We start from the raw sequence: 72,089 nt of genomic DNA, 5'->3' as shown, positions 1-72,089 counted from the left end.
TCAACAAAGCACGCGAGAACTAGTTGCCTAAAGCGACAAATGCCTTTTTTTGAAGATTTTTCTAAAGAAAGCTGGCTCATGTTACTTTACATTTATATAAAATCACGGATATAGTTCTTTTGTCATGATTCGGTCCTCAGTCAAATTACCAGTGTTCAGTGGTCTTATCCGTTCGGCCTGTGACTGAGTTTTTTTTTTTTTTTTTTTTTTTTTTTTTTTTTTTAATGCGGATGTCTAATATTAAACAGTTTAAATCAGTGGTTTCAAACTCAAAACTATACATAGGTCAAATGCATGATCTCAAAGCAGCTGATGGGCCGGAATTTTTCTTAACAAAACTAAAAGCCTGATTTTTAACAAAATATCTTTTATCTAAATTTAAAAAATTTTTATTAAATGTTTTTATAATAAAGCAAAGAAAAATTCAAATTTAGATTTGCTGTCTGAAATCTGCTTGGTATCTACAAGAAATTTCTCCTAGTTACGCTTGTTATTTATGCCTAATAGCAGTTATATAAGCTTTCAGAGTGAAATTTGTTCAAATTGTAATGCATTGAGTTAATCCCTAAAAACCTTTTACTTTTAGCTTTAACTAAAAATAAACAAATTACGAAAACATTCCGAAAGGAATGAAACAGGAGAATAAATAATAGTATTATATTATCCTTCTTTTATGCATTAAACTTTTCTTCGATACATGCAAAAGCAATACATATATTTTATATGTAAATAATTATAAACTTCTTCATTTCTTACTACAATTTTCATGGCATTTCGCTTTTGATAAAGTTTGCAACTTCAGAGAAAAATTTCTACAAACCGTCTTCATGGCGAATTGTAGATACGCAGGGAAAATCTAGTTCTTTTCTTAGACTCATTAATTTTCGACAAGTAAAATGTTCGACAAGTTCCTGTTCACATGGAAATGTACTGCCAAATAAATCTATTATTCTGATTGCAAAATTCGTAACTATGAGTAACATAATTGATAAGTATGGATAAATGTTTCTGGGGTGTTATTCAAGTTTGTATTTTGGTAACGAAAATAATGTAAAATTGTTCCCTGGATCATTAAAATTTTAGTTTTTTCTTAAAATTCTTGTCATAATAATTCTAATTAATTCATTGGTAATATATTCGCTGGCCGTGTAAAATTGCTTCGGAGTCTTCCAGTTTGAGACCACTGGTTTAAATGACATTTGGGTACATCGAAATATGTATTTTAAAGAGTTCTGAACAAACGCTTCTCTTTAGGTACCTAAAAACGAAGCAAAAACAGAATGTTAAAGTGACAGATGATAGTGCAGTTTTAACATAAAAGGAAAATTTCTTCTAAATGAAAAATATCATTCTACTCATTTCAATCAAAACAGTGATAAAAAATGATCACCGCTTGATTTCTTGATATTTTTATCCGTTGTTTTTTAAGCAGCTGTCATGTTGCTATGACGACGAAAAATGGGAAGCGGATATTACTCCAATAAGCCCATCTCGGTTGCTAGGGTCTCCCAACTTTCCTGCAACGCTCGTGCATTTACGTCATGTGTCTTTTCCTGTTAAAAAATTCATTTTCCTAACATTTCATCTTTATTGCATATTCTCGAGAAGTATAGGCATTAGTCATGAATGCAGTTCCACTTTAAATACAGGGTAGTTATAATTAAATGGCCCTATTCAAACCTCTGTAGAACCCGTTCTGCCTATCGGATTTTGATGAAACTTTGTATATACGTTATAAAGAGTATGGGGAAAAGATTTCTGCAATAAAAAAATAGTTCAAATTTTGACCACCAGATGACAATTTTCAAAAATCCCTTATGCAAATTAGTCAAACCCATAAAGAGACTTGCAGCCAGAGCCAGAAAATCATTCTGCCTGCCTTTGCCATCGTTAATCATGCCTTTATAGAAGAAAGAGCAAGCTTGACTGGTGAAACTGTTTTATAAGACCACTGTCTTCATGCAAGATGGAGCAACTCCCCACATTGGGCGCCAAGTCAAAGAACTGCTTCGTGCTAACTTTGGTCATTAATCGTGTAATAACCAGAGCTTTTCCGGATGCCTGGCCTCCTCGTTCACCCGATTTAAATCCCTGTGGTTTCTGGTTGTGGGGATTCCTAAAAAACTCTGTTTATAGAGGAGGAATTTATCTGAGTTGACAGTCAGCATTACACGCCATCTTACTGGAATTCCCTTGAGAGTTACTTCGCGCTACTACTGAACACGCTATAATGCGCTTTCAATATGTAATTGATGTCAATGGAGCACATAATGAGCCCATTCTGTAATTGAATAAATTTTAATGATTCTGACAGATTTTTTGGTCCTTCTTTAAGCGCCACAATTCCCCCTGGTGGTGAAAATGTGAACTATTTTTATTGCAGAAATCGTTTCCCCATGGTCCATATAACATAAACTTTATCAAAATTTAATAAGTAGAACGGGTTCTAGAGTGGTCTGAATAGGTTCACTTTAATTTTAACCACCCTGTATCTCAAACATACAAATAATCTAAATACTTTTTAACCCCGAAAATGCCTTAGAGGCAAATCTTTTCCGGAATCAACTTTCCAGAACTGCATTGAACGTGCAAAATATTTTCTACATTGCCATTGACAAAACTGAAATTTCTTTCGCGAGTTTCAAATTAAAATGCAAAGAACTGTAATTATTATTCAATCAAGTAAGGTATTCCAAAAAAATTCTGAAATTCTTGAATTTCTGTAAGCATTCCTCAGATTATTGCAAAATGACTTAAAAATTTTTAAAAAATGAAAATTATAAGAAATAATAATAAAGCGAAAAGGAATTAAAAAATCTGAAAACTTTCAGATTTTATATTACGCACAAAACGGCGTATTTTAACTTTTTAACTTGTTCTTCGCACTTAAACCATAAAATTCAATTCAACAACAATCTCGCAAAATAATTTAAAAAGAGCATATCTTAGAATTTTCAATACACAGTCTCGTGCGCTGGAGATATTTTCATAGTCCTTCTAGGACTAAAACGGAAGTTTTACATTTAATTTCGCTCTCCCGGTAAATTGAACCCCCCATCCCCGAAGTAATCCCATCAGTGACCAGGCGATTAAAGACTTATAAATTGATACTGGTAGTTTCTTTTCGGGTTCAATAAACCAAATCAAAATGCTGGCTACATTTTTTTTTTTTTTTTTTTTTTTTGTTCTACCCCTGTGTGACGTGAATATGAGCCAGGCTTCCTTATAAAGATACTCCACGAAGCCATCCCGAATTAAACCAGAAAAGGTAAAAACCAGTCAAAATTAATTTCAATTTCTTATAGCTAATAGTTTTTCTTAATAGACCTGAAATCGTTCTCACGGTTATTTAGCGCTTCATCCTAGAATTTAAAAAAAAAAAAAAAAAAAAAAAAAAAAATGTATCGTAATGTAATAGTGTATATTGCATACATACTCTTCTTTTATTAGCCCAGAAGGCTTATTAGTTTTGTTTTGGCATTTTGCGCTTGAAACTTTAAATGTTCGTTTCACTTTTAAAATTGTTGTCACGAAATATTATCGCCCTGCGTTATATTTAAAGAAATTAAATAATGAAGAATCTGCATAAATGTATGTATATTTCTCGCGTTGAAATAAAACAACGGTACCTAGAGCCATCCAATTTCGAACAACGAAATCCTCCACCAAGTATAAGCATCTAGAAGCCCGAATTTGAAATTTGTTATTATCGATTTCATATTGTAACACTTCATTGTAACACTTCAAGGAATTTTTGATTAACAAACTCAACGATTTCAAAGCGAGCAATGGCAACTCTGAAAGAAAAAAAAAAAATCTTTATCTCCGGCGCGCGAGACTGTGTATCGAGAAATACTAAAGATATGTTCCTTTTAAAATTATTTTACGATATTGCAGTTGAATTGAATTGTATGGTTTAAGTGCGAAGAACATGATATTTAATAAATAAAAGTAACGCATAGAACGTTAAAAAAATGCCCCTTTGGGTGTAATGCAAAACTTGAAAGATTTCAGAATTATTATTATTATTATTATTATTATTTATTTAGAGTTAACCCAAAAGAGCGTTAGCCCGAATGGGTTATTAGTCTCCGAACGGAATTTTGCGTCGTATACAATAAACGGCTAATCATTTTTCAATTTGTTAAAACGCAATACTATCGTGTATTATAGTTAAAGAAATTAAATTATGTAGAATCTGTATGTATGTATGTATATATGTTACTCGTAATGTAAAAAGAACTGCAGTACATAGAGCCATTAAATTTTGAATGATGTTGTCCTCAACCCGAACATGTGCACCTGAAAGCCTGAATTTTGAATTTCGAAATTTATATTTCATATTTTGTAAAATTTTAATAATTTTTTGATTAACAAACTCAACGATTTGAAAGTGAGCAGTGGCAACACTGTGCAGAATAAAATGATATTTTTATCTCCAGCACGTGAGGTTATCTGTGGGAAATTCTAAAGATAGGCTGTTTTTAAATATTGTTATGAATTTTGTACATATACGATTAATTTAAGTGAAACTGTTATATTTCTTTGGTATAATGTAACAGGAAAATCCGGAGGGAAAATGTTCTGCCGGAAAAATAACAATACAGGGGCAAGTCTATTTAACTTTGAGTAAATGGCTATCTCGCCAAATTTGGCGAGAAAACGCCCAAAGTCAGCGACTTCATTACCATTTGGCGACATTTTGGTCCGGTCCCTGTATCTCTGTAATATGTATTGTAATTGAATAAATGTAATTGCTCATTATATTAGTTGTAACCGTATCTGTTCCTCTCATGTCTCCCAGTAATTTCGAGAAGCAAAAAATACTAGAAATATCTCAGTGGCAGGCTGAAAGCTAAATACGATCGAAGAGAGCATCACAGTTGCAGCTGTTGCTGCTGTTATTGCGAGTTCTTAACTCAGAATGAGACGGAATACTGTGATATCACCGGGTTAGCTTTGCACTTTGAATGCATTTTGCATTGCATTGCGTTTAACGTCCTTAGTAGGTTGAGGTGTAACTACTGACTGTACTCTATGATATTGTGAAGAATTTGTGACATGTTTTTGTGGAAAGTTCTGGAACTCTGAAGTGTTTAATTGATAAAATAAATTTATCAACCTATTATCGGAGCTGTGTGTATTCAAGCTTTACGAATCCCCATGCATGTAACAATATTTTGTGATTTTGCTGTTGAAGGGAAGTTTATGTGAGGTAAGTGAGAAGAACGTGATATCTAATAAATAAAGCTAACGCACAAAACGTTAATAATAAAATGAAACACATGCAAAAAATGCTTTGTAAATCAAAACTAAACATTTTTAATTCAAAATTATGAGAAAACAAAATTTATTAATTAAAAAATAGAACTATAATGAATTTCAGAAAGTTTTCAAGTTTTATATTACCCTCAAAGAGGCGTTTTTGGTACTTACGTATTAACGCAACCAGGCCAAAATTCGCATAAATTGCCAAGTTTGGCGACCCTACTTACGGCAACCCTACGTGTTATACGTAGTTTTGTAAAAAGAGCATGTGGAGATTCACAAAATTTTCCTGCATTTTCGTGCAAATTTTTGTAATTTATGAGAAAATAGTAGTGTACATGGATAAAGTCAAGAGTGTGCGCAATGCCATTTTTGTGCAATTCTGGGATGTTTTTTTAAGTAAAAATAAGTCGACGTGTACATGGTTATGGCGAATACGGTTTTCAATCAGTGCTAAAAGCAATAGCCAAAAGATTTCCGCAGAAAAAATAATTCTGCAACTTATTCAAATTCGAAACCGGAAAGGTTTAATTGCTATTTTATATTTTAAAACAAAATAATATAAAAACTGTATTAAAAATTATCTGTAATTAATAAATGTACATTTTCTTTCTATTCATACTTTTTTACTCAAACTTACAAATAGCGCCAACCTGGTTGCGATAATACGTAAGTACCGCGTTGTTTTCATTTACACCCACATACTCGTTTCGAGAAATGTCCATTTGGGCTAAAAATATTTAAAAACAGCATATCTTTAGAATTTCCAATAGACGTCTCGACGTTGGAATTATTTTTTTTTAGTACAGTCTTGCCACTGCTCGCCTTGAAATCGTTGAGTTTGTTAATCAAAAATTCGTTGAAGTGTTACAAAATATGAAATAGACAATGAAACAAATTCAAAATTCCAATATTCGGGCTTCCAGGGGCCCATATTCGTATGGAGCACTAGGTTATTCAAAATTTGATGGCTCTAGGTACTGTTACTTTTTTACAGTGCGAGAAACGTACATGAATGCATGCAGATTCGTAATTATTTAATTTCTTTAAATATAATACAAGGGTGATAATATTTGGTGGAAACAATTTGAAAAGTGACACGGGCATTTATAGCAAAATGCCTTTTCGAGGCTAGTAGACCTTCTGGGCTAGCACGCCGTTGGTCTAAAAAAGTTCCTTAAGCCCTCTGAGTAAGAAAACGGAACACTGATGTGATGAACTGAGAAAAGACTGAAAAACAGAAAAACGTATGCCAACACTGAATACTACATTGGAAATTCTATGCTGCTACGCTGCTTTTAAAATATTTATAATTTTGCTGTTGAGTCGTGTGTGGCATTAGTGCGAAGTAAATAGTGCTTAGTAATTAAGCTGACAGGAGTGAATGACACAGCAGACCGGTAGACTGCGAGCTCAGCAAGAGCGCAAAAAACCTTAACGAAGGCTTTTGGGCGATTGTTAAAATCTGAACTCTTTCAGATTTTTATTATTATTATTATTATTTTGAAGCAAATAGAAGAAGAAGAATTAATGCTGCTATCAGGATTAGTTTCGGTCGGGATTCAATTAACCATTAACAAAGTCAAGGATTCTAGGTGGAAGTTTCTTTTAAGACGTTTTGGACACCCACTTCTTTTGTTTTTATAGGAAAAAAGAAGGATTATAAGAAAGTCTTGATGAATTGGGGTCATATAAAATCTAAGGCCATACAAGTTCTTTTACAATTAAAATGTCTTTCTTCTCCTACAATTTTCAATGTCCCCCCCCAGTTCTTTTATTGTATTTATTAGAGTTTTCTTAATAACTTCAGGGAATGATTTTGAAATTAATGAATTAGTTTCTGAGGGAAAAAAATGCGCTTTTATCTAAAATCTTTAAAACAAATATGATCTCAGTCACATTTTCATTTCAAATAATTTTTTCCTTTCAGTCTTTTGAAAAACCCATCCTTGTTTCTATAAAGTATATAATTTTATATAAGCAGTAAAAATAATAAAAAATTTAGTCCATACCTGTATATCTTTCAGGACTTTAAGTAAAAGGATTTATTGAAAAAAGTGCAAAAGGTTTCTCAGTTTGCATTTGCAGTTTAAAGAACTGTCTAAATAGACATTTAATCATTTCAAATCTTTAAAATTTTATTACTGAATTTCGACACACACATATGTATATAAATCAAACCTAGTGCTATTTATTCAATTGGTAAATATAAACATAAATTACAAACTTTTTTTTAAAACCTTATGTGGCCAGAAAAATTGCAAAAACTCATAAAACGCAAGCAGAATTTTTCTTTACCTGTTTTTGTTTTGTAAAACACGTTCAAAACGATTTTAATACATTAATTAATTATAATATTGTTGCGTGCGTACGGGTTTGTAATAGATTGATAATAGTTCGTAAATGATTGTCATTTCACTCAAATCCGATGATAGCTTAATTAAATTTATTTTATCAACATAAACACTTCAAAGTTCTGGAATTTTCCACAGAAATACTCATACAAGTGTTCAGAATATCACTAAGTATAATCAGTAGTTACGCTTCAATCTAATAAGAACGTTAAACACAACGGAATGCAAAACGCATCTTAAGAGAAAGTTAACTCAGAAATATCTCCAATCTCACGCTGAAATAACAACTGGTAACAATAACAACTTATATAGCATAAATAATGTCATAAAAATAGTATGGTATAATGAGATTATTACTTTGAAACCGATGTTTCGAATTGATGCCCAAGAAGAACCAATATTTCCCATTCTGCTTCATAGCATATCTTTTAAAAAAGTAAAATAATCATCCAATTAATTTCCTTTATCATTGTTTTTAAATGCGAAAAGTTTGTTTTATAAGCTGTGAAAATGTCGGAAGTTTGTAACCGATATATTTTTAGATATGAAATTTTAAAATTAATAGGCGTCAAAAAGTCTAAAAATATGAACGATTTTTAAAAATTTTCCCAAAATATTTTTTAAAAAAATTACGCTGAAAATTTCATTAAATTTTTTTTCTTCCACAGTGTGTTATGAGGACACCTATAATATTCTGAGATTTTCAGTTTATTTGTTAATATTTGCAAAAGTCGTTTCGACTTTACATTTGAAAAAAATCTAATCCTCTAAAAATCAAAAGCGTGACACCACATTCACAAGCAGTGTATGTACAAAGTTTGAGTTCTATATTTTATCGGGAAGCAGTTTAAAAATCCATGACCATCTTTTAACCATAGCGACAAGCACCAAGAGTGAACTAAATAACAGCTTATAAAATAATAATAATAAATAAAAAGCATATATTTTTCAGGAACCATTACGAAAGTTCAGATACCAGTTGCGAAAGTACAGATTACAAAATTAATAACAGTAAACCACGTTAAAAATGGGCAAACAGTATTAGAAATCTGCCAATTCGGAGACGTGATTGTTCACAGAGGCTTTAGGAAGACGGTGGTCTTCTGTACGGGTCCTAAAGACGAAACTCTTTCACGTCTCCTTTTCCTTCCTTTCCTAACGGCAGCTGTGCGAAGGAGCGTTGCATGTGAACGGGGCTTTTGGTACATAAATGCTCTTGCGAAGGAATGTCTGTACTTTCATCAGATATAATTGAAAAGCATTTGCTTGCATTCACTTTTCCAAAATATTTTTTTCCAGGTATTTATGATCTTATTTTGTATTATGCCTGGTTATTACTTCATGATTCTAAATGATTTTTGAATACGTCATCTCCTGCGACTATTCGAAATCTGAGAAGTTTCCAAAAATTCCTTTCATTCTGATAAGATTCAATACTATCATTATTTGCATTCATTTTGCAATTCATTTTTAGAAATTTTCGGTTTGAGGTGGGAGAACATTTAACATGCGCTCTTGACTTCATTTCAACGATAACTATTTATTCACAAATTAAAGTTTTTTGAGTGGAAAGCATCTTGCTAACGATGAATTGTCCAGCAAACGTAAGTGCATTTCTGAACGGACGGAGGGCAGAAGTGCAAGAGAAAAACTCTTAATCCAATAAGATAAGTGTCTTAGTGCGTAGTTTACCCTATGTGTAACTGGAATACAAGATTTGTGTCCCTTTTATATCGTGAAGGCACACCGTAGCCACATAACCATAGCAAGCATTGCCATAATCCAAAAGCATTGCTGAAGCAGAGGGACTTGAGATTCCCCTAAAGGACCAGTTGAGACCCCATACTTTTTCGTTTTCAAGGGCTTTTTTGACAAATGAGATGTAATATGGGGTTAGAGGCTAAATTAGAAGGTTAGCAGCAAGACTCCAACTGGATCACCATGGTCCTCTAATATACTTATATTTGGATAACTTTCTATATAAAACTATAACTATAAAAACTAAAACTATAACTATAAAAAACATTTCAAAATATTATTAAGCCTGTGAAAAAGTGCAAGCCGTTTCACTCATCGTAAAATTAAAGGGACTGCTTTCAATAAACATTTATACTCTCAGTTTTATATTTCATATATAAAACACTGATTACATTTTACCTCAAAATACTTTTGCACATTATTCAATGACTATACATAGTAATTAAATCAATAATAAGTACAACAAAAGATCTTATTTGCTGCTTTTTTTTCCAACTACTCTTAACTCTGCTTTATAACTATTTAAATACACCATCAATAACTTCTATTTTTTCAGAAGGAATTTCAATTATTTTTATTGTTTCTAATTTATTTAAGTAATTCATTTTGAAGTTATATTATTGTACTTTGTTATGTCATAAGTTTTATTTTATTGCTATATTTTTATCTTTCCCTCCCCATTAATCATGTGTTGTCGGATGCGATGTTCCACTTGAGAATGTGAACTTTTTTTTTAGCCCTAAGGACCATTAGCTCAGAAGGGCTATTAATTTCGTTTTGACATTTTGCGTCGATTCACTATAAACGGAGAATCACTTTTGAAGCTGTTGCCATCAAATATTATCGCTTTGTATTATATTTAAAGAAATTAAATAATGAAGAATATGCATAATAAATGCATGCATGTTTCTCGCACTGTGATAAAACAACTTTACCTAGAGCCATCAAATTTTGAATAACGTACGTCTCCACCCAAATATGGGCATCTGGAAGCACAAATTTAAAATTTGGAATTTGTTTTATTATCTATTTCATATTTTGTAAAGCATTTATGATTCTTGATTAAGAAACTCAACAGTTTCAAAGCAAGCAATGGCAAGACTTTTTTTTTTTTTTTTTCCAATGGCAGATTGTGAACAATTACAAATGTAACCCAGTCCATTAATCCGGATCCATTAATCCAAGGCCGGATGTGGTGGTCTCTTTATTATGGAGGCACCTAATAGGTGGGCAACCATCGCCTTTCCTATGAAGGGACGGACAGTTACAACCATGCCTTCTCCGGGTTCGAACCTAGGCCCTTCGTCATCGCAGTCAGCTTCCCTGACCACCATACCAACTGGGCGGTGCAATGGCAAGACTATACAGGGGGAGGGGATTATCTTCAGCGCGCGAGACTATATACCGGAAATTCTAAAGATATGCTCTTTTAAATAAATATTTTGTGATATTGTTGTTGGATTGAATTTTATGATTTTAAGTGCGAATAACATGATATTTAATAAATAACGGTAACGCACAAAACGTTGAAAAAACGCCCCTTTGGACGTAATATAAAATCTAAAGGATACCAGATTTTTTTTTTTTTTTTAAATTTTTCGATTGAGAATCAACTTTGATGCTTTCCTGATATTTGCTTGGCAATATGATCATCGAGTTGCCTAAAGTGAAAGACGGTCTGGTGCGTTCAGTGAAAGATTTTTTTTTAATCTTTCATAAGGCGATCCAAGTTGGGCCAAGCTCAACAGATTTTTGAATCATAGAAGTCTAAGAAATGTTCTTCAAAACAGAAGATTTTGCGATTTTATCTGTTTGTAAATAGCTTCAATGTAATGAAATGAGATGTGAATCGTACATTTTCAGCATTTCTTTTCTTTTCTTTTTTTTTTTTTTTTTTTTTTAATATTAGTTTAGAGCAATCACCGTGATGTCTCTCCTATAAGGCTACTATAAAGGTTATCTCTAGCAAAGCTTAGCTTTAGTCTCTCCTCACGGGTTAAACTTACATAACGTAAGAATGTTTTTTTTTCTTCCCCAGCAAGAAACGAGACCGCGCAAATGCGGAGAGCAGACGCTGTTAAGACGCATGCGCTCATAGCATATGTCATTTCGTTACAACTGCCGGCCTTTTTGTTGTTCGTTAATAACTTGGAAGCCGCACATCAGCGTTCCATTGATCGGAGACATGTATATTTCATTGTAGCAAGGCTGTAGCTAAGCAAGCGTATTGTAGCTCTGCCTTAATTTATGTTCCATTTTTATAATTTTTATAAAGGCCGTGGGAATCATATTTAAGTTAAGATCACTTTTTCTGTATATTTAGGTTTATTGTACAAAATATTTCTGTTTATTTGTATAATATAATAATGAGATCTTTGAAAGGTTTGCCTTTTGTGGAAATATAACTCTAAATTAAAAATAAACTCTATCTTATGTAATTGAAGTTGTGCGCTGGAAGATGGAATCGAAAGCATCGGATAAGTTCTTGGCAAACGGCCCAACTTCTACTCAAAATGAGGTAAATCTTTCGTCATTTGAATAAGTAAAATTTTTATGGTTAAAATTTTGCTGAAAAGTTTTGGTATAGTGTATAGCTTGTAAATTTGACTCAATCAGTTTTAGTTACCAAAGTTTTGTTGCAAACGTGTAATCAAAGTTCTTGTTTTTTAAACGCGCGGTATATAAAGCGTATAAAAAGCGCACACTATGTAATGTTTTAAATTTCACTCTAAAAAGAATTCTTGATATTTATTCTGAACATGATTAATTTCAAATAATTATGTGTATTTTACCGAATATTTGTTCACTTTAATCAGTTACAGCAATAGGGATTGTCAATCTCTTAGTGCTAGACATTTCATTATTGTTAGGAATAACAGGATTTTTATTTAATATAATGCAGTGTAGTTGAATTAATTTTAAAAGTTATTCCTCGTATTACACTTTTCTAGAAATTTACTTTCTTTTGCGCGATTCTGCATTTCACCCGCAATTTTATTTTAACATGAATAACACTTCCAAGGTAAAACTGCAAAAATTAACGTTTTTTTAAAATTCCTACAGTGATAGTAACACTTTTAGGAATTTGTCTTTTTATATGATATAATTTTTCATTTTATGACGGATATTAAATCGTATAATTGTTCATTTTATGTATCTTTTCTATTCAGAGTTTGCTATTAAATTGTAAATAATTTTTGTTATTAATGTAAATGTGTGTTATACGTATGTGCACAGATACAGTCAAAATGGGAAAGGTATTTATGAAAAAGAAAATTCCAGAAGTTAGTAGTTTTTTCAGCATCTGTATATAGTTAATTATTTTCTACTGCTTCATGAATCTTGGTTGTTAAAAGTATTACAATAGCAGTATAATAATATGTGTTTATTTAGTAACAATTACTGTATTAAGAGGCATGAGGTGTTTTTCAGAACCTCAATTTTTAGAATATAAATCCTTCCTATTGCAGTAATGCAGTTATATACCATATGGAATTAGTTGAAAATTCCTGCATTTCCTAAAATGAATTTAGATTTATATCATATCATTATTATAATAAAGCATGCAAGTCAAGCTCCATAATTTTTTGTAATGGTTATGAAGTGTATTAGTATTAGCCTAGGAGTTGCAAATCCATCATTTTGTAAAATCAATAAAATCGGAATATTCATAAATTTTATTTTGTTAATTAAGTGTGGAACATATGAGAAAGTTGCTGTATTCTCTGCTGTGCTGCTACATGTTTCTACTATAATATATTATTTTCGGCTCTACTCTAACAAAGATCTAATAAATCTATAATGTCAGTACATGCTCAAAATGCTTTTAATTTTCTTATTTAACTGGATTGAAAATTTTTTTTAAATTCTTCTAGATGACTCATTTGTTTTTTTTCCTAAAAGATTATAGTATATTAAACAATTTTAAGTTTCTAAGTACACTTATATAAATTAATGACTAAATGAATATGTTTAAAGGTCAGTGTTCTAAATTCAGATTTGATCTCTTAGTAATTTCTTTAAAAAAAATCATGTTTAATTTACCTTTCCAAGGTTTAGAAAATTTGTTGAAAATAAACTGTAAATTTTTAGATGAAAATATTTCCTGTGTAGCATTAATGCATGTTCTGAAATTTTGATTAAAAAAATCTTGAAGATTATGAGATAAATTTCATGTTCCACATTCAAAATATGAAATAGTGAGGAAAATTAGAATGGTTGTATTTTTTCAGAATCTACTTAATCCCAACTAATGAACTTCAAACTCTTACTAACTGAAAATGAAAATCAAAACAAAATTATAAAATAATTTTTTGGGGATTTATTTTAAATTACATAGTGTTTAAATGAGTTTGTGAGAGTTAATTCCTCTGTGAAAGAGTTAAAGAATTAGAATATGAAATTTTATCATTTAGTCATGCTTTAATCCTTTGTGTTATATGTACAAGACTAAGTCATTTAAATCTGACATTTTTATATTGTTAATCTATATAGATACATCTCATCATGTGGATCATGATACGGATGTGTCTATCATCATTGTGTGGATAGTCTGTCTTGTCTTTTGAGTACATTTTTATGAATAAAAAAGGGAAAAGTTGTTTGCTTTCAAGTTTTTTATTTCTGAGTCATTATGAAGTTCATTCATGAGGGAGCCGTTATTACATTGGTTACTGCAGTAATAATCATTTTGTTGGATTTGATAGAAAATTAAGTAAGAGTTATATAAATTTCTGTATTGTACTAAAGGGCTTCAAATAAGTTTTTACTCTTCATTTATTTGCAGTTGGGACATTGTTAAGGTAACATTGCAGTTGTGGGGAAATGTGAGGTAAAGAAATATTAGAATTTATGATAATTTCTTTGGTTGGGTAATCAATATATTTTTCAGTTTTATTTTTTTATATGTTTTATTTTTCACAAATTTGTTTTAAATAGAAAAATTTTTTGAAGAGTGTCAAAGAACAAAATTTTCCTTATTTTATTTTGCTTAATGATTATGGTGAAGTCCTTTCCCACAATGTAATTTATTTTATTTTCAGGCTACTACTTCTACTACGCGTGATGTGACAGATATTATTGGGAAATATGGGCCTTGGCAAAGATTGATTTTTATTTTAACCTGTCTCCGAGGTACACCTACTGCCTTTTACAATCTAAGCACTCCATTTTTTTCACCCAAACAAGATGTGTGGTGTGCCCAGCCAAAGGGCCTTAACTGGACTGAAAGCCAGTGGCGCAATTCTGCAATTCCTTTAGAATACAGTGATGGTTTGTACACGCCGAGTCGTTGCAGTATGTTTGAAACCGTAGTTATTGACGGCGATGCTATCATCAATAGAAATAAGACTGTTCCTTGTAGTGCCTGGGAATTTGATTCTTCATTTTATACAAATACTCTTACACAAGAAGTATGTTATTTGATAGTTTTTTTTTTTTAATTAGTCTGTATATTTTGAGTTCATTAATTTAATCTATTCTCAAATGTTCCTTATTCTGATATATTCTCAGATATAAATGCACTAATATATTTTGTGTTGATTGTTCTTTAAAAATAGGAGATCGATAGTAAAAGAAATATTATCTAACACCTTGAAAATTTTTAAATGATTCTAAGAATTTGTCTTCCAGTTTTTAAGAGTAAAATTATTTGAGAATATAATGAAGATGTTCTGATTTTGTTTAGTGAAACCATACATATATCAAAATATGTATCAAGTAAATAATTATTCTTTTATAATACTGTGAAATAATATATAATAGCATTCTCTAAGGTTGTTACTTTTAAAATCAGAGAAGGGCAAACATTTTTGCTAATAGGGGATATTTCAGAAATGTGGAAGTTCAGTGTGCACAGTACTAGTGATGAATGTCTCTCTATGTTACAATTTTTAGTAACTGGTACCGTTGAACTATATTACGAGCATGCACATTTTTTTAATAATAAATTAAACAAATTGTTCTTCCCACTAAACATTAAAGCATGTCTTCCATTCTTATTTCCTTTGTATGGTGATATTCTGCTTGCAACTTGGAATACAAATACATGAAACGATAAGTTTATGTCCAAACAGAGGTCATATATGTAAAGATATCTGAAATTTGGAATTTAGGTATTTGAATGGCAGCCACTTTAAAATTACTTGGTAAAAATATATTTATGGGTGCCCCTCGCCGATTTTTGGGGGTGCATGGATACTGAGTTTATGCAATTGAGTTGTTATTTTGGCTTTGTTTAGTGACAATGTTTGAGCCAAAATTCGGCACACAAAGACAAAATAAAAAGTCAAAGAATTGCACAAACTCGGTATCCATGTACACATCGACCTATTTTTACTTTAAAAAAATCGTCAGAGAATTGCATAAATTTGGCATTGTGCACTCCCTTAACATTGTCCATATACACATCAATCTATATTCACTTAAAAAGTCAAAGCAGCAGCCAACAAAAAATATATAATCTAAATAAACTACATTTTAAATCAAGCAATCAAGGAAATTCATCTTGGCACTACACAAAAGGAACTATCCACTTGCCTTATTTAGAAATTTCCTTTTCTTCAGTCAAACAGAATTCCTTAACAGCATTCAAAATCTTCCTGCAATTATCTGAACTAGAATCTGTATACTGGCGATGCCACATAAATTCACAAAAATAAGAGTAAAAAATATCCTCCATTGTACCAGTAACTTCTGACGTTTAAACTTGCGCATTTCCTTCTTACAAAACAGGACACTTATAATGGCTTCTAAGTAAACCTTCATTTACAGACCACTCAATTAATGCTGTTTTACCCTTTCGTTCCAAATCGTACAGAAACTTCAAATTAATCTTACCTCATTTAGCCATTCTACCTTCTAAACCACAAAGCAAGCAGTGTACTTCCTAACACACACGATAAGCCCTTACAAATCTTTTCCCATAATTAAAACATTTACCGCAATCATGCAACCGATTACATCATAATAGGGTTTCCGTAACATTCAACTACTCAGGTTACCATAAATGAAACAACAACTTCACGATAATACAAGGGGCATACTTCAGTCTACTCTAACCTACTTTGCTGATCCCTGTCTAATTTTGCTGTCAAATTAGAGATACTGCATAATTCAAGGAGTTTATTTCTGGTTCTTATTATAGCTGCAAAATTTTTTTTATGAACCAAAGTAATAATGGGTACTGTTCTGTTATCGGGACCGGATTCAGAAATGTATGAATGTATGCACATGTGCGTGTATGTGCATATATGTGTATATGCACACACACATACATTCATACTTACATGTATACATGCATACATGAACACATACATCCATGCGTACATACATTTCTGGATCTGGTCCTGATAACAGAACAATATCTAATAGTGCTCTCTATGAGAAATAACTTCACGAAAACCAAAACTGTATGGAATGATAGGTAATTATCTTAAAAGAAGCTTCATGGTTTTTGCATAGTTAATAATATACTTACGACCCTTTCATATAAATACTTTTTGTTGTAGTTGATATTTTACATCAAGGAAACTAAAAGGAAGCAAAGCCCCTAATATTTCCTGAAGTTGCTGGAATGTAGCTAAAGTCTAAGATGAGCAGAATTAGAAAAGGGCATTTTTATTCTTATTGTGTTAGCATTTGATGCTTGTCAAAATGAAGAATTAAAACAGTAAAATGCTGTTAACAAAGCAAGTCTTTATTATCTTGACAGCCCCGGAAGGGTCCTGGCATTCTCCTGCTTTCGGCAACTGTTTTCCAGTTTTTTTTTTCCCCCCCCTTAGAATGTTAAACTCATTTTCAACACAATCGATCCATCTTATCGGATGTCTACCTTAGGTCTGGTTTCCATGGGCTTTCCGAGAAAGATTTTGTTACAACACTGACCTTCATGTATCCTATCCAAATGACCACCTATCCAATAAGTCTGTAATTTGAAGAATTTTACTATATCAGGTTGTCTGTAGATCTTGTATAGCTCTAAATTAGATAATCTTCTCCATGATCCATTTGCACGAGCCCCATCAAGTATCAATGCAATATCCTTCTCTAAAAAATCCCCAAAGCTTCCTTGTCACATAAAGTCAGTGCCCAAGCTTCTGATGTATAAGTCAGATCAGATCTTAATAAGACTTTTGTGAAGAAGTAATTTAGCTCTTAACTTGAGAAAGCTGGATTTTTAAATAGCTCTTCAAGCCATGAAAACATTTATTTGCAGTGGAGATTCTGTTTAAGTTTTTCAGAATTTGTCATTTTTACAATTTATCTCTACTCCCTAGACTTTTTCAAATCTATAACTACTAATTTCTAAATGACTGAGTGGTTAGTCAGATTTTAAACAATGCATATGCTTAGTTTTATTTTCATTGACAGAAAGGTTAATCTTTTTTAACTTTTTTCCAGTGCCATGAATGCCTGTTTAAGAGCAGGAACATCATGGGTAACAATACAAATACCATCTGCATAAGCCAGTAATTGAATAGTCTTATTAAAACTATTTCCTGTAGTATTGATTCTCATATTAATAACTTTTTGAGTGCAGTATTAAACAGGAGATATGCCAATGTATCTCCCTCTCTCACTCCATTCTTGACCTTAAGTTCTGTAAGTTATTCTTGTAAACAGATTTGTATCTTAGTTTCCTTAAAAGTAAAAGCCACTGGTGCAACAAGTGTTTTGGGAATATTAGTTCATGCATGACCTTAATAAGTAACTTCCTATTAATACAATCATATGTAGTTCTGAAATTGATAAAAAGATTATGTGTTTCAATTCAAAATTTTCTGCATTTTTCAAAAATCTGCTTGAGGTTGAAAATCTGAATCTTCCCCTTCTAAAGCTGCATTGATAGTTGCCGATTGCATTATCAGTATAAGACAAAAGTCTTAAAAAGAATAGTTAAAAGTATTTTACAGGATCTGCATAGAATACTAATTCTTCTGTAATTGCTGCAATCAAGCACATCTCTCATTTTGTGTATCAAACACAGTACTAAGTTTCATTCTGTTGAAAGTGTCTCATAATCCCAGATGAGTTGAATTAAGTCCTTGATTAGATAACTGGTTCCCTCAGTTTTTAATACTTCTGAACAAACTTTGTCTGGCCCAGGAGTTTTTTTAAAAAATTTCTTTTTAGCATGATTTATCTTTTCCAGAGAGGGGGATCAATAGGCTTAATGTTTCTATTTGTTATTTCACTATTCTTTGTATATAGGTTGGAATTCAGCGGCTCATTCAGGGGCTCCCTCCATCTCTGTAGGATGTTATTTTTATTACTTAAGATAGAACCGTCTTTCCCTCTACAAGATGGTGTTCTAGTTTAAAACTTCTCCATTCAAGATTGATTTCATAAAAGAAAGCTCTGCTTTCTCCTACTGCTATAAATTGCTCAACGTCTGTTAGAAGATTTTCATGAAAGTTCCCCTTAGAAGATTTTCATGAAAGTTCCCCTTAGAAGATTTTCATGAAAGTTCCTCTTTTTAACATGGTGGATCTCTTTTTCTTTTTTCTAGCACATTTATATTCGTCAACAGCAAATCTAGTATGCTTTCTTTGAAGCATATTTGTAGATGCCTCATTTTTGAGGTCAGTGGCAGTCCTACATTCTTTATCAAACCACATATCACTCCCTTTTTTGCTTTTCCTAAGGCTCTGTTGCCAGTTTCAATAATAGCACTTTTTAACAAATTCCATTTCTCATTACTACACTTCAGTTCCTCCAATTTGAGGTTTTTAATTGAGTTTCCTACTCATTGTGGTGTCTCTGCTTCATATCTTTCTTTTTTAACAATAGACAATTAAATTTCTCAAATTTCACCCTCCAATTTTTACGGGCATTACAGATTCTTACGCTGATTTTCATCATAACCAAGTTATTGTCAGAGTCAAAATTTGCTGCCCGATATGACCTGGCATCCAATTTGTCTGGAGCATGTCTGGTGTCAATTAAGACGTGGTCAGTCTGATTGAATTTGTCACGATCTGAAGAACTTGAAGTCTTTCTGTGAATACTTTTGCTTGGAAAGCAAGTACTGGCCACCACCATATCATGTTCCATAGCAAAAAATATCAGTTTCTGCTCATTATCAGTTGATTTGTGATGTAGGCTATGCCCACCAATAGTAGGTCTGAAACTATTTTCCTTTTCTATCTTGGCATTTGCATCTTCCAGTACAATCTCGATATTATGTTTTGGGCTAGCAGAATACAGTGCGTGGACATTTCATAAAAAGTATCCTTCTCCTCCTCATCTTTATCTTCAGTTAATGCATGTATTTTAATTAAACTGTAATTAAAGAAACTGTTCCTCGATCTAATCTCACAACAGGGATGGATTAGCCTATTTAGGGCCCTAGACAATTTTTCCTGCTGGGCCCCCTACATCCGGGATGTTATGTAATTTTTACAAGAACTTTCTAACAAAATAATAAATTCTAGGTTTATAATAATAATTATCAAAAATAGTTTCCAAAAAAATCTTTAATACAGTTTCCATTGTTAGCATAATTATAAACATGCATTTTATTATTTATCAATACAATCAATAGAATTGGAACTTTTTGTTTGTATGTCATAAATTAAGAAAACGAAATTTATAACTAACTTCCATAATCTGGAGACTTGATCTCAAAATTGATAATAATATGTCTAATCCTTTTATGAACAATGAAACCCGTGTCAAACACATGTTTCTGAGGATTACAGCTGTAAAGTATAGTGGAATTTCTCTCATCCTGAGTTCCGTATCCAGTCCATGTTATTTCTTGGAGTGTCATCAAGTCAATTTTATAATCATCCATTAATTCTATTAAAATAGAAAGTCTGTTGCTTCTGTAAAGCAAATGCAGATTCTATGCTCTAAATCTCAGATCCCTAAAATCCCTTATAAATCACCTCTGTATAGACAGTCCAGAAAACTTTTTTTTTGCTTTCAATTTACAATAGGAATTTTATGGGATGAGGTTGTTAGTTTCACATTCAATCTTCAGCCTGTGGGACCAATCCCCTGATTTAATCTCCAAGGGCAAGGTACCTGGCTTTATGTACCCCTAGACATTAGATACATATTTTAGTTGCCTTTTATGCCATGCATAGGCTATGCTGGAACTATTCTTTCACACCCGGTCACCACACTGGTGAACAAGGCAAGTCAGTTATAAAACTTCAAATGCAGCTTTGAAATGTTTGGATGTTTGAAATAAAATAGCTGTAAGTGATACTGTAAGTGATAAATAGTGCACTTCATATTTTAAATGATTAACTTAGATACAGTTATATTTAATGATATTTTTTATATTATTATAGCAGATGTTTAAAAAAGAATGGTAGATATTTAAAAAATTGTTCCCAAGATTATGATTTTGTGCAACATATTTTACTGATTGTTTTCATGCCAGATGGAGGCTTTAAGTCCTTGATTGTTCCAGTATAACTTGGTGTGTGGAAGAGACTGGCTTATTTCCTTTACGCAGTTCAACTACATGGCTGGAATGATGTGTGGAGTGTTTATCTTTGGCCATCTAGCTGACAGGTAAATTTAATTTTTCTACTGATAAAACCAAATTAATTTAAAAAATATCTTCCAGTATACACCATGTCTGTAAAACTTCTTTTGCAGCCTTAATTTTTGCAAGTATTGGTTATGGACATTAACTCCAATTGAAGAAGAAGTATTTTAAATGATGCAATATGTATATATGTAAGATAAAAAATATGAAAGCAAACTTCTAAATTTAATTCACTATAACCTCTTTTATTTTCTATTTCATTTGGAAACTTCATCTATCTGTCCTAAAAATAGCACTTAAGTCTAAACTGCATCATTCAAATGAATCATACTATGTTACGTAACCCTTAATGCAGATGCCTCTTGACCAATCACCAAATTGCAAACCAAAACTTTTCTCTTCGCATGCTTCCATCTTGCATAACTACGCACTTCAGCTTTGCTCTCTGCTGTGCTAAGATGTAATTTCGCTGGCTTGCTTTCTATCTTAACAACATCAAAAATGTAAATCTTCTGTGGAAAGGCACGACTAGAGTGCCAAGTGATTGTGGCCACAAATATCAATTGCGAATAAAAATGGAATTAAAACTGCATGGACTACCAAGTTCTTTAGACATTACCAAGAACATTATTAGCATACTACGCAATCAAAATTCTTCAATATGGATCTAAGCACGCATCGACATTGGTCCGGCATTTTCTTGTGCTTTTATTATTATTGCACACACACATACATATACATATCTATATATCTATATATATATTTTATAATAGTTTTTAACTTTAAAGAAAAATGATTTTGTAAAAACAGTGAAATCCAAATTTTTGTCTTCTAGGTCCATATAGTTATATTTAATAAGTTCGTGCTCATTCTAAAAAATAAAATACAAAATGTTTGTCTCCTGACTGATGAAAATTGACAGAAATGAAAATTAATTTTAGATTTTATGTAAATTTTACAGTGTCAAAAGAAAAAACCAAATTTATTGCTCTTTAGGGGTTAATTTAAAAACAAATTAGAATAATTTAATGCTGATTTCTTTTTCCCAATTTAATGCATTCACTGCTAGAGGTTATATAGTGCATCTATTTACACTTATCAAGATCATTGCACTTTTATGCTTTTAAAATGTGTTGTGTTGTTTTATTATTTAAATGTAAACAGATCACTTTTAATCATAAATAAATTCATATGAGTATACTCATATTTCACCATACTCAATCATGTAATAAAAATATCTTATTTGTTACAGTCTTCAACATATGCTATGAATAAATATATTTTTGCGTTCTAAGTATTTATTTATTGGAAGTTTGAGAAAGTTGGTATTGGCAGTTTGAGAAATAAATAGTCCATTTCAGTGTAATCCCTTCCCGTATGCCGAAAACCTAAATATTGCATGCATTTGCTACAGTGGTACTCATGTACTTAAGTGATTTAGGTAAGATAATCAATTATGAGTATTCTTATAGCTGACAACAGGGATGGATTAACATATTTTAAGCCCCTAGACCTTTCCCTGCCAGGCCCCCTACATCCGAGGTGTTTTGTCATTTTTACAAGAACTTTCTAACAAAATAATAAATTCTAGGTATATAATAATAATTATCAAAAATAGTCAGTTTCCAAAAAATCTTTAATACAGTTTCCATTGTTAGCATAATTATAAACATGCATTTTATTATTTTTCAGTGCAATGCACTAGAATTGGAACTCTTTGTTTGTATGTCATAAATTAAGAAAATGAAATTTATTCTATTAAATGTTAAAAGCATAGTTTTGAAAAAATGATTATGAAATTAATTCAGAAATCCTTTTTTTTCTGTCTTTCAATTCTGCAAATTTATCAATTATTTCTTCATAATTAATATTATTCAACACATTTTGTTCTATGTATGGTACAGCCAAAGACATTAATTTTGTTTAAATTAATGAGTTTTGAAAATATTGTTTTATGCATTTTAACACCGAAAACGATCTTATACCAGATGCATTCAATACAGGCAAAGTTAAAAATATACGCAATATGATTTCCATATTTGGAAATGTCGATACAAGTCTTTATAAATCGTAGCATGTCAGATGGCAATGTTAAAATTTGGTTTTTGAAAAGTAATAGAAATTATAACAGTTTCTCATCCAATTCTTTTGTATCAATGTCTTCAGTGTACATTTTTTTAGTAATGTGGCATCTTCATATTTAATTGACACATTGTCATTTGAATTTGTATGAATTATTTTTAAACTGTCATTTATGTCTTTGTGATGTTTGCTAAGTAGTTTCAGTTCAAAATATGTTTTATTACATATTACGTAAAAGCAATTTTGTTTAAAGCCTTCTTGGGCCTGATTACATTAACTTTTGTTGTCCTCATCATGATGAACTCTGTAAAAAAATTTTTTGTGACCTTTTATTAGTATTGGAATAAGGTTTTATTTCTGATGCGCATAATGCTTCTGTTTGTAGAAATAAATTTCGTAAACTATTAATATAATTAAATAAATTGTAAAAAGTACTTGCCACAGACAAAATTGGCATATTAGGGGCTTGTAAGAATATACTGCTTGCATTTATTCTGGAAAGAATTTTATCCCAAATAACTGTTAATAAAATGAATTGTAAATCATTAATTTTGTTTGCTATTTCTTGGGATTCCAGTTTTATGGGACATTTTTTAGATTCATCTAGAGATACACTAAGTAGAGCATTTTTTATTTCATTGAACCCAGAGTGAATTGCTTTAACTGCATCAGCTGTACAAGGCCACCTAGTAGTACATAATTTTTTTTTTTTTCTGTAAAATGTTTATTATTTACTGCAAAACTTTTTTCTAAAGTGTTCCACCTGTGAGTAGACGGTGGAAAAAAATGTATAAATGTTCTCCAATAGATTAAAATATGTTATTGCTTGCAAACATGCTTCTCTAGCACTACTTACTGTCAGATTTAACGAATGTGATGCACAAGGAACGTAATAGGCTGTTTGACTATGCTTTTAATGCGGTTTTGGAGTTATTGTATTTTCCAGACATATTTGCCGCATTGTCGTAGCTTTGTCCTCTACAGTTGCAAATATTCAGGCATAATATTTCAAGGTTCTTTAAAACTTCATTTTCTAATGATTCTCCTGTGTGCAAATAAATTGGTAAAAATCCAAATAATCTCTCTATTGGGGATTCCATCTTCTGATACATAATGCAATATAAAAGTTAACTAGTCTTCATGTGTTATATCAGGGGTAGAGACAATTATAATTGAAAAATATTTAGTAGCTGTAATTTCTGACACAAATGTTTCTAACATTTTTTGTTCAATATTTCAATAAATTCATCTCAAATAGTTGACAAAAGATAACTCCTGTTGCCTCTTTCAGCTGACCCGAATTTTTTTATATGTTAAACTAAGACCTCATCAAATTCAGCAAAATATTCTGGAGCTTCTACAATTTCCACTATGAGAGGCAGAAAAGAGTTCATTACTGCCACAAAGTGCAAGAGAAATTTTAGCCAAAATCTTTATTGTTGCTACTACTCGAAGCAGTACTTTTCTCCAATATATATATATATTTTTCTTCTAAATACCGTTTTTCAATGATAGTGTCTATATGTCCCTCAACTAAATTTCTTACTATTAAAATTTTAATGAAATTTCTATGATAAGTAGAATTTTGGTGCTCTTGCACTCTTATATTTGTATTTTTTTCAGTCTGAGTATCGTTCTATAAAAGTTGTTCGTTGGATCGAAAATATCTTGCAAACATAGCAGTAAATTGCTTTTCTTTTTGGACTGTACACTGACCATTCTCGTTCAACTTTTTCACCATTTGTTTTCTTGTAAATAGAAATATTTTTCTTTAATGACCGAGTTAGTTTTTTCCACCCTTTATTAACACATATTTAGCAGTATCTATAAATGAAATATTTGAGGATGGTTTGTTTTTAAGCAAATAATGTTGCATATCTGTTGTTAAAAAAATAATCCATGTCTGGTCTTAAATTTAAAGGCCACAAATTTAAAAAACTACGGTGTTGGATACATATTTTATATTTTTAATTTCTTCTTCAGCACTTAATGGTGTTGGATACATATTTTATATTTTCAATTACTTCATCACTTGCATTTTGGTTTTTCTGCACAATATCTTGTATGCCTTCTATGTTTTTCATTTCTATTACTTCAATTTCAGTTTCATTTCTTTCTATCATTTCTACAGGTTCCTGGTTTCCAGAATATTCCCCAAATCCTTTTTCTGTAATCTTTGCTTCAGACTGAACTTCCACATCAGTATTATCAGTTTTAATATTAACAACATACTTAAACAGAGCACTTTTTGTTTATCTGTTTCTTCCTGCATTTCCTTCTTACTCGTCCTTTTTTCCGGCACAGGAAGCATGATGATAATTCATTTTATATAAAATATTTATACAATTTATGATATAAAAATCTACTTCAACTAGCTAATCACTTCCAGAAATTTAATATTTAGAGCCAAAAATCGTTTCTCTCTCTTCTTTTGCTATGCTTAATGTTTTTACTAGACCTTTTGCACATTATCCAGAACATTCCCAATATCACATGTTACGCCCACCTATAGATCAGCTAATCAGTAAAATGTTGTTCATCTACAGTGGACCGTTTATATCAGTACATCTTGATAGAAAAGGATATTTGTAGATTTAGATTACATTTGAATTGAGTATATGGATAAATTTTTATTTATTTTATATAATAAAAGGAAACCTTTATTTTATTTTTACATTTTTTCAAAGTGGGGGGTTTGACTGGACCCTCCCCCAAAAGTTAGGCCCTAGACATTTGTCTTATTTGTCTATGCTATGGTCCGGCCCTGGCTAAAAAGTAATCTCATTTTGTCAATTGTGAATATTCTCATAGATGGCATTGAATGTATTAATGTCATTCAGTGATATTTCTTTGTGCTTTACCATTATGAAAAATTCTTTAATTTATGCCAAAAGCATTTTCATACAAGTAATTTATAAGTTTTCAAATGCTAAAAAAGTTAATAATATACACATGCAGTTTTTTTATTTTTTGTATTATGATCAATAGTCATAAACATAGTTTAATTTTTTTAAAAAAATATAGTAATAATGTTACAAGTTGGCTGTATGCCAATGCCTGAAGCCTCCACTGTTTTCTAGAATAAAAATTCTATAAGTGTCTGTGAATATGATCAGTTTTTGTAAAACTTTGTATTGATCAAAACATTTTACAACCATCAGCATATCAGTGCTCATCACTTAATCTGAGAGCATCAGAAACTGATATTTCACTTTTTCTTTATAGTTATATGTAGATTTAAATAGTATGCTTTTTAATTTGTGTTTAACCTCTGAATTTGTTTTGTCCTTTTAGAATGAACAGGAACATCTGGTAAATGTAACTACAGTGTGCAATATTCTCGATTATCTTTGGCTAATGCTAGGCAAACAGGTCATGAGTAATAAAAAAACATGGGTAATCAAAATTATCAATTTTCATACACAATGTCTGTGTTTATTTCTTAAACACATTTAACTCCAAATGGCATGACTGCATTTATCTGGTCAAGATATTCCTTGTTACCTGGTATATATTGGGTTTTAACGAAAGTTTCCCACCACCACAAATATCATCTGTGCAAACAGTTGTGTTGGTGTGTTTAATCATATTTTATCAAACAATTTTTGGCATTTGAAAAGAAAAAGAGTTGCTGGTTGTGAAATTTATAAAATGTATCGTTATCGTTAAGTACAAGTGTCTGAAATGGAACTATCATGCTACTAGATTAGAACCATCATTTATATCCAGTTTTGTTGCAAAGAGTCAGCTACAGAATGTCACCAAATCATGTGTACAGCTTTAGGTACTAATGTTACGTCGTATGACACTGTGAAGATTTGGTCTGAAAGGTCAGAACCAAGGACTATGACATTCAAGAAGTAGAGCAATCTGACTGACCTACTGATGTTGATTAGGCCTGCCTGCCTATACATGAGAGAATATGGTATTTGTACTGTTTCAGATAATTAAAGAGTTTTATCACATCTGTGAGATTTTGATTTTGATTTAGATGATAGGAAGATAATTAAAAGAAAATTCTATGGCAGAAATATATTGCGTATGGTTGTAGAATTTGGAAATGATAAAAAACGCACCCTCTAGTTTAAAACCTATATTAATGTTAAACAAGAAAAAAAAAATTTTTTTTTGAAGTTTTATGGGTGAACATATGATCACTCCAGTAAGTATATAAACTATTTGAATGCGTTGAAAAGCATTTAACAAAAATTGTAAGCGATTTAAATATAAATACTTAATTTTTTTTTAAATATTTTTCAGTAGCTCTGTAATGTATATTTTTTCAATATACTCTTCAAAGTATATTGAAAAAATATACATGGATTTCTTTTTCTTTTTACTCAATCTCTTTTTCTATGAAACAGGTCTTTTATAAATAAACATTTTGTTGAAGAAATTAGAAATTTTTGAGTTCCTAAAAAAGGAAGCTTAAATCTGAAGAAATGCTGTACTTTTCTGAATATAAGCTGATCTGTGAATAAGTCAAGCATATATTTTTTCTTAAAAAGTTTACTCAATATTCAAAATCCATATTTAAGCCAAAATGGAGGAAAAAATTCTTGTGATATTTTAACATTTCATTATGAGGTAAAAATGTTGCTAAGCAGATAAAATAATAAGGATATTTTCCAATCAAATTGCTATAAAGTAAAATTCAGTTGCCAACAACGGTAGTTTTAAATCTAGTAATCCTATCTGTGAAGCTATCACATTAATCCCATTCTTTTGTTGTCTTGTATATGATCTGTGGTGTCTGTGCTAGTATGATTTTCTGTGCCTTTTTAGTTCTTGCCTGAAAGATCAGCGGGAAGAGAAGTTCGTAATGGCAAATTTAAAACAACACATGATTATGTTTGCTGAAAATTCTAACAATAGTGTGGCTGCTTGGCATTTCTACGTAAATAAAAAAGAAGTTCAGTAGGGTAGAAATCTGGGCACAAATTTCACGAACATATCTTTTGTTTTGGCAGTGATGTAACAAACCATCTTTTAGAAAAAATTTCGAAAATAAAACAATTTTCATGAAACGAATAATTCATTTAATTTAAAACTAATTTTTTCATATACTTGAATATAAGTGAAAGAAAAAAGCATGATTGTTAATGATTTATTACTTAATAAAGGATTACTAATACTTAATAAAGGATTATACTTAAGTAATACACTCAATTAAGCGAAAAAATTCCTATGTTTTTTACAAGTTTAGCGGATCTGTATATAAGCCAATCCCCATAATTTAGCTTTAGAAAAAGTTCCAAATATTCTTGTCTTATATACAGAAATATATGGCACATTAAATTACTAATTTAAGAATTCTTGAATTTGGAGAAAGCAAAACCTTTGAAAAAATATGATCAAGTATGATATAAATGAACTGTTTATGTCTCTTTTAACTTGAATTCACTGTATGAATTTTTAAGTGTGGCTTATATATGGGCCATACAGTTTCTTCCAACAGATTGACTCATTTACATGGTAATGTGGTATAGGTGTGGTGTCTCTTTATAATTTGTTGGTGAAGTGTGCTGGTATTAAATTCATCATAAGATGCTGAGACTCGTATCTGTGACGCCTGGTCTGAGGTCCTGACTTACAGATTGTATTTACATTACTATTTATAGATTATATTTACATTTACATAGCAATGTACGTATGACCATTGTTGCATATTGATAAGATCCATGTTTTGTTATATACCATAATATCATTCCACAAGTTTTGCATTATAATTGTTAGTAAAGTGTTCTATGTTCCTTTTTTGGTAAATGTTTATCTTTGTTATAAGATTTTTTTTCCCTCTTCAAATATGTTTTTCCTTGTCAAATTTAATGAAACACTGAGACTCATGTAGGATGCATAGTCTATTAAAATTTACCTATATATCAGACAGACTCTCCTATCAAGAAAATGAACCATTCATGGACTTGAATATGAGTGAATATGTGTCTGAAATATGAGTAAAACAACTCCAGATTCTCATATTGGAATTTGTTTTGGGTATTACCACTGCCTGAGACGGTCTCTGAATGTGCTGCCTCTCTTGATATACAAATAACTGCAAAAAATGTCAAAAAAACTAGTAAGGAAATAAATTAAAATGCTATAGTTTTTTTTTTTTTTTTTTTTTTTTTAAAGAAAGGCTTAATTCCAATATTTTAAAATTAAATTGCTTGTTTTTTTGTTCGTAAAACCATTGATGACATCATGGAGATCTATGATTGCACTTGCTATTATGTAGACAGTAATTTCTTAAATGCAAAATATACATTTGTAGTTCTTAAAGGCTTCTTAAAAGCACTTTTATTTACAAAATGCTTTTCTCAAATAGAATACTTACAGCAATGGAGGAAAAAATTTACACTAATACTACGATATTTGAAACTTGGTTTAGGAGATTGCACTTTAGAATAAACTGCAAAAATTCAAAAGGACTATCTTTCCATGTTCCTGTTTTGTTTTCCCAAGGAATAATGGAAATAAAACTCTGAAATATCTAAAGGTAGCAAAGCAACAACCTTGTGCTTAGCATAGATTTCTGTCCAGATTCTATCGATCTGTCTTAGTGATCCACCTGACTAACCTCTATAAAATAATGTTTTATGGAAAAAAAATAACATCATTAAAAATTTCCCACCTGAGGCAGACTGCTCCCCTTCCAGCTACAACACTGGGTATTTCTTTATAAAAATAGGCTGTTGGTCTGTGGGAGATGGTGTTCTTTCACATGTCGGGCAGCAAACAAGTTAATATATGCTGTGTTGGGAAAAAACTTATCATTATTGTGTTCTCTGTCTAGATAAACTTATCTCTGTATACCTGATTCTTTTGTTCAGTTTCAATAGTTTAATGTTAGAGTTTATAGCATTTACTTATGAAATATTTGTGAAGTTAACACATGGTAAATATGAAATAATTTTAGATATATTTGATTTCTTACAGATATGGTAGACAAATAATTTTGAATCTTTCTGTAACTCTGATGCTAGTGGCTAGTATAATCACTGCCTTTGCTCCCACATACACTTTCTTTAGTATTGCCAGGTTTTTCCTTGCTCTTGGTGTTGCTGGTACTCAAAATACATCATTTTGTTTGTGTAAGTATATTCTTTTTACAGCACCTAAGTCAATTTTTTAAATTTATTTTTATCATTTAAAGTTTTAATTTTATGTTCATTTTGATGTAGAGGAAATAAAATCAAATTTCAAAAAAATAATATATATATATATGATGTAAAAGGAGTTCTAGTTTTTCTAGTAACAGAGGGTGTTCATACATTTTTGTAACAATTTTATAATTTTTAATAATTGAATTTAAATATCAATTTTAAAATATGAACTTGACTGGCATCAAATTGGAATAAGGTTCAATTATCCTCTACAGCATTAATTTTTTTTTTTTTTTTTTTATATTGCTGAAAAATAAACAATGGATCAAAGGCTATATTTTTGCGCTGTCCAAAGAGAAATACTCTTATTCAGTTATTTTTAAAAAAATGTGAAAAGCATGTTTTTAATATTTCTACATGTAAAATAAGTGACATAATATGAAAGAAAAGAAATGTTAAAATTTATATCTGACTGGGAAAAAGACAAAAAGTGCATACCCAACAAAAGTACATACAGTACATTATTAAATCTAAAGTTGGATCCCATGCTTTAAAGGAAAATCCAGGGCCCAAACAGTTATGGGAAAATCTTTAAATATCTTTGTAGGAACTGTGAACAAAATTATAAAATCTGATTTAAAGCTATAAAATCTGATTTAAAGCTAATTAAAACAAAAAACATGATATTCATCGCCTAATCCCAAAACAAATTTTCTCAGTGTGACACTATGTGCAGATTGATGCAAGAAAATTATTTGGCAGGTGAAAAATAGAAATATATAGTTAAAATTGATGAGGCTTGTATATACTTATCTGATTGCAATAGAAAAAGATTGATTTACTAGCGAGAAAGAGAAAAAGACTTGATATGTTAGGATATGATATATATTTGATTGATATATATATATATATTTGGATTACTATCAGAAATATGTTTTAACACCTATTTTTAAAGAAGAAATTCCATCTCTTTATCCAAACAATCTTCACTGTTTCTAGTTCCATTGGGATAAGGCTTCAAGCCATACCTCTAAATCTACTGCTCTATTTTTGAAAAAAACTTATCTCTGTATACCTGATTCTAACTGATTGACTGAGAAATGAAACCAGAATTGAAAGTGTTTCCTTTAAATGCATCTCATCCAAGTCCCTTGATTTGTCTCCTAAGGATTACTGTGCATCTGGACTTTTAAAACAAGCTGTTTATAAGCGGAACCCCAAAACATTGGATGGACTCTGGAAGATTGTGAAGGAGGAATGGAATAAAATCAGCCTTGATGTTTTAAGAAAAAAACTTTTATCTTGGAAATCAAATTCAACAAAAGGGCTATCAGACTGCACATGTTAGAAAATAAAATTCTAAGGTTTGTTTATATATAAATCTTTGCAAAATCATTACAAAAATGTGCAAATACCCTCTGTATTTCATTTTTTGCGATGCAATGTTTTATTACTGATGAAGTAAAACTAGGTATTTATTCAATATTGGCAGTAGCATAGGTAGTTGCATACAAGTAATTCTTTTCTAAAATTTATAGCAATTATGAGATGAGAGTTGCCTTAGTATTTTATTCTTATTAATTGATTTAAAATGATATAATATGGGAAAAAAGTATTGTTTGAAAGGAAGTGTATTTATTATCCAGTATTAAAAAACATGTTTATTTTTGGCTTCCTTTTTAACAATTTATTATTACGTATTTATATTGAGTAATAAGAAAATATATACACTAATTTTTATTTAAAAAAGTTTAAGATTTTCCAAATTAAGAGGTGTTTATGTTTGAATATTCTGAGAATGCATAATAAATTAATTCACTTAAATATGTAATTGAAGTTTTTGTATTAATCGCATTATTCAAAGGAAAAAAAAATTAGAATGTTTAATTTTTCCAAACAGTTATTCAAATTGCATTCATATTTTAATATGTATGGTTATCCATTTGTAAGTAGTAATGCTTAAAGAAATTGTAACAATTTAATATTGATGTATAAATGTAAAAGCATATAAGAACTTTATTCTATAATCATGGAAATTCTAGATCAGTTGCGTGATGAAGAATAACACTGTAGTATAAAAATGACTATTATTTTTTGTATAATTTTTTAATATGGTGTAAAATGCTTCTTTTTAACCGATGCTTTTCTTTTTATTCATATATTAGCTGCTTTTAATAGCAAAGTACCTTTAATAAAATATGAAAACATTACATATATAAGTAATAGCTCATATCAATTATTTGTTTGTGGTTTTAACAATTTTACATATTTTTCTGTGTATTTTTATCAAATATTTCTTTTTAATAAAGCTTTTCATGCTCAAAATTATAAAATTTGTTCATATTCCACTTCAGATATTTAGCATGTATTAATATCTCAAATACAGAAACTTCAGCTATTACAGATGATATTTACTGAAATATTAATTTCAAACGCTAATTCCATATACAAGGTTCTCCGTTTACAATGACTTGATGAAAATGCTGATGTTTGCTTTCAATTTTTACTCTAATTATAAATTTAATTCGTTATAACACACACACATATATAATATTCCTTACATTTTATTCAAAAACATTACAAAACTTAATTTCTTTATCAGTGTAAGCTCAGCAAAATTATTAATCTGCAATACAGTCTGTTTGATTTTGTTTATTCAGTAAATGCGATAGCTGTATTTTAATTTAAGCTTTAGCTATCCTTAAAGCTCCTTTTTAATTTGATTTAATTACTTGAAAAGAGTCTTAAAGCTTTTTGACGAAAAAGGTGAATATGTTGAAGGGAAAATATTATTAACCAGTTAAAATATACTAAATTTCTTTGATTTGTTCTTTTGCATTTATGCTTAAAGTTTAATATTGTATTTCTTCAATTGATTCTTTTAATTTCAATGGTAGCAAGAGAAGGAAGATGGACTTAATTGTTCTCAGAAAATAGAATAAATAAAATAAAACAGTGATATACTTCCAGCAAATATTATTTTAAAGAATAAATTTTGGCAACATGATGCTTTCTGCATTTTTAAAACCCTGTGGTTCAAGTAAAAGATTAGGTAATCTTTACTGCAGTCTGAGAAGTTAACTGTGTGTTATTTTTGGCTTTTAATTTTCGGCTTTGAGTGTTTATTGCCATTAATTTTTCATCTTATGGTGTAACACAACTTTTGAAATAGAATAATGGCTCTAATTTTAAGATTGTGATTTTTCCTAGGTTTTAATGGGATTTATAATTAATTTTTTCTCATTTTCAGTAAACAGCAATAAATAAATTTTAATATATTTTGTAATATTGTTATACAAAATGGAGTTATGGGTATCTTTACCTTTCAGAGAACATCTTGGCATGGAAGACCAAAATCCAGTTTTATCAGAATTTTATAAATGTATACTGTGATATATAATGTTTTATGTAGTTTTCCTGTGGGTAATTTAATATTGAAAAAGCCGAAATGGAAATAATTCTGAGAATTTATTTTTTCCTGTAGAGCATAGTGTGGATTGTAATTAATTATTTTTTCAATTTTAGTATTCAGTGATTTAAATATAAACAATTTCTTTCCATCAGAATTCTTTGCGACCAGTTAACTGAAGGAACAGAATTGTATACCTAACACTTTTACTTTCTTTTACATATTTTTTTTCCTTTCATAATTTGCAGCTTGAATCATTTATATCTTTATATGAAGCCAAGATTTTTTTCTTTATGAAGCATTTTTCTTTATGTTCATCATATTACCTATAATTCAAACTGCTATTTTGTACGTAGTGATAATTCTGTATTTTTACAGTAATGGAAGTTCTGGGGCCAGTGTATAGAACTAGAGTGACTTTTGCTTTTTCATTTGGCTGGGCCTTTGGTTTACTTTTACTGCCGGGGATGGCCTACTTGATTAGGGATTGGGTCTATCAGCAGTTAGCTAGTGCTGCTGTGTCTTCCATTTTACTTAGTTATTGGTGGTAAGGATTTTACATTTTTAAGGTTTTTTTTAAAATTATATTCTCATATAGCAAGCTTTATGTAATTTATTTTGAATTAAAAAAGTTATTAGTTTTCTTTTTTAAACTTAAATTTGTCTTTTTATTTTGTTTAGCACCAACAAACACAAAAATGGTTCAAGGCTTCTGTTAGCAAATAGCATAAGTGTCTAAAATTTTGTGATAAATTCTTATAATGTTTTTCTTTAATTCTATGTATAAGAGTAAATATTATATTAAAATACAATTTAAGAAAATTTTATAGTAAGTTTTATTTTATTATTCTGCAATTTTAATTGAGGGTTTTATCTTTTGTGAATGACAGGCCAGATTTAAAATTTTAGAATGGGTAAATATAGAATACTAAATCAGGTCCATGAGACAAAAAAGGAATATCAAAATATAATATGGAATATATATTCAGATTAAATGCAGATAATATAAAATATATATTCAGATTGTTCTGCATTATGTAATTTATCTCTGATTAATAAATGCTGTTAATTTTCAAGCTATGAAATGAATGCAAATTTGGAAATTTTAACCCCTCCCCCCAAAAAAGTATTTTATTTGGGAATTTTGTATTTGTAAATCTGTGTTCATCTAGCCAATAATTTATTTTTATATTCATAACTTATTCACATATTAAAAAGATTTAATTATTGAAAGCTTTAGTTTGATTTAAATGGCTCTAATTAGCCAGTGTATGCAAAATTAACATTTTTTTTGTGGAAAAGTTCATCTTTATATAGAATTTAAAAGGAACTGGTCCAGATGACAGGCCTTTACCAATATGTTATGTTAATTTATTCATGATTACAAATTCAACATTTTATATTTTCGAGCAAAAAAAGCTTTGCTATCAAAAATTTATTTTTTGTTAAACATTAAATGACAATTAATTGTATCTATATTGAATAATCCATAAATGCCTCTTTTTTTAATCTAAGCATATATTCATTTGTTTTTAAATAATTTAAGCTATTTTTAATTATTTTTTGTAATTTTTTATTTTTGCACAGTGGATGACAGTTGAGTCACATGTGTTTAGTTTCTCAAAAATATGTGTTATTTTCCTAAGTGATTGCAGTCATGAAGTGGTAAATTAAGTAGAGTCCTGCAAACTCGACTGACTTCTCGACATCACGTTTTAATTGCTATATGGTTTCTCCTGGTCATGTAGAACATCATCATTGAAATAAAATAGTGGTTTAGAGATAATTATATTGTAATTATTTCTTACGTCGGTACAATTGCAAGTAGCATAAATACATTTTAGTTATTGTATTATTATTATAGTACTTATTTATGCATGTGAATATCTGCATGTTTTCCTGATTTATTCATTATTATGGTATTCTAGTTTTGCAGTTTTTATATCTTTCCTTTTGTGACATTATTTCTTGGAACCTATGTAATAAATTTGGTGACAAGTTTTGTTCTTTTCGTGGAAATTCTAATCTAGTCCATTCTTCCAATAACAAAGTGGCTGAAGAAAATAAGCTAGCTGTTGTTGATGATGGCTCATATTCTTTTCTCTTGATAGTTGTTACCAGTTTTATGGCTGTGCTCAATTGTAAGTTGAACTTTCAGTTCATCCTGTGTAGAGTTTCTCAGTTTATACCCAGACTTACAGGTATTGTGTTGTCTGTGCCAGTGAAAATGTCAAACAGAAAGGGGAAAAACAAATTAGCATTTTAGTGGAAATAAAATTGGGTACTTTAATGACAGGGCAAAGGGTGTTAATATAATAGCTATAAATTCAGCTTGGGTTTCTAATGAGGTTGATGAAATTTTAAAGGGGGTCAATGATATTCAAGCATTCAGTAGCCAAATATATGCCAACCATTGATCAGCATAATCAAGATCCCATTGATTATGAAAAAAATTATTAATAAAATTGATAATTAATTGTTCATTGATAGAAACCTCCTGCACTATCATGTAGTAAGGAAGAAATCATATAAAACAAATGTTAGGAGCAAAATACACTAAAATTATTTAATATATGTTAAAAATCAATGATATTTTTTAAATATATAAATTTTTTATGCAATAAGTACAAAATAAAAAATAAAATGCTTGAATGCAAAAACACACAGTAAAAAAGATATGAAGTGTGCAACACTGAAATGAAAAGTCAGAAACAGGGGGAGTATTTTTTAACAAGGTGACTTAAGAGTTAACTTAAGCAGTTTTATCCAAATATTAAAAAAAATTGCATTAATATGCCAAACATGGTCTGAAAACTTTGTTTGTAAAATTCAAAATAATAATGCAAAACATAATTAAACATAAATCTACTAAAGTACTTTTTCAAAACTTTTGTTTATATTCTTTATCTAATTTTTATCTGTAAGTTATTTTTATGCAATTATTTGTATTATGATTATGTTGCAGACTGTATATTTTAGAGAAAACTGTAAAGGATTCATTAAAGAAAACCATTCCTTTAAAAACGGTCAATAGAAGAAAATGGATTGGGAATCTCTGATTTAGGTGTTGAATGAAGTATTATAAGTTGTGAATAACCTGTCCCTTCTTCCATCAAACTCAACATTTTCAGTAACTTGTTACAGTAACTTGCCCTTCCCAATTACAAAAGCAAACGTCTAGTACAGTCAAAAGTCGTTAATCCGGTCTCATCAGGACTTTGGCGATTCCGGATTATCGATTTTTTTTAATTATAGATAATCAGTTTAAATCTCATAAGATGGCATGCAGAAATTCTAAAATTAAAAATATGAAACCGTAATTTATGAAATAAAGAACAATTATGATCTAAAGGGTATCAAAATTTACAAAAAAAAAAAAAAGCTTAATATTTATTTGTTTAGTTTATTAAACATTTCTTTCAATGTAAGTTGTTTAAGTTGCTTCGTTTTATGTGATAATACTTTCTCTTTAATTCTATAAACAGACATAATTTCTTGTTCAGTTACAAAGTTCCGCTGTTCAAGTCCTGTAATTGCTGTGCCGAGAATACCGACTAACTTGTCAATCGAAATTTTTTCGTTTTAACTAACCTCTCTGTCACCTTCTTCGTGTCTTTATCCATTTTTTGCAGCAATTCCACTTTTTGTTTGATGGACATCGAAACATACTTTCGTTTTGTAGATCCTTTGGGAGCTCCAGCATCGGAAATTCTATTTGACATAATCGAAAGTTCAAGTTTACTTTTATAAAATTGCTCTTACAGTCTGCAAAAAATAAGACGGATCCAGTTCGAAGATTAAGGAACAACGCAATCATCAACATTAACTGAAATAGATAATTAGATAATTTTAGCTTATGCCGTCCGTTATACATAAAACGCGCACGCGAAAATGTATTCTGCGCTTGCGCACACGCATATGCGCATTGTAAAGGTCTTACGCGCACGCGTAAACGCCTATGAACATGTAACAATGCGGCGCATGCGCAGAAAGTTTTTAGCTTTGAGGTCCGGATTATAGATCATTCCGGATTATGGGTGTCCGAATTAACGACTTTTCATTATAGTTTTAAATTTTGCTTTGAATATTTCATTTTATCTTGTGGTTTTCATGTGTATAATGTACATTACTTTGTATAATGTACATACATTACTTTAATAAAGTAGGTGTTACATAACTGCCATCTGTCTTGATTTACCTTCTCCTAATAGATAACCAAATCTCCTTAAATTTTGCTTTGAATATTTCATTTTATCTTGTGGTTTTCATGTGTATAATGTACATTACTTTGTATAATGTACATACATTACTTTAATAAAATAGGTGTTACATAACTGCCATCTGTCTTGGTTTACCTTTCCATCTCCGAATAGATAACCAAATCTCCTTATTTTTTATTTCTAATATTTGCTAAAGAAAATGTTTCCTAGCAATAAAGGAAATTTATTGAATATCTAAAACTTAAATTGTGCAAAATGCATTCCTCTAAACCTGTAGATTTTTGGTATAATTTTTCTTAAATTTTATTAGATCTGAATTATCTTTATCTACTGCATACATTTGTTGAATGTTTTATAGATGGTATGTTGCTATGTTTATCTGTGTAACAGTAGCTATATTAATCATAAATTTTATTTTCATCATATTTTTTTGTGTTTTGATAAGTAAAAGCTTTTCTTCTCTATTTCCTCAATATAAAAGTGGAAGAAAATTACAATATGAAATTAGCCAAAAAAGTTAGGCTGTTTAATTAAATAGTAATATAATTTATACCAGAATCATATTATATATAGTTCAATAACCTCAATCATGCTTTATAAAAAAAAAATGTCAGATTGGATTATTTTGCAGCGGCATCATCGCACAACACAAACATGTCCTGAAAGTTCCTGATTTTTCATAGTTTAAGGTTAGCAGCTGTAGTGCTATATAATTTTGAAACATAATGCAATTTTTATTGTATGTATATGTGTGATATCTATTAAGATAACACAACTTTTGTATAATTTCTGAAACTATTTTTCTGCAAGTTATTATTACACTAACCATTGTATCATAATGTGGTACAGAGATTGTGGGTACTTTTGTTGAGAATTAAAAATAGAGAGACTTTGGACACACAATTACTAGTAGGTACATGTTTAAATTACTTTTTAATGTGGGGAGAATATTATAAATAATATACATAAAAAGCTATAATATAAATTAAATTGTATAAAGGTGTATTTGAAATAAAATTTATTAGATGTAGAGAGGATAAAAAATTATATTTTGTTGAACTGTGCTGTTTGGTTGAGTATTTTGTTAAGGTGGAGGTGCATAATTCTAGGTTTAGTAATCATAATTACTTTGGTAACTGTCTAACATTTAGTATATTTTGTGTATATGTAATTAATAAAGGCAGTGGTAGCAAATTGTGGCATTTGCTACACTTCATCGAAAAGAGTATGGAGCAGGATCTCTTCTATAAGAAAGAATGGAAAGTAATTCTTTGTTATGAGGGTAAGTACTTGGAGTAAAAAAGTAATAATACTTTCGGTATTCTTTCTAATTAATAACAATGAAATTATTTAAATACAAAGCAAACTCAAGTTACCATATTAATAAAAAATATTTTGGTTAAAATGAATCGGAAGGAAAATAAAATTAAAGCTGGACTCATCTTTATCTTAAAACACAATGTGTATGTGCATAATTTGTTAAAGTGACTGATAAATAATTTTGATTTTATACAAAAAGAGTTTAATGTATATGTATGTACTATATATGTGTACAGAGAGAATATTAAACAAATAGTTTGGTTATTCTCAGTATGGAAAGGTCTTGTTTGCATCTTGAAAACACAGAAGGAATTATTTTATTTTAACATTCTGCTAATACTTGTGCACTTGTCAGTGATTGTTTTAGGATTTTTGAAAAAATATTCTGAATATTTATTTTAAGAAAAAAAAAAATATAAGCCCTTATGTGCTTTGCATGATTGATTCGACAAATACAGTGTGAAAAGTTTTTGTTTATAGCATATTAATTTAATTAAGAAATTATAAAGAATGAGAATCTTTAACCTGTCTTCATAAATTAAATAAAATAGTTCATGAAATTTTAGGAGTTTTACATAAGCGCATTCTAGCTGTATAGTTAATTTTTGCTTTCATGCTGTTAAATTGAGAAAGTTAATGATATTAATGCTTTTAAAATTGTAAGTTATAGATTTCTTTGATTAATATGTTAGTGTTTGTTTAGAAGAAAGGGAAAAAAATTTATGTGTAGATATATGAATTTTGCACTGCAAAATCAAATTGATTATGTAAGCATGAATCTTTCGACTGAAATAGTGGGGGAAAAGCGGTACTTATGTGTTATTTTGTCGACCATGAAACTAGCACCAAGCAGCATGAGTTAACATCAGTTGTGGATTGGCGTGAAGTAACAACGCACTTGTAACATCTGCACTTTCATTTGATATAACCCCAATTGATTCCCAATAGATATTGTATTTTTATCAATAAGGATATAAATTAACTGTTATTGCTGTATTGTTATGATTAAAATTTGGGACCTGTCTTTTACAGAACAGCAAGTAGTAGATTATTTTCAAAGCTATAGGTTCCTTTTATCAAAAAAAGTATGTTTGAATCAACATGATAAATTCAGCTGCGTATGTCGAACAAAACAATAAGGGGTTGGAAAAATGACTTACGGGAAGTTTATACTCACAATGTTCTAAAAAGAGCTTCTGATTAAATCAGAGAATCAAATAAAATAGTGGAAATTGATGAAAGCCTTTATATGAAGTACAAAAACAAAGTAGATCAAATACTAATTCTTTATTAAATAAAGAAGGTAAAGTTTCTTCGTCATTTCATCGGAATGATTGGCACAACTTTGGTAGGATCTCTGTCAACTTTCATGGTTCAGTGGTAGTCAACAGTGGTCAATGAGGTAATACATAAGTACCAAAGAAGTTTTTTTTTTTTTTTTTTTTGTATGAAGCTATTTTTTTCAAATCAGGTTTTGTGTAGTTGATTTTTGTCTTCTGGTTTAGTTTTATGCCTGAATCTCCTCGATGGTTGATGACACAAGGAAAATATGAACGTGCTGAAAAAATCATGATCACAGCAGCTAAAACAAATAAATTAGAAGTACACAATATGCCTGGTGCTATGAAGCAGCTTAAAGAGCGTATTGAAAGGGTAATTGTATATTTTATTGCATATTTCAAATGCATAAAACTGCATACTGTGTTTTAAAACATTTTAAAACTAAAGTATTTGTTACTTTCAGGAGGAAAGGAAAAAGAACCCTAGTGTGATCGATCTTTTCAAAACATCAAATTTACGGAAGAATACAATTTTTGTATATATATCATAGTAAGTTTTGTTAATTTTTAAAAAATTTCATCTGTTAAGTATTATGATCTGTAGCATTAATGGTATTGAATCCTCTTTGTTTGTTTAATTTAATTTAAATATATATATTGGTAAAAAATTGGCTTTGTTACATAAACAAAATATGTAAGTGTATCATTTACTTTTGTGCCAGTCTAAGAAACATTTTTAAATGGTTTTTAAAACTGGTATGACATTCATTTCTTCTTAACAGATTGAGAACTGTGGCAGCCACCAGTGCCTGCACAATACTTTTCATTCAGGTTGCGTTGGCTCAGATGTTCAGGAACTTAGGACAACCCCTATAGGAGGCCATGTGAGGGCTTGGGCATTTCATGTACTGGGGGGTATCCAGGTGTCCCTGATGGCCACAATTACCAGTTCGATGATGGCCTGCACATTTAACACACCATGGTGCAACATGACAATTCTCAGAAGAATGGTGTCATTTCTGACACTTGTGGCATTGGGAGACCTGGGTTTTGGAGACATGTTTTTCAACTTTAATACCAAATAACATGAGATGAGTTAAATTATATATGTCAATTTCTCCTTCAGGAATAAGCTGTGCTTGAAATAGTGGCATGGGTGCGTGCCTTCATTTTGTATTTGGTTAACTGCACAATTTTATTCGGTAAGAGAGTCTTTAATGATATTATTATCTGAGTCAAAGGGCAGTTCCATGAATAAGTACCTTAACTTTTTTTTGGGCGGTGGCATGGGTTAACAACAAAATGTTCTATTGAGTTATCTAAGAAGTATTGCCTCAGGATTCTATGATCATTTTCAGTATGTAGTTCAACCTTCGGAAATTGACTGTTCAGGCAGCTAGAGAACTGCACTCTGGTAGTGTGTTAGCTAGGGCTTTGAAAAAATCATACAAATTAATTCCCTGCCAGAGTTTGACCATTATGGGTGGTATCTTGCCCATTTTGTCATTAATATTAGAGTTATAGTACTTGAGGGAACATTAGTATCATCAGCAACAAAATTAGATACAATAGCAGCATTAATACATACAGCATCAGAATCTACAATATCAGCATCAGAATCTACATTTAACTTTGCAAACCTATTTTGAAATCTAATCGAACAGAATTAATTTATGTGGATTTAAGATTTACTGGCTTTAACAGTCTTAGTGGGCTTTTGAAAATTAACATCATGACCATCACTAATGTCAGAATTATCATTTTTATGTTTGATAATAACAACAATTTAACAACTGGCAAACTTTTCTACTGTTTAACAAAATATTGCACTTGCCTTGAAGTGATGTAATACAAGTTCCATAGTTGTATTACTTGTAAAGTTCCATATCCTTTAGGAGTGCTTGATATATGTAATCTGCCACGGCTGAGTTAGAAGCCTCATTATGGGTACGGCGAGCTAGTTTGACATTCCCATGACCTTTTTCAATTAGAAGAGAGATACACTGTTTCAAACACATGACAAGATTGTCAACATGCATAGTATCGAAGAGAGTAAGCTTCGAAATATCCATGGACATAATATTTTCCACATTTTCTGAATCATCTAAATCTAAACTTCCCAGTTCAGAAATAAAATCACTAATATTCACACCGCTGTTTGTAATAAAAGAATGAATATCGCTGCATAAATAATTGAGTATCGAGCATGAGGCGTGAGCCCACAAGGTAGGCTTAACGTCGCCATTTTCACAGTCCTTTCAGAGCGAGGAAAATTCAGCACTATCAGATTCCATATTACTCGGTGAAGAAGACATATTAGTATGTAAAAACATGCATTAATCCTAAAGAGACGCACATTAATCCAAAAATAGGGCAAACTCGCAAAGAAAGGCATAAAATAAAAAGAATGATGCACATACACAAGAGAGAGCAGTCTCGTCGGAGTCACTTTTGATTGATGTAACAAAATTTTTTTAATTGAATTTTTCTATCAAATTCTGTATGGATTTCTGGCTGTCAGCGTATTGGTGAAATCAGATATAATTGACTAAACGTGAAGGAAGACAAAACAGACTTTTCACTTAACATGTTAACGTAGGGGTCAGCAGAAAGGTATATTTCAGAAGTGCAAGAGTTTGGTAAAGACTGGGGGGCAGGTGCAGTAATAATGAAAATAAATATTAAATAAAAAGTAAATGTATAATTATATCAAAATAGAGTTAATTTATGATATTAATTATATCAAAACAGAATTAATTTATGTGGATTATAAAAGTTGTAATGTTGTAACAATTTGTTTCATTATTGCAAAAACTAATTTGAAAAAAAAAATTTACTATTATTTATAGCATGCTGTTGATAGATGTTGTTAGCCAAGGAAAAAATAAAAACTAAACTGTTGTTGATGTGCAACCGAAATAATTTGTTGACCTACAACAATTAGTTGAAATAAAATTATTTTCTTAATTTTATTTTATTCAACCATTTCAAAAGGAATTTTATCTATAACTTTCCTGTATCTTTCAATTTGAAGAGAAGAATGTGTACTCTGTTTTCAACTCAAAATGCAGATTCATGAAACGACATACGAACAGAGGATATGGATGTAAATCGTAGCATATCGTGGTTGAACAGTGTGTACAAGGTTGATGGGAACAGAAAATAGTTCAATGTATATGGAATCAAATGTTTTTAGCAGTTGAAAATTGATTTCTCTCGTCATGTAGTGCTATTTAGATACTGCTAAAATTCATCTTTTGTCAAAAGTTTAATTTTCCAATTTGTAAAATTTTTAAAATGGTGAAGATAAATGAAAATTTTTACTAAATTTTTTCATTATAATTGTGAGATTGTATTGTCCTTATACATAAAATTTTTAATATCTAAAATTTAGAACTTGGATACTTTTGAACATTTTAAAATTGGTTTGTGGGCACTGCATTGCCAATCCTCATGTTAAAGTACTTGAAAAAATTATCGTGAGTGCTGAAAATACATTAATAAGCTAAAGTTTAAAAGTTTCATAAGTGTCAAAAGATATGATTATGTGTATCAGATATTTTAAGTTTGTAGTAGCTCTGAGTTTTATTCCAAATATTAGTTTATGAATAGATCAGAAAAGTATTTTGTAAATTTTGTGTTATTTATTGATTTTTTTTTTTTTTTTTTTTTTTTTTTTTTTTTTTGTAATAACTTCCTAGTATGCTAATAGGAATTATGCTAAAATACTGTATCTTTTCATTTTGTTCTGAAACTCATTTGCCTTAGATTGTGCATATTGGTTTCCAGTATTCAAAATATTAAATATGTATTAAGAGAAATTTTTATTTTAATATATCATGTAAAAAAATTGTCTTTCAGTTCAGTTTCGTTAATCTTTTATTTTCTTCATTCTGTATATTTCCATTTATTGCAGCTGTAACTCATTTGCCTTTAGTTTTCACACTTCCATATATGTACTTTGTAATTTTTTTAAAATTTAATATGTATTTGGAGTATTTAGAATTTTTCAGATGTCAGTTTGTGTAATTGTATGAAAACTTATTTTTTTTCCCAGCTTTTCTGTTGCCTTTGTCTTCTATGGACTTTCCTTAGGACAAACCAATTTAGGTGGAAATCCTTTTTTGAATTTTTTCATTGGGTCAGCTGTAGAATTACCTGCCTATTTCCTTTGTATGATTTTTATCAGATACTTGCGAAGGAAACCATCATTTTTAATTTTTGATGTCATTGGGGGCATTGCATGTTTTTTTATGGTGCCATCTGGTAAGTACTGTGTGTATTATTCTTATTTTTTAATTATGTGATATAGAAATTAAAAAAAAAAAAGAAGAAGAAAAGAAAAATTGATGAGTTTTTTTAGTTTTGTTTGCAATTTTTCACTTCTAATTTTTACATTAAATTTGAATTATTACCCATTAAGCATTACTTAATTAAGATACAAAACTATTATATTCTTTAACACCTGTGAGTTTACTTTTAGCACATTTTTTTTTTCCTTTAGAAAGCAAAAAATTAATAATTACACTGTTTATAAAACCCTCAACAGTCAGTTTCTGAAAAACTTGGTTTAAAATTTAACTTATTTAACACAGTATATACCATTATTAGAAGTTTTATATTATCAAAAGGATATATAAATAAGATGTATAAACGTAACACTTGGTTATTAACTTCAGTACCTTTTTTATTACTTTCTTATTGTATATTAGTTGCTTGTTCTATAAACTATGTAAGTAATAAAGGTTTTCCCATTTGTAATGTGAATATGAGCCAGTTTCCTTTAGAAAGTCTTCCTGTAGCAGTGGTTGTCAACCTTTTTTTTAACCCCATTCATCCCTTTCACTATTGCTAGTTAATCATCCCCCCCCTTTTTTTCCCCAAAGACTTGAAAAATATAAATATATTTAAATTTAGATTATTTTAATGTGTTTTATAAATTAAATAACCAAAAGTATAGAAAATGTTGATAAATACCTAAACTTGAACAAAAGTAGTTTTTATATTCATAAATTTAGTACTTAGCATGCAAATAAAAGGTTGACCTCTATTCCCTTAGGCAGAGATTCCCCTCTGGTGAGAACCCCTGTCCTATAGACATCTCTCCTTGTAACTATCTACTTTGCATGTTTCCATATACTAATACCCTAACGTAACCTTGTGGTTATGTCCTGAAGTCAGAATTTTAGTTGAATTATGCAAATAAATTAAAAATTATGTAATAAAAATGGTAAAGAAAGAAAAATGTAAAACAGTACAGTGAATGAATGCAGCACTGCATAATTTTAATAAATGTTATATTTTCTTTTCTTTTTTTATGGGGCAGTTCATGTTGATTTTATTGGCACAGTTTTATTATGGCAGGATGAGAAGTTGAGTTGTTTCTGTACAGATGTGTTCATTAAGCATTCTCAAATATTAAAATATACAAATTGTTAATTATTGGCTTGAATATATTTCTTTTTTGTGCATGTGCCAAGTATTTTTCAATACTACAATTGAATGTAACTCTTTTTATCATTTAATTATAATAGCTTAGCCTGCTCAAGGAATGACACTTTTTTAAATGGTAAACTTTTTAAGTATTTTAAAATATATTTATGATTTTATTGTTTTAGATTACTTGTGGCTTCGACTTACTGCTGCTATGATTGGGAAGTTGTGTATAAGTGGTGCATTTATTATTTTAGCCATTCACGCTGCTGAAATATTCCCCACAGTAGTTCGCACAGTAGGTTCTGGAACAAGCCTCATGATGGGAAGAATAGGAGCTATGACAGCTCCTTTCATTAAAGAACTGGTATGCTTTAATATATATTATCAACTGCATTTTTACTATAAATTTAATAATATTGTGAAGATAGTTTTGAATTTTATTTAAGCATATATTTTTCTTGCAAAATTTGCTGTCCATTTTGAATTGTATTTTAAGATTTTTATGCATATGATTTTTAAAATGTTGCAAAATAAATTTAAAATGTGAATAAAAGTAGTATTAAAAAAACTTTCTATGCCAATAAATAACTAAAGTTGATCCTTAAATTATACAAGGATTTGGGCACATGCAGCACAATATGCATATAATGTTTACCTTCCCATGATCTTAAATATTTCAAGTCTGTTATGGATCAAAGTTCTTATCCATGACTTGCACAGTAGATTAACATGTTTGTAATTCTGTCTGTTTTGTTGGATTCTTTTTGTAAAGTAAACTATAGAAAAAAAAAAAAAAAAAAATTAGTGCTTGTGGATTGGACAACAGTTATAGATTGCCAGACTTTGACACTTTTATTAATCTAAACGATCCCCTCTCATCACAAACTGTATTATTTAAAGATTTAATCTTCAATAAGCATCAACATTATGAAATCTTTTTTGATTTAACAAATATAAATTACATTTGACAATTTGTGACATTTTTTCTCTTAAGTGTTACTAAAGCATTTTGCATTTAGCTAATTCTTGGATGCCAAAAAAGTTCAAGACAGAAATTACATGTAAACATTACTGTGTTCGTTAGTGTGATAAATTTAGCATAATCATTTTATGGAGTATATACTCTGTCAATACCTATATCAGTGTTGCACTACAGGACAAAAACACTGTAGTATGCATTATATTACTCTGTTTTATTTACTGGGACAAAGATGCTTTAAATAGTTCTGTGGAAAATTACCTCATATAGTGTTCTGAGTAAAAGATATGGAGTGTATTTTTAACTGTGTGTGGGTGTGTGGTGTCCGTTTTTTGTTTTTGTCGACAATAATATTAATGAACAAATGGAACAACAAATCAACATCAAATTTTGAGTGAAACTTCGAAAAAGCTCTCATTAAATTCACGAAATGTTGAGGGCTGTTTGTGAAAATAACCCACTAAAAAAACAGTTCTCTTCAAGTAGATCAAGCATTTCAGTGAGAGCTGTGAAGACTTCAAGGATTAAGCAAGGCCAGGATGACTGTTGACCTTCTGTTATGAAGATAATGTATGCAGGCTTCTGTGTTTTCCAATTGTCGATTAACTGTCCAGATGATTGCTAATCAACTAAATTCAGGAAAATCATCTTCCACATGATTTTAAGAAAACATTTGGAGTTGAGAACATTGTGGACAAAAATTGTCCTGTTATTAACACCTGACAAGAGCTGGGAATGACCGAATGCTGTATTGACTGGAAATACTCTATACGGACTTTCAGTTTCTTTGAAAGGATCATCTCTGGTGATGAATTATGGTTGATGCGGAGATGATAAAATGTGAAAGAACAAGGTACGTGAACAGCCTGACTTCTGAAGACTTCCAGCGTTGTTTTTAACAAGGGCCACCTGAGATGAGATAAGTGTACTGCTACAAATAAGGAGTATTTTGAAGAGAATAACATTAATGTATCTTAATTTTGTAAAATGCAGTGTTTATAATATCAGTTTGCATATTTATTGGATAGATTACATATAAACTTCTTTATTTTATATCTTAATAGTTGATTTCCTTAATTTTATTAGTATTTATATAACATTGTATTTTCCCTCTTCCGTTCTCCAAGGATTGCATATTTAGGTGTTCATTTCTTTTTAATTATGTCGTTTATTCTTTACTACATTTTTGCTTACAAATAAATGTACACATCAGTAGAATCTGAAGAACAGACAGAACATAAATTTGCATTACAAGTTATTGACTGTGAGATTTCGCATGATATTCTTTTCTCATTTTATTGTATAAATATCAGTTGCAAATTCTTTTGCAATTATATATATATATATATCACATGCAAACAAAATAATGTGGAAAAAATTATTACAGAAGCATATCTTAGGTTTTAAAATAACATTAAATTTTTCATTTTACTTTACGCTGGGATTGATTAAGTTAAAATTTTCATCAGCGTTTCAAATTTAATTTTTAACAAATAAATTGGAGTTCATTTCAAAAAGGAATTTTTTGATCTGGAGAAGGATGAAGTATCTCTTGTTTTGCCATATACCTTCTTTTATGATTTTATTTCAGTTGATGTATCTGTTTATTAAATTCAGGCATTGAAATGATTTTGCCTCCATTCTGTAAAGCCAATTTTCTTGAAATTTTGTATTATTGCAATGATAATTCATGCATACTCAATGGCATTTTTAAAATGTATTTAACAATGAATTTATTTCACCTGTCTTTTTTTATATCAAACTAATCACTGCAAAATCTCTGCAATATCAGATTGATTGAATAATAATCTTCTAAGGAGACAGGGGTTTTTTTGGGGGGGGAAGGGAAGGGTTTCTAATTTAGTTTGCAAATTTTGGTCGTTTTTCAAAAATCATGTCATTTTTTAATTGTTGATTGGTAGTAGTGATACATTTTAAATCAAAATATATAAACATTCATTGTTAGTAGTCATACGATTTTAAGTGTTAATTAGCTAGGATTTTTAAATCAAACTGATATTTAAAGAAGTTGAATGTGTGCCATCAGATAAATCAGAATATCCTAAATGAATAAATAAAAATTTAAAAAAAAACAATAAAAGTATGACATTACATACTTTTTTCCCATTCATCAGATTACAAAGCATAAAATAAATCATGTAAAAATATTTTAGACATTGCAGTTTTTGTTAAATTGTCTAAAAAGTAAAAATATTTTTTTTTTTTTTAAATTTTGTTGCAACTCTTGCAGAATCAAAGCTAGAATGATGTATTCAGCTTCTGTGTAAGATAAGGCAACAAAATTTTGTTTCTTGCTTGGCCAAGATACTGTACTATTTCCTATCTGAAATATGTATCTCAATGTAGATTTTTTATCAGAGTTTGATTCCTTTTTCTGTTATAGCATCTGGAGTTCATTCTGTCAACTAATTTTCTTTAAAAGGCCATTTTATTTCCACATTCTAATTTATATGTCGAGGTATTGCTTCGTTTTTGTTTTCATCACATGTTATTCTTCTTTTGATGTCAGTATTATTTGTATTTGGTACATAAATTCTGTATCCTCTTGTACGATAACTGTATCCGACGAGAATTCGTCCAGTTTACATCTTTTCTTCTTTCGAACAAGCTGTTGTGCTCCTAAAAGCTCTGATAGGACTTAGTCAGCTTTTTATTTATCTAGAGCTTATATGGTTTTTTACTTCCTTGTGTGAAGTAAAAAGGAAGTATTGTAATCACGAAAAGTTTCAGGCAACATATTTTAACGAAAATATCCATTTTGACCGCTATCGAATGCAATTTAACGTTGTTTTTGCGTGATATCTGTACATAAGGACAGAATAAAAGACTCTTTTCCTCCAAAAAATTATAAAAGTGCTTTAAAATTAATTCTGAAGAGAATTTTTCGTGGCGTCTGTACGAACGTATGTACGTAAGTACGTACGTATTTCACATAACTCAAAAACGAGTAGCCTCAGAACGTTGAAATTTTGTATATAGGACTGCTATAACATGTAGATGTGCACCTCGTATTTTGGTTGCAATCGGCCGCACCAAACGTATATAAATATATTTATATATATATATCCACTCTGTTACGCGGCTCAGTGATCTCAGTTTCTTTACTCTTATATGTTTGTAAATTGTAACATTTTTTGCTTTAAAAATGATTGAATTATGTTGTTCTTATCTTCCGGTTAAGGTTTTTACGCCTTTAGTAAATCTCTATGCAATATTTTTAGAATTATTAACAATTTAAAAGTTGTTTAAGTGCGGTTAAGTTTTAAATAATATGGCGGACATATTTATTTACATATGAAACTGCAGAATTGTAGATTTGTTGTCAATCTAGAGAGACTAAGCTTCGCAACACAAAACTAACGCCTTCATTTATTATTGCAAATTAAATCATGCTTAATCCTTTCTGGAATTTTCTCGAGGAAATAAGTGTTTAAGATTTACTTCGTAATTTTTAATGCAGATATTTTGAGTTTTTATGTATTTTTGCCTTGTTGCAAAGTGAGAGCTGAATTAATTGAATGAGAAATACTAAATTGTCTGTGAAAAACTGTTTGTTTTCTGTTTTGTTTGCTTAATTTCTTTCGTACATCGTTTTAGCTTTATTGTATTTGAATAGAGCATGTGGCAACAATAATTCTTCAAATGATATAAATTTTGTTTATTCAGAGTGTTGTTATAGTAAACAAATATAGTGAATTTTAAAGAGTGCATTTATTCTATTGTGGTTTAAGTAGATTTAATTCAATCCAATCAATTTAAATGAAGTTCAAGAAAAAGATGCGTATAATTTAATATACCGTACAAGGAAGTCGTGGTCTACACATCAGATTTTTTTTATTTATCTTGATGACAGTCAGTTTTGTAGATAGGTGGCTATCATTATGGCTTCACTCCATTGTTCTCTTTTGAGTCCCGAACTGAGTACTAGACATCTTGTCATTTCCATCATGTAGTGATTTTTTTCTTTCTGCTTGACCATTCTATTGTGAATATGCTACAGGGATTAGATGTTTCATTCCTTCTTCTTTTAAGTATTTTTCAATTTCTATGTTTGTGTATTCCCCTTCATTTTTTGTTTTTGGCTTCTTTCCTTTTTTTCTTTGACATGATTACAAATTTGCTTTACTCTGAAGATCTTCATCTTTTGTAGCTAGCAAGTAGACCATTTGTGTATCACAAATAATCGTTGATGAATGTTATGAAGTAGTTTCTTCATCCTAGTGATCTGCCAGTTGGTTCACAAATGTCCAAATGTATCAAGTCCAGAATTGATTTTGCTCTGTCATTATTTAGCATGGGATACGAAAATTCAGACATTTTGCTTCTGATGTAACATTCGCATTCTTTTATCTTTTTCAATTTCTTATTCTATTCTTGTTCTGGCTCTTCAGCCTGTTGATTGCTTCATAATTGTGTCCTAGTCTGCTATGTCAAAGATCAATGCTATTTTCACTTCTTTTTATATCTGCAATTTTGGCTTTTTTTCTTTTGTGATTCATTTATATAATGTGAATTTGCTTTTGCTTTAGCAGTTCCTTTGGTTTTTATTTATTTATTTATTTTTATTTTATTATTATTTTTTTTTTTATTCTGCAAGTATCTTCTTCAACTGTAAATCCCTTGATTGTGATTTTTTTGTATAAGTCCTCTTTCAAGAACAGGAACATATAAAATGTTTTGAGCTTTATATCTGTTTCGTTATCTCATCGTCATCTATACAGTATAAATATCCTTCTGTGATGCCTTGGGACTTCATTTGAGTACCATTAGCAATTGTTTTTTGCTTCTATCTAATTTTGTGAAAAAGTTTGTTATTGGTCATATAACATGTGGCTCTTGAATCAATTGGCAATTTGAGTTCTGGAATTTTCTTTGGTAACTTTTACATATATTCAGCCTTCTAAAATTTCTTGTTTTTATTTTCATCTTAATATGTATCCTCATTTATAGCAGCTTTTGTTTTTATTTCCATGATTTCCTTTATTCTTTTTGCTTTTCATATCTGTGAAACAGATTATTTTCATTTTTGTCTTTTTCTTTGTAGTTATTTAAGAATTGGAATTCTTTTTTCTAAATGTCCTAATTTTGTTGTAGTAACTGCATCATGTTGATTGAAATGTTTGAATTTTATGTTGAAATTCATTTTTGAAAGCGGCCCACCAGCGGCCGAGCGGTAAAGTCGCTGAACATTGGTAGTTCGGTCCGAGGTTCGAATCCCGCGAACGGGCTGGCTGCATGGCCTTTTTCATGATTTTCCCCATGTGTAACATGTATACGAGCCAGTTTCCCTTAGAAAGTCCTCCACGAAAGGCATCCCTCCCCTTAGGCAGATAGCCCTAGTGTGCTTTGCCATAATTAAATACACCACACACCAACACCATTTTGAAAGCATTTGTTTCTACTGTTTACATACATTCTTTTCTTCTTAGCATTCATCAATCAGTTTTGTTTTTACGTATTCCAATATCAGTTCTTTCTCTGGGTGGGCTTCTAAGGCTACTATCACGTATCCATTTGTTTCGAAAGAAAAACTGTTTGAAACAATTTTTCTGCTTTCTCTAAACAGCCAAACACCTTAGATCACTTTGGGGGAAACTGGGGACACAGGGGAAAATGGTTCTCCATTACAAACAAGCTGATAGCTGATTGTTTGAAAATGAACAAATTGCATTTTTTTCGAAAGTAAGGAAAAAATCGCATGTTGAATGAGCAACTTAATCACTTCCATTTTAAATGGTGATTCTACAAGATACATAGCTCTAACTCTCAGAATAATTTTCTTATTAAATTTTTCTTGATCTAAATTATATTGTTTCTTATTACATTTTAGTCATTTTTGTCTTATTAAGTTTTCCTTATTAAATTTAATATGATATGAGTTGTCTGAATCTACTGCAGACATTTGTAGATATTTTATGTGAGAATTTAAGCACTGTTTAATCAGTTAATATCTGCATCAAGTCATTTTCCAATTTCTTTAAAATGGTGTCACTGTGCAGCATGAAAACGTTGCAGTTTCTTTCGGATTTTAAGGTTGGTAGCTATGTACATGTTATAATACATATGCTTTGAGTAATGTTTGCTGAATGCTGTTTTGTTTTGTAGGGAAATGCTACACATCCTGCAGTGCCTGCCATAGTATATGGCTCTCTCTCAATTGTAGCTGCTCTTCTGATTGCACTTTTGCCCGAGACTTATAACCAGTATTTGCCGGATACCATATGCGAAGCGGAGCAGTTGGGGAAGTATGTATCATGAGATGTCAGTGAAAGTTTCTAGAAAAAAAAGCTATCACAAAATTAACACCTTTATTTATGTGATTTCGATTATAAAATTGTAAATAATATAATTTAGTCAAAATGATTATAACATGAAATACAACACAACAGTGCATGGGCTGCAAAAATTTCCATACTTCAATAGACAAACAGTAAGTATCAGGCCACAGAAAATTCTCTATTTATCTGTAAGTGTATGGAGGAGGAAGTAGGTTTTGCTGTGTGTAACTCATCTCCAATATGTTAAAGAAAGAAATATTTCATGAATTCTAAATGTGTGGATACAGTGGTCACTGTTTAGTGTGATCTTGTCTTGTCCAAGGCTATTTTGATAGCATTAAATGATGAGGAAAAATATCCTCCAAAACAGCAATGAACTTTAATCAATTTAATATAAATATAAATAGAAGCATATAAATAAACACTTTGACAGCATTTTAATTAGAAAAATGCAAAAGTTTATTTATAAATTCCTCATAATATCTTTAATTCAAAGTACACTGTGACAGAAAAAGGGGGGGACAATTCTGTATCTCTCGTTCTACTGGGCCGATCGATGAAATTCAAATTGCGTTTTTCATGTCTCGAAAGCATGACTTAAAATATATATTAGATTTATGTATAACATAGGTATTTTGACACAAAATCCAACTTTTTCTTAATTGACATGCCAATTTTTCACCATATTTCGATTCTACAACTCAGGTTATGCCAAACTGCCATATTTTGTAAAAATCACACAAATAGTTTTTAAAAATTAGCTCTCAAGACTTTAGCTCCTCAACGTTAATTGAATTTGGTATATATTTATTATTCTTTCTTTTTTTATTAAACTTATTTGATTCTTCCTTTCACATTTCGAAATTTAGGTTCATTCCAAATAAAATTTGCCCATTTTTTATCATTTATTTTTAAAATTTGTATTTTTAAATAATTTTTATAAATTTTTTGAAGAAAATTTGAATTATAACCTATAAGATTTTTACCATCATCTTAAAGTAGATGTGTGCATACCGGCAAAAAATTAGTTTTTTATTCAAAATTTCCGAAGATATATGTGAATTTATATATTAAAATTTGGCATATTTGTTGAAAGCGATAATAATATCAAATGTGGTTTAGGCACTTTGTTAAAATTATTTGAAAGTAGGAACGATGTAACTTTTTCCCGCTAATGCACAATGTAAAAAGATAGAAACAATGTGACTTTTCCCCCCGCTCCTGTACAATGGAAGGAAAAGCAAAATAAGTTACCATATATTAAGAAGTTTGTCAAGTAAATTATTCTTGGTGCAAACTGAAAAAAAACGTGCTGCGATAAATATTTGAATTTCTCCGTAAATTTCGCACCAAATTTTACAAAATTTAATATCTAGCATAATTTGAGTCATAGAATCGAAATATGGAAAAACATTGGATTTTGTGCCAAAATACCTATGTTGGAGCAATGCTACATATAAATCTAATATATATCCTGAGTCACGCTTTTGAGACATGAGAAACACAATTTGAATTTCATCAATTGGCCCAGTAGAACGGGAGATATACAACTGTCCCCCCTTTTTTTATGAACAGTTTATTATGTTTCATGAAATTATTTGGCCATTTCTGTACCTCTAATCTTAATATTCAGAGAGCATCCTGCATTGGAAGACAACATGTTGATGTAGAATTTAAAATTCAGCAGAAAAGTAACCTTAATTTGGTGTGGGAAAAAAAAAATTCTGCAAAAATTTCTTTTACACATGAAGAAGAGAGCCTATGTCTGATCTCATAATCTATGCTAAACCTTTTTTGGAGGGAAAGGGGCAAATCAGATTATAAAAATGACAATTTTTATAATCTGATTTTTCCTTATAATTTCTGTTTAAAACAAATTTATTCTTAAAATAGCTTAATAATATTAACCGATTGTTGATAACATTAAATGAAGTTTTCCATGTTTTAATATACAAATGGGTAGGATTTCGGCAATTCCATAACAATATCCAAATGGTGACATTATTAACTATGATGCTGTTAAGCAGCATCTAATGTATTGAATTTGTTTCAAAACATAACTTACAAAAATTTTTATTTATGTAAAAAATGCTAAATATTTAAAGGTAGTATTGAAATATTAATGTTAACAAAAAATTTACTTTCTTTGTCTCTTCTAATAAAATATTTTTCATTTTTTATTTCTAGTGGTTTTATAGAAAGTGCTCCTGAAGTTATAGAAGATGGTGAAGAGTTGTCCAAGTATGGTTATATAAGATATTTAGATAAGGATTATTTAGCTATAAAATGTTTAAAGGAGTTCAGAAGAGTATGTTTAAATTCAAGTAAAAAAATGAAAAACAATAATGCTTGAGTTACAAGTTTTACAGTTAAATTTTTATTACTAAGTAATATTTTCTTTTCCTTAAGTTTTAGCTAAACATACATAGTCTTCTTTTAGATAAGCGGTGTATATCATTCTGTTCATTGGCATCTTGATCTTGTCTAATAAAATTATTTTCAAAATTAAAAAAAGGTATTTCCATTAATTATACTAAGGTAATCATGGTGCTGAAGCTTATAAACTGCCCCAGAAATTTTTCTCTTCAAAATTATGTTTTCTGTTCATTTCCCCCACCTCCCTTTTTTGTGAGTGTGTGTAATTTATTACAAGACTCTGAGACTCTGAATTTTTTAGTAAATAAAAATTGCAGGACAATTGTTTGATTTATAATTTAAGAAAATGCAGTTATGTTTGGTAAAGATAATTGGATCATTTCTCAGTTTTAGATCAAGGAATTTTTTTTTTTTTTTTTTTTTTTTTTTTTTAAGGGATTTTGAAATTGTGTAAAATTGTCCATCTTATGTTTGTATTTTTCTTCCTGAATATTAATGCAACTTTTTTTTGGGGGGGGGGTATTCAACTAAAAATATCTTGGTGATTACTGAGTGGGATGAGCATTATCTGAGCTGAAGACTAAGAAAATAGTGCCTTAAAATTTTCGAAAAGTAGGAAAGGAAAGATAATTTTAGTGTAAAATTTTTAATGGAAATATTAAATAACAGTAATTTCAATGTGGTTTGTTGAAGCATTCAATTTAAATGCTTTTTCAATGTAAATATTGCAAATCTTGCTCTTTATTTTTAATATCTCGTGATCTTATTTAATACATGTGAAAGTGCTGAGCGGTAAAGTCGCTGAGCACTGATAGTCGGGCTGTATGCATGGGCATTTTCGTGATTTTTCCCTTGGAGGATATGAACCAGCTTCCTTTGAAAAATCTTTCATAATGGCATCCATCCCCCTTAAGGTGCTTTGCTATAATTAAATTAAACCAAACCAGTGTAACTGGACAACATTAAAGTTGAAAGTTACATCTATCATGCTTACCACTATTATACTAAAAATGTAATCACGTGTTTTTGCAGGCATATTTAAATAGGAATGTATTTTGTTAATCATATATTTATTAACTCTTCAAGAATGAATTTGAAATTGTCGTATGGGTTATACTGGGATGTTCAGAAAATAATTCCATTTTTTGTGCTATGAGAGATATTAGTTATATTTGTAACCAGTCAACTTTGGTCTCTATACCATGCTGTAGTTATAGATTGTGACTGCTGACATTTCAAGGCTTATGTATTTAAAAAAAAAATTGTGTGCATATCCCATTAAACATGGAAAATAAAAATCTGTGTTTTCGATATAATTTACTTTTTTATTGCCCCAAAAGTTAAGCTTGCTATTCAAACAAGAAAAAAAACTATGTATGGAGAAAATGTTACCAGAGAATACTAGTGCCAAAACTGCTTTTTGCAAAATTTTGTTCCACCCATTTTTATGCTGAAAATGCGTCACTTTCTGGAAGGTAAAGGCAACTAATGAAGATAAAATAAACATATTGACTGAAGCAAACCACCATATAACAACCTGAGAAAACACTAAAAGATTAAATTTTTCTAATTCAAATATTTTTTGTCACATGAAATGACTTGGTTTAGTATCAAAGCTCAATATATAGGTTCCATATTTTTGTAGAGATTTGCTTCATTGCATTGGCATTTGTGATTTTCTTCTCAGACACCAAGGAAAGGTCCATTTTTGAAATGAATCATAATACTCAATAATTTGATTGTTTATAAGAATATTGATTGTAAGCAATTCTAAAAAAGGGATGAATCAGCCCAAAGTGCTTTGAAATTCAATATTCATGGAGTAAAAGTGATGGTTTCTGTGTGGCAGAATTTAAAAGCTTTTTTTTTTTTTTTAATCAGACAAGTTGACAATTGATTTAAAAGCATGTGCTATCAGTGGACTGATTGAATGATACTATTAAATGGAAAAGGACAGAGTTGATCAACCAAAAAATGCTGTGTTTCACTAAGATAATGCCAAAATTCACACAACTTTGGTTACTTGTCAAAAGCTGTTATAGCTTGGATGAGATATGCTATCGCATCCACCATATTCTCTCTGCAGATCTAGCACTCTCAGATTTTTAATTGTTCTGATCTTTAAAAAAAACTTTTATGTGGTAAAACATTGATTTCAAATGAGGATGCCAAAAATCACTTGGGGAAAATTTTCGTAAGCAAAGATAAGAAACTTTGTAAAGTGGAATCATGGTATTTCCAGAAAGATTTGCAGAAGGTATTGGACCATAACGATCAATATAAAATTTAATAAAATATTTTAATTGCTTTTTTCTCTTTCACAAAAAGAAGAAATTATTTTCCAAACAACCAAACGGTAAAAATTTTGTGCAACTATACCGTAGCTTCTCAGTCTGTTTTGCCTCATACACCACTTTTCACTATTTCTAGAAGATCATCCCCCCATCCTTTCCCAAACTCGTAAAATGCATGTACATTTATATAGATTTAGATTATTTTTAACATGTTTTATAAATTAAACAATAAGAAAAGGTGCTTTGAAAAGGTTTTGATAAATACAAAAATTTGAATGTAATTTTTAGTGCATAAAATGAAACTAAATAAAAGACTGACCATATTTCCTCACAGCCCCGAAATTATGATATTCTTCCCTGTTTGAGAATCCGTGAAGTGTACAGATTTGTTTATTTTTTAATTTATGAATTTATATTCTTTGAAATAAGGAATCAGTTGTTTGGTTTTTACATATGTAGTTGATCAAGTTGATTGAAATATCAAATAATAGATAATAAACATAGTTTTGACATTATAGTAGTCTGAGAAATTTGAAGATTAGTACAATATATTTAACTTCGTTTTTTTAAAATATTATCTGGGATCCGAAATTACAAAATATTATGCAATGTCATTTATATATTTATTTAATCATTTGCCACTAATTTATGTTATCATCTAATGTATAACTATCATTTTATCATTTCAGAGATGGAAATGATGTAAAGATGAGTATGTTAAAAAGTAATGAAGATGTATAGCATGATTTCATATATCATTTGTTGCCTTCAAAAGAATCTATGTTTGTTATTTCATATAATGTTATATTGTTTGCATTTATTAACTGAAATATTTGTTTTCATTTTGTTTTACAAAAAAAGTTTGCTTTTTTGTTATATTTTATACATGGACTTTAAATATTGTTAAATTATATTGCTGAATGTTTTTAATATTTTCTGATTGATTTTACATTATGCCAAATGAGTATTATTACAGTAATCTGCACAAGACAACTTTCTGATCAATATTGTTGATTTCTGAAGTCATAAATCACTTTTAATTATCATATTGATTATTTTTTATTTCATTATAAGACAGGAGACGTTTTTAGACTATTTATTACTTTCTGCAGCTTGGAATATTTATAAAAGTTTCATTAGTTATTCATTAAATTTTAATGTATGATAATTTAAATCAAAAATAGTTGTTTCCAAAATTGAGTTTTATTTTTTTAAATTAGTATATAACCTTTGTGTTATTCTATAACACATATTATTGGTTAAAATAACATATGTTATGTAAATTAAAATATATGGTTACATAAAATGTGGTAAAAAATAAACTAATGTTAGATGAAATATAGACAAAATATTACATTGTTAACATTCACTGTGAAATATAAAGAATACATGCCTTTCAAAAGCAGCTAGTTTTTGGATAAATTAATATTCCTGGCATCTGGAAATATGTGGTATATACTTTCACATTATTTAAGGCAGTGGTCTCAAACTCGGATTGTATGTAGGTTGAGTGCATGATCTAAAAAAGAATTGACAGGCCAAATTTTCTTTTAATTGACAAAATGAAAAATATTTTAATAAATTTTAGATTTCGCATATTAAATAGTTGTCAAAATAAGTTTTCAGGTAAAATTTACTGACTGGGGCAAAACTTGAGAGTAAATAATGACAACCTGAATTCTTTCTATTATAATATTAAATTTTTCTTTGACATGATTAAAAATAGATGTGTTTGTACGTAGATAATTATAAACTTCTTTATTTCTAACTACACTTCAACACTTCATGGCATTTCAATTCTGATAAAGTCTGTAGCCTTAAATGGAAATTATCTTCGTGGATTGTAGATACTCATTGGTTAATTGAGTTCTATTCTTATTAATTCTCAAACGGGAAAAAAAAGTTGTTCATATATAAATGTATTCCGAAACAAAGCAATTATTCTTAGTGCAAAAATTCATTACTGAGCTTATTTATTTTTTTGAGCAACTATGAATAAATGTTAATAAAATCAATTTCTTTAAATCTTTGAATATTATATAACATTGTAAATTAATTAGCTCTATTTATAGGTTTTTTAGTGTGTTGATCATGTTCATCTTTAATGATAATGAAAATAATGTGAACTCGGGCCTTAATTAACTAAAATCTTGAAATCTTTGCAACAAATTCATAATTGAAAGGTATTTGTAGGCCACATAAAATTGCTTCAGAGCCATATGGGCCATCAGTTTGAGACCAGAGATTTAAGGACTGATACTGAATATTTAGAATTCCTTTTATTTTCCACCATCTTAAAATACATTTGACAATAAAGCAGAATATTTACATGTATTTCATTATGTCTTAGAAAATAGTACATATAATTATTGTAACCTTTGTGATATTTTATTTTTACATAGTTATTGTACTTATTGTGCAGTATTGTTTTTATGAAACAAATATGCTTTTTCTATTCCATGAAGTTTTCATTGGTGTGATTAGTTAGTAAAGATGATTTTGTTTGCTTAAGAGTATGCAGCTTTAATTGTGTGCGGTGCATAAATTTTCCTCTCTAAAAATGTTTATCTGGGAAATTATCTGATACTGCTCATTTAAAAATAATAAAGGGTTGCAGTTTTAAATTGTTTGTTTTTAAAAGTATTTTTTTTTTTTAATTTTATAGAAATCTGCAAATTAATATTTTTTACTTAACAAAATTTCATTTCATTTTAAGTTCATCTGTTGTATTACACATTTAAGTTTCAGTTTTGGCTTTCATTTTAGTTAAAAATAAAGCTAATGAGATAATTTTATATGTCAGAATGTAAAAGGAAATGGAAATTCTTTTCAATGATCTATGCATATCTGATTGCAGCTTTTTAATAGCTTATGCTGTAAATGACATGTATGAAGAATATGCACTGAAAAGTATTTTTGTTGTTTATTCTTTTATTGATGAATGTGAATACTGTAATTTAAGAGGTGTTGAAATATCACAGAATCCTTCTCATGGTTGTTTGTTTTATAAAAGCATATAGTATTTTGTTACAAATATCTTAAAGTAGTTTAGAAATGTTAGTTCATGTCTTTCTTGTACTGAATGTATTCCAAATACATTATTTCATAATATGTAACTGTGATAAATGTGGCAGAATAAATAGCCAGTATTTTTTTTTTTTTTTTTAATCATTAAACCTTTTTAGCACCTATTAATGTGGGATCATGTTTTTCTTATTGCAATGAGAGAGATTAAAAAGTTGTTTTCAATTTAAAGTATTTTAATTATATTGTTTTTAATTTTTTTTAGAGTTAAAATAGTAAAACCTATATTTAACTCTGTTAGATGATAGATCATTTTCACTAAGGGATTATTTTTACAGTATGTTCAAAATGGCATCAGATTAAGTGGTTTGATTATTTTTAACTGCCTTATACTAAAATTATGAGTTTTCGATAAAAAGTTACATAAATTAAGTACACACTAATTTACATTGCTTAAAATGGTATGCTTTTGTGGTTTTTATGGGTAAATTTGTGCCCCCCTTTCTTCCCTTTCTCATCTAATGAATAAGAGTATAGAAAAATTATGAAAATTGTTTTCTTTCTCATTTGTATTCAGAACTCTGGGTTGTGTAAGGTGTTAATTATAAAAGAAAAGGTAAAGTAAAAAAAAAAAAAAAAAAAAAAAAAGATGATACAACATCTGCAGAGTTATAGATCCAGATATTATGAGTTAAAATATTAATTCCTTTGTTCATCAATGTGTCATGAGCAAATAATTAATAAATTGATACAGATTTGACATAATTTATCACTAATTGTTTTCAAATTCCTATATTTTCACTGTGCTACAATGTATGTTATAGCATTTTAATATGAAGAGTTGTCTGACAGAAATTATACATAAATATTTTCAGCTATATTCTAAAGATTAAAATTTCAATGCTTGCTGTCTTCATTAATGTATCTTTGTTTTTCCTATCACTATTTTAGAATCTATTTCATATTAAAATTTAGAGAAAAAAAATTGAGTTTTAAAAAATGTAATGACAACTATTATAATATTAACATTTATACTTAATTATCTTTCATTTTAATCGGCATCAAGATTGCTTAAAGGAATATTTTTAGTACATTAATCAAATTAAATTTATAAAGAATGTAAAAAAATCAAACTAAAGTTTTCTCTATATGACAAATGCTACTTTCAAATATTTATAAAAATTCATGTTTGTACATTTTGCTGATCATATAGAATGAATGCTTAAAAAATCTGATGTTGACCTCCAGTTCCATGTTTAAAATAGCAATGAGCCTTAAGTAAAATATCACTTCAGGTTGATTGATTGTAAACAAAATCTAGTTTGTTACTCTAATAAATGGAAAGGTCCGTAGTACAAAATACAACTTTCTTTGCAGTTATGCCACATAAAATTGAACAACAAAATCACAAAGACTTTGGAAGAATATATCTTTAGAATTCTCAATAATGTAAAGTTTTGTAGCCGTTTTTTTTTTTCCTTCCTTCCCCGGGATTTTTTTATTTTTTTTATTTAGTTTTTCATTAAAAACTGTCATGGCGTTTAAGTACAGTTCTACTTTCAGTTGTCTGATTTGACATCAAATCTAGTTGATACTCTGTAGGAATGCAGAAAACTTAAATATGGAAAATATAAATTTTTTGGAAGTTTTATTACAAGTTATAACAAAAAAACTCCTCACAGACGGACATATACATAATTATAAAAATATGTTTTGGGGACCCTAATTTGTGGTTATTCATTGAAAACTCACTAATGAGGTTTTGGGCTGAAAGCATTACCTTTGTGATAAGGTCGCATAAAGGAAGAAGAAACTGAAGATTAATATGGACAAGGATGTCTCGAGAGCGTAAGATGAATATTATTATTTATTTTTTAACTTTTATACGTTTTCAATAGTTGTTAAGTTGAATTAACTGTTTTAAAAATAAAATTAATGTTGGCATTGTTTCAAATGCAGGCTCGAGAGCCACCTATTGCTCTCGCACATAAAATGTAGAGAATTTGAATTTGTTTAAAAGAGAGAGATTTTTCTCTTGTTGATGGAATGTAGCCATTTTTTTTTCGGCGTCATCAGAGGCATCTTCAAAATTGGTGAGTACCATTTTTGGGATTTTGGAGAAGTAATGTCAGTTATTTGAAGACTGGGTTTATTTTGGATATAGCTCTGTTTTGGGGGATTAAAAGTTTTCTTGTAGTTATTGAAAGTTAGTCTTGTGGTTGCCTTTGCTAATTGGAATTTTAAACTGTTTAAATTGTGTGAAGTATTACAATGGTATGCTTTAGAAAAATTAGTTTTTAAATCAGTTCAGAGTTAGAGGGCAATATTTATATAGTTAAATAGAGCAGGAAAAGGTTGCCTTTTAATTAGCATTTTTGATATATGTTTTGTATGTAGGCATAGGTGTTACCATTTAGTGTTGTAAGGCAATTACCGTTCAGAACTGTTTGGGTATTATTCAGTTTTGGAGAGATAGACCTGTTGTTGTTTTTGTGTTATTGTATTTTGGGGTAGGTTATTTTTCTTTAATTTTCCATAATGGGTGAGTTTATGAAGAAATTTAATAAAATTCTGCTATTGGAGTTAGCGGAGGAGTTTGATACAAATGTGTCTCAGGCAAATAGAGTAAGAGAAATTAGGTAGGCTATTCTAAATGCCGAGGACTATGAAGAAGAAGTGGCGAAAGAATATACGGCAAGAATTTGAGCTGCGGCTGAGCAGAAAAAAGCAGAAGAAATAGCCGAATAAGAGAGAGTAGAACGGGAATGTGAACAAGAGAGAGCAGAGCAGGAACGAGAGCGAGTTTTTGAATTGGAAAGAAAAAAAAAAAACTGATGAATGTGGTTCAGTCTAATAGCCTAGCTTCCTCGGTTTCGACAGTTGAACAATCTAGAGAAAAAAAGGTTAATTTGAAAGATCTAGTACCGCGTTTTGAACCGAGTAATATAGATATTTCATTATTCTTTATGCTATTTGAGAAACAAGCTCAAAAAGAAAACGTTAATGAGATTAATTGGGTCTCGCAATTAATTCCTTTATTACCTCACGATGTAGCCCAGTTAATAGTGAAAGAACCAGCGGATAAAGGGGATGATTATCAGCATGTTAAGAAATTACTCATGCATAGATTCAAGCTTAGTTCTTGGGCACTAAAAACAAAATTTGAAGAACATTCTAGAAAAAATGGAATGTTATGGGTGGATTTAGTATATGAATTGAGAGTGTATTTAGAGAATTGGTTGGATTCAGTGAAAGTTCAAGATTTTAAAAGTCATAAAGAACTTATGCTCACCGAGCAAATTAAGCGGCGAGTCCCTCTAGAATGTTCATTATAAGAAATAAGAGGAGCACTACTTAGACAATTGGGAAGAATATAAAACGGCTTCTATTTTAGCAGAGAAATGCGACAGGTATGAGGCTTTACGAAGAGCTATGAGGAAGTTAGTACAGAGAGTGGGGTTAAAGAAACCATATGAGAAAGATAGAGAGTGGTATGTAAATTCCAGTGGTAGTTATAATCAGAAAAGTAGTGGTCATCAAAGAATTAAATCAGAAAAGTGGAGGCTCCTAAAAAAAAAGGCAAGTTTTCAATGAAGCAGGTTTCGAGAAACAGCGGAAAATGAAGTGTTATCAATGTGGAAAGGATGGACATATCCGACCTAACTGTCCATCGCTGGAAAAGAATAAGGCTAATCTGGTGAATGAGTAATCTAGGAACGGAGAAAAGCAGTAATTAATGGGATAGAGAGAGAATATCAGAGATACTGGAGCTGGAATAGATCTGTGTAATAGTACTTGGATTAATACTAGTGACTTATTAGGGAAAATTGTATGGATGAAACAGCCTTTGGACACAGAATGTACCTTTGGCGAAAGTCACCTTTGAAGTTGATTTTGGTGTGGTCACCACAAAGGCAACGGTTACTCCGGTGGAGTTAGATAAAGAGTACTATTTGTTAGGAAATAAAACTTCCCAGTTGATAGAGGAAATTAGGGAACAACCGGTTCTCTTGAATGTTGTAGAAACTCGTAGTCGGGTGCATACACGCAGGAGTTTAGAGAGAGAGAGGGCGGAAGACTTAGATTCCAGATCGGAAGAAGAGAAAGAGATAGAAATTGAAAGTGTTGTGAATAATGAACTTTCGGAAGAAACGAAGTTAACCAGTAATACAGAGGAGGCCATTAAAAGTCCAGACATCAGTTTAGAAGAAAGGTCTATCCTTGCGGATGTCCCGCCAGACGAAATATCGGAAGCACAAGCAACTGAAACTCGTGATAATGTTCAACACCAAACAAAATTTATTATATCGCATACCGAAGGAACACAAGATCTTCAGAATTCGATATTCGAAAAACCCACTTCTATCAAGACGTTTTCTTCTGAGAAACTGCTTCCAAATAGCCTTGCTGTAAAAGTAATATTCAATTACAATGTTGAATCAAATGCATATGCTATAGGGCGTGCAATGTATAAGGAGACATTACCAGCCATTGCGAATTTTCTTTGGGTGAACTGACAAAACATAAAAGTCAGGAAAAAGAAACTGGGACCTCATCTAAATATAGTTGAAATGTATTTTCCTTTTGCTGATCAAACAACACCTCTGCTTCCTGGTGCCTTCATTAACTATACACAAGCCCTTCCTGTTCGTCTTCTGAGTGATGGATGTGGTAGAACTATTTTTTGTTATGAAGAGATACAATTGCAATTTAAAAGAATAGATGTTTCTGGTCACGCAGCATTGCTACTGTTTACTCAGCTTTTGGAAGCTTTAGTACACTTGCTTCAAAATGATATTACTCAGCGGATTTACAGACTGACAATATTTTATTAGATTTCCAGTATGGGCTCTCCTCTTCTAGACTTGCAGTAAATGACTTTGGGTGCTGTCATGAAGGCCTCTATTTGGTTTACAATTCATATGATTCTGAGAAAGGTGGAAATATACTATTAATGGCACCAGAAGTTATAAATACTGAAGCGTGTCCTTTCTCAGTGATTGATTATTAGATATCAGATGTATGGACAGCAGGAACTTTAGCATATGAAATATATGGAGGAGCCAATCCTTTTTCTTCTGTAAACTGTTGTTTGAAAAATGATTTTTGTAGCGTTTTGGAATTATATTTGTGTAGATTTAAAATTGTTTGCATTGTGTTTTTCATTTTCAAAAATTATTAGAATTAAATGTTTTATCTTAAGTATTAGCATTTTGTAAAATTTGAGGAATGTACTTTGTATGAAGCAGACATTAGAAGTAGTTTAAATCTTTTTGTTGTATTTTTGCGTTTATGTTATCTAGAAATAAGTGCAGGGCAATGTAACTGGCTTCTCTATTATCACTTAAATGGTTACCACTTGTGTTTTGAAAGCAGTGAAAAGTATTTAGAATTTTTCCTTCCATAGTCAAGAAAAATTCTTTTATGAGGGGAGGAGTTGTGATAAGGTCGCATAAAGGAAGAAGAAACTGAAGATTAATATGGACAAGGATGTCTCGTGAGCATAAGATGAATATTATTATTATTTTTATATGTTTTTAATGTGTTAAGTTGAACTAATTATTTTAAAAATAAAATTAATGTTAGCATTGTTTCAAACGCAGGCTCGAGAGTCACGTATTGCTCTTGCACGTAAAATGTAGAGAATTTGAATTTCTTTAAAAAGAGATAAGTTTTTCTCTTGTTGATGGTATGTAGCCATTTGGGGGGGGGGCGTTTAATAAAATTTTCATGCGGTGTTCCATCATTAGAGTTTTCATTGGAGTTCGACACCACACCGTTGAAACATTAACACTACACCACACCTTCCTGTTCACAAAGCTGACCTATGTCTATATGTTGAAAAAAGCTTTTATAAGCTTTGTAAAAAATATATTATGAAGTTAAATTTTCGTCTGAAAATTAATATATTTAAATATAGATTCAAAGGAAATATGGGCATTACTCAGTCTCTTCTATAATGCAAAGTTTCCAGTCTGTAAAAATCTTGAAAACAGAAGCACTGCAAATCATATACAAGTTTATTACAATACAATCATGTACAGGGAAATTATAATGCCCGTTTCCTACCGTAACATAAAATATCCAACTAACAGAACAGCACTCAAAACGTATGGTCAAAAATTGTTGGAACTGGATTTGGGGCTGCGCAGATTATTCAACTAGCCTTTTGTAATTGCAATAAACTTATTTTTGGATTAGACATTCTTTCACATTATTAGTCGACAGTAAAATTAGAAAATTAATCAGCGGTACCACCTCAATGACGCCTAGAAGTATTTGTGTAACAATCGCGTAATTCCTAAATTCATTGCTAACACTTTCCAGAACCAGTGTAGAGACATTTTAAATAAATTTGCTAACTTACTTAAAACCAGCAATAAAAATTATAAAATTAAGGAACATGATGTGCAGAATTACATCAGAACTTGCTGCAAAAAAGAAATTCGATTACATGCTGCGAGAAGGTCTTTGCAGACTATACAAAATCAGCTAGTCTAGTCTATTACATCTTACTTTAAAACAATTCGGTTACTGGAGGCCATGCGATAATTACTGTGGCCTTAATGCAAACAGAATACCAGATCATTACCATTTCTAACGGACTACAAAAATATCCTGCTTTGGAAAAGATTTTTTTAAACCATAGATTTCATAACAGCCTATCAAGAGATTCCCGTTCACAAAGCTGATATTCCGAAGAAAGCCATCAAAACACTTTTCAGGTTCCTCATATGACATTTGGTCTATGCAACTCTGCAGAAATCTTCCAAATGTTCATGAACACTATGCTGAGCGGCTTAGACTTTGTGTTCTGGTATCTCCAAGACATTCTCATTCCTTCTCCAGACACAAAAACATCTGGAATTGATCCTCAGAAGGCTCAGTAACTACAGACTGAGCATAAGCATTGCAAAATGCAAATTTGGTTTGAGCAAAGTTGAATTTTCAGGTTATGAAATACTAACGAAAGGAATCAAACCTCTTCCATCGAAAGTTGATGCAATTAAACAATATCATAAACCAAAATCCTTCACAACCTTATGCGGATTTTGGGGAATGGTGAACTTTTACCATCGCTTCATACCAAACTGCAACAATTGTTGAAAATCTTGCTTAAAAGAGTAAAGAGAAAGAGCAAAAACCTTTAATTTGAGTCAAAGATGAGCAGAATGCTTTTACTGATATCAAAAGCGCATTGTGCAACCCAGGAATATTAGTTCACCCTAATATTTAGGCGGCGCAGATCACTTAACAGATGCATTTGATTCCACCGTGGGCGCCATGCACTATATAATTGTGAAAAACAACCGATAAGCTTTTTCTCTTGATCCCTGTCATCAAAACAGAGAAACTACAGTGCTTATGGTCAAGAATTCCTTCCAATCTACCTATCCACAAAGCACTTTAAATACATTTCTTAAGGGACGATCATTTACTATCTTCACAGATCATACCTTTGCCTTCCAGCAGAATTTAGACAAAGCCTCTCCAAGACAGGTCCGGCAGTTGAATTACATCACTGCATTCACTGCAGACATACAACACATTTCTTGAGGATAAAACGTCGGAGCAGAAACATTGTTGAGAACTGACACTATTGCTACTCCAGTTCCAATTGATTATACATTTATTGCAGATTGCCAGAAGGATGAAGACCTTAAGATTCTTAGATGTATTTCCAAGCTCAAAATAATACAAATTCCTCTTCAGGATATCAATAAGAGAATTTACTGCGATACCTCCACTATTTTAACGGACCAAATATATTCCTAAAGAATTTTGCGATAGAATATTTTTCTGTACACAAAACTTATTTCTTTCTGGAATTCGTGCGACAATGAAGCTAGAGATGAAAAGATTCATTTGGCCTGGCAATACATAATAAACACTATCAACCGTAGACAAGAGCATGTTGTCATGCCAACAAGCTATATTTCACAAACATATCCATGCTCTAGCTGCTGAATTCAAAGTTCCAAATCAACTTTTCATGCACCATCGATATTCTTGGTCCTTTACCATTTTGCAAAGATTTTAGGTATCTGCTTACTGTCATCCATAGATTCCCTCGGTGGATCGAAGCTTTCCTTTTGAAGACTAGGCATCAGATTACATAAATGCTCTGGTCTCCACTTGGATTTCCAGAATTGGAATACTAGAGAAAATAACTGTGGAGCATTGTTCGAACGTGATAGTATGAAAGGCAACACTTCCAATCCTTGAGAAATCTTTTATGCGGTAGTTTCAGGTAAAATTAAAAGAATATCCATAGATAGACTGAAACCATGTTTCGAACTCAAAGATGAAGTAACAACAAATCTTCATACATGCGAATCCGATAACTCAAAAATCTCACAACTATTTCTTAGTAACAATGATCTTTTCAAAGACATTCATCCTAGAAACACGAGAACTGGTCGAAGAGAGATCACTGGAAAGGGGTGTGTGGTGGTATCATGTGCAACACTGGAATCACCATATGTCAAATTCCTCGGGTTACAATTTTCGTTTTGCTCAAGTTTCTACAGTAAATGAGTTCGGATTAAAAAATAAAATTAGAGTTTGGATTTAAAAAAAGTTCGAAACCATTTGTTTAACTCTCGTTGCTTCCTCGTTAATAAAAGTCAAAGAAGTTTGTTCTCTATAGTATACTGTTGATACAGTTATACGTTTGTCCGTAAACAACGAACCCACACTTTCAATGAATTTATTTCAAACATTATCGGAAGAATAGTCTCCATATATCAATTTTTAATAACAGGCAAATTCATGGCTAATATTCAGAATAAAAATGTTTGTGTAAAAACAAGTATTTATTCTCAGTGGAAATAATACTATCATTTTTATGAGAAAATTACAAGGATTTTTATTAAGTCCATTTTGTAAAATAAAAGTAATGCTATGAAAAGGGTCTAGACTAATTTAAAAAAAATTAAGCTTTTTTATGGTATTACCTCCATTTTCTTTTGAAATCATTTCCCGCTTCAGAGCCTTTTCTGAAGTCTGTAAAAACTGGATTCTGTATTACAGAAAGCTACTATATTTAATAAGTTGTACCATGTGAAACTTGCAAAATTAGACGGAAGTTCCATGGATAATTATAAGCTGCATTTTTTCTTTGAGCGTACATTGAGTAAATTTAAAGGTAACAAGTAAAAAACAATCAATTATACACATTTCGTAATATTTAATAAACGTTGATATTAAAAAAGTTTCAGAATTCTTTCGATCAATTGTATCTGGAAAAAAATACTGCAAGTTGCAAATAATGAATTAAAACTTATTTTTCGTCTTTCAAGTTAAAATATTTAATAATAGTGTAAATTAATTTTACTGCCACTAGCTATCAATTCTGAGAAAAGTCAAAGAACTAGAATAGCAATTAAAAATTTGGAAACATATTTAGGCAAATGGTGATCAAAATACTATAATAAAAGATATACACATAGATTTTGTTATAACTAATGAATCTATGCCATGGATACATTCTTTTTTTATGCTTTGATCAATATTTTCTTCTATTTCCCTCAGTAGCAGTCTAAAAAACGTAAAAGGATGACATGGTAAAAGAAAACGTTAAAAAAATCTTTTTTCGAAATAAGAGATTATAATTTCAGTCTACCCATTAAATATCACGAATAGGCTATAAAAATGCCGATCCAATTTTTAAAGAGGTGAATCAGTTACATGCTTGAAATAAATAAACAGTTCTCTGACGATTCCCACTGCATCATACTGCAGTTTTGAAGCAATGACTTTGCGTTCAGACGGTGTGATAGCTAGAACATTAGCCGCCTGAGCCGGCATCTGAATTTGCCGCCCCTCTTGACATATAAACAGAAATTGCCGAAATGGCACGTAGGGAAATGAATTAAAACTCTACTTTTATTTTTGAAGAAAACTTTAATTCTAATATTTTAAAATTAAATTATAACTTTGCGTGTTTTTTTTTTCCTGTTTTGTTCGCAAACTTCCGTGAGTTTTACAGAATTCCGCAAATCGGAACCCGGAAGTGTGTACTACGTCATCACCGGATATGTACCTTTGATGTTTCGAAGGCAAGGAGGTACGGGTCCCTCTTCATCAAGCGCTACGAAATCTACAGTGAACGTATCGGTAATGTTATGCCGCGATATTGCGAACTTCGCAATTTAACAGGCTCAATAACAGCGTTTCCCGAAAGGCACTTCACGTAAAAGTACATCAAGTGAGATTCCCAAAAGAGAAAATTTAATAAATATGAAATGAGAGGAGAACATTTTCTCCTAGGTTTGAAAGATCAAATCAGAGTCCCAATGCATTGGAATGTGAGTTGAAATTCATAATACAGATAAAAATGGATGCGCTAAATATAAACAAGAAATTCAAAACAGACAGAGAAATAACTATATACAATATTGTTACGGTTTTTGTATGATTTAGCTATTTTTAAAGTAGAATTAATTAAAATTGTTCTATATTACCGTGCAATGCAGCATGAGACTTATTTGACGAGAAAGCTACGGCGGAAAAATTAAAAATACAGGAGCAGGCGCATTTAATAAATAGATATCTCGTAATTGTACGCTTTTGCTTTTGGAGGGAAAATCGAGAAAATAACAGAATATTCTCGTGCTGATTAAAAAGCTTATAAAAAGTGGGAGGAAAACATCTCAATTCAGTTGTTTATTTTTTTGCTGTTAATGATTGTAGCGAATTTGAGGTGAAGTCGTATTAGCTTTCTCAGTTTTGATTTACGTTCTGTTGAAAGTTTGAGTAGTTTAAAATATAACTACTGTGAGATATTGCAATATTGTACGAATATCTCAAGAAATTTAAGCATTTTGTTTTAGTTGTTGTGATAATAATAAATTTTATTCACTTTTCATCGAACTTGTGCATTCAATTTATTACAAACCCGTTCCCACGCAACAATATATACAAATACACGAGTGCATGTGCAAGAAATTACATTGGGAAATTTATGTCATTTAGGAGGTATACGGCATAAGTACGTAATTCTTTGTTCTCTAGTAGTACTTCGTATTCAAACATGTTGAAATTCGTGAGATCTTTACAATTAGCAGCTTTCTTGTGTTGTTGTTGCTTTTGCTCTGGTTTCTGACGAAGTCAGACAATGTCCAAAAGACCGTTGACTCTACGAAAGTCAAGAACAAGGAGGGGATTTGAGTAAATATCCACCCTAGCCCAAGCATCTTAATATGTGCTTAGCAGATGCCTGATGTTTTCGGCACTTAGTGAAAGAGAAACTCATAATATGATCGCTGGCAATACGTCAGAATGCAGTTCGGGAGCACCTGTCCCACCAGAGTCGTAGCTAGGGTTTTCAGCGCCTAGGGACAACTGAAGATTTCGCGCCCCCTACTGCTTGCCAAGGA

At 30.3% G+C, this 72,089-nt stretch overlaps 1 protein-coding gene across 3 annotated transcripts; it reads left to right on the top strand.

The window, feature by feature from the left end:
- The first annotated feature begins 11,497 nt into the window (after nt 1-11,497).
- LOC118201804 (organic cation transporter protein-like) lies at nt 11,498-61,356 on the top strand. 3 transcript variants are annotated; one of them, XM_035373956.2, is made up of 12 exons: nt 11,498-11,898; nt 14,423-14,791; nt 20,803-20,906; nt 29,905-30,059; nt 33,859-34,027; nt 40,526-40,673; nt 40,765-40,850; nt 44,358-44,566; nt 45,991-46,100; nt 52,842-52,981; nt 55,202-55,255; nt 58,374-61,356. In XM_035373956.2, exons 1-12 carry the CDS (start codon nt 11,839-11,841, stop codon nt 58,423-58,425), a joined length of 1,656 nt encoding a protein of 551 aa, XP_035229847.1. In that variant the 5' UTR covers nt 11,498-11,838; the 3' UTR covers nt 58,426-61,356. The 3 variants fall into 3 exon arrangements, with proteins under 3 accessions (XP_035229847.1, XP_035229846.1, XP_035229848.1); XM_035373955.2 differs by having other exon boundaries at nt 11,501-11,898; nt 45,919-46,100; XM_035373957.2 differs by lacking the exon at nt 11,498-11,898 and having other exon boundaries at nt 14,651-14,791; nt 20,773-20,906; nt 45,919-46,100.
- The last annotated feature ends 10,733 nt before the right edge of the window (nt 61,357-72,089 follow it).

Source organism: Stegodyphus dumicola, chromosome 10, assembly GCF_044657685.1.
Source record: "Stegodyphus dumicola isolate Sdum_Otavi_A_Nest chromosome 10, ASM4465768v1".
Classification (NCBI taxonomy): domain Eukaryota; kingdom Metazoa; phylum Arthropoda; class Arachnida; order Araneae; family Eresidae; genus Stegodyphus; species Stegodyphus dumicola.
The sequence above is the reverse complement of the archived record's forward strand: the minus strand, read 5'-3'. Positions and strand labels throughout refer to the sequence as shown.

Bases quoted from the DNA above. Each gene is read 5' to 3' on its own strand.
- LOC118201804 (XM_035373955.2), top strand. From the start codon at position 11,839: ATGGAATCGAAAGCATCGGATAAGTTCTTGGCAAACGGCCCAACTTCT. The intron at 11,899-14,422 runs GTAAATCTTTCG...TTTTATTTTCAG, and splicing joins CAACTTCTACTCAAAATGAG to GCTACTACTTCTACTACGCG. The intron at 46,101-52,841 runs GTATGCTTTAAT...TTTGTTTTGTAG, and splicing joins CTCCTTTCATTAAAGAACTG to GGAAATGCTACACATCCTGC.